The sequence below is a fragment of the Trichosurus vulpecula genome, chromosome 1 (assembly GCF_011100635.1).
Source record: "Trichosurus vulpecula isolate mTriVul1 chromosome 1, mTriVul1.pri, whole genome shotgun sequence".
In the NCBI taxonomy this organism is placed as follows: Eukaryota; Metazoa; Chordata; class Mammalia; order Diprotodontia; family Phalangeridae; genus Trichosurus; species Trichosurus vulpecula.
In genome coordinates, this window is record NC_050573.1 from 297,792,132 (window position 1) to 297,864,220 (window position 72,089).

A 72,089-nucleotide genomic window follows, 5' to 3' on the forward strand; every position below is an offset into this window, starting at 1 on the left:
GGGCAAGACTCTAAAAAAGGAGAAAGCCTGGGGGATTGGCATCTTTAGAACTAAAGGAAGTACCCATCTATGTGAGATTACAGATCTGTTACAGCACATTTTATGATGACTAGGATATATCCTAAAAAAGAAGCAGCCCAAGGGGCAGCAGTCTTACATGATTTTTTTGAGGAAGGGGCCACAATTTTAAAGTGAGCTCCTCAAGCACCTAGCTGGAACAATAGATAGAGGACTGAGCCTGGAGTCAGGAAGACTCATCTTTATGAGTTTAAATCTGGCTTTGGACACTTACTGGATTTGTGACCCTGGGCAAGTTACTTAACCCTATTTGCTTTAGCTTCTCATCTATAATATGAGCTGGAGAAGGAAATAGCAAACTACTCCAGTATCTTTGCCAAGAAAACAAAAAATGGGGTCATGAAGAGTTGGATGTAATTGAAATGACTTAACAACAGTGAATCTCAGACTTCTGCTCAAAAGGTATAATCAAATGCCTCAATATAGAATTCAACTGAGCCTAGGTCCTTGAAATATTTATCTATGGAACATAAGCCATGGTAAATCCTACCAAGCTGGGAAGGCTTAGAGGTCAGTGACTGTGCCGTAGGCTCAGAGAGCTAGAGCTAGAGCTAGAGAGGAAGTTGGAAGCTATCTAGTCCAACTTCCTCTTTTTATAGATGAAGAAATTGAGTCCATGACAGTTGAAGTGGCCTAGGTAAGACAGGTTGTAATCGCACACAATGAACTATGCTGCCTCAGATAGTGCCCATAATGATGAAATAGCATCTTTTAAGACAGAAGTACAAACTCTGGGAGTACTAGGACTATTTTTTTGACTGTGTAGTATCAGCACCCAGAACAGAGCCTTGAACATAGTAGAAGCTTAATAAATATTTTTAATTGCACCTTAGAGTCCATCTTAGACTCTCATAAGAGGGCTTCCAACCCTCCATCCAGATAGCACTACAGACCTAAAATACTATCCCCTGTGGAAGTAATAATGTTAAGGAATCCAATTTTGGGGGACAAAAACTATTTTCTCGTCCCCTACCCCTTCTCCTGCCTTCCCTTCCTCCCAAGCTAAAGCAAAACTTGTCTGCTTTGATTCTGTAACTCTCAGTAAGAATAATGTTTATGTTGCTTTCCTAACTGTGGTTCAAAGTATTCTCTTAGTTGTCCCAGTAATGCCTCCTCTTCCTCAATGTTGAAAGTAATTCAATAGCGGAAGTGAAGTAGCTAGGTGTGGAACTTGGAGTCAAGAAGACCCGAGTTCAAATTCCAAATCAAATATTTACTAGATACGTAACTATAGGAAAGTCATTTACCTCCTCTCGGCCTTGGTTTTCTCTTCTGAAGAATGGGGACTATAAAAGTACCTACATCAAAAAGATTGTTGTGAAGGTAAAATGAGATAATGTACAGTGATTTAGAAACCATAAAATGCTACATGAATGCTAACTACTACTACTACTACTACTACTACTACTACTACTACTACTACTACTACTTTCTATTTGCTTTATTTGAGAATGTGTGTATTCTTCAAAATTCCATTAGAATATTAGCCCTTTGAGCTGGGGAGGATTTGTGGATGAGGTAGCACTTGAGTTTATCTTATACAAGAGAGTCTGAGGTTGTCTAACTTGTCATTGTCACTATATCACTTTCTTAAGGTGGATTGTATGTTGATTCTTATTTTCTTTTTCAGAGCATAACATTTTCTCACCCTTTCCTAAATTATGGAGTTATTCCTTATGTGGAGCATGCAATAACATGACCCTCTGGGTAAACTAGAGGTCTAGGAGGTTGCATCTACTCATTCAGAAGATACTCAATTAATTTTTTACCTCTAGTCCATAAGCAACATTTGAAGGCTGAGACAAATCACCCTGTGAAAAAGGACTGCCATCCTGGCCTGACACTGCCCTCTATGGCAATGGAAAAGAAAGCCTCAGACTGACTCATTTAAAGGGCAGGCAGATTAGCCAAGCATATGGATAAATTTCATCATAGGCTAATCTCGTGTGTGACCTGAAATAACTGGCTCACAATTTCAGCTTTTTCTCGTGAGCCACAGAATCATAAGACAAGACAGGTTCTCAACTCTGTATCCCTGTTTATCTGAACATAGATTTGCTGAACCACTTCCATGGACTGTGAACCCTACAGGAGGAAATCACAGAGAATAGTACTAACTCATATAAGAGACTGGGAAAAAAGGACAAAAAGCCAAGATTACTTTGATTGTATGTTTTCCTGGATCTGTCAACAACACTATCCTGTGACCTGTTCTTTTAGATCAGAGTTTCTTAACCTAGGGTTAAGTGGGAATAGAACTTGAACTTGAATAAAAAAAAATCATGTCTTTGTTTCAATATAATTAGTTTTCTGTATAATCCTATGTGTTTTATTTTATGTACTTAAAAACATTATTCTGAGGAGTGCATAGGCTTTACCAGACTGCCAAAGGGGCTCATGACATAAAATAATGAAGAACCCCTGCCTTGCAGTATATGACAATTGTCTCTTTTATTTCTTTTCCTACGTGTCTGAGTACTCCTCAGTCTCTTTTACTGGAGCTTCCCATGCTTGCAGTCTACTAAATATGGCCATGCCCAAGTGTATATGCTGGAGCCTTTCCTATTTTTTCCATTTTCTCTCTAGACTCTCTCTCCATCTCTGCCTGTCTCTCTGTCTCTGTCTCTGTCTCTCTCTCTCTCTGGTCTCATATCCTGACATGATTTAAATTACTATCACTAGAGGGCAACTAGGTGCCATAGTGGATAGAATACTGGCCTTGGAGTCAGGAGGACCTCTGGTCAAATCCAGCCTCAGATACTTATCAGCTGTGTGACCCTGGGGAAGTCGCTTTACCCCAATTGCATCCCATTAAAAAATGACTTACTCAGAACCAAGATGGTGCTGTGAAAGGAGGGAACTATTGGAACACTCTCATAAATTCTGTAAGATAGGTCTAAAAAAGTGAATCTGAGCAGATTTGAGAGAGTTAGAAGGCACTAGTAGGCTGAGAGGGGCAGGAGCACCGGGCATGTGGAACAGCACCAGACCACAGCAACTGGGAATAGCAGAAGAACCCAGCCAGCGCACCGGTCTGGGAGAATGCTGGGTGTGCAAAACATGGGAGCAGGAGCAGGAGCAGGCCCAGGGCTGAAGTACTGGCTATGGCAGCAATTGAGGCACAGGCCTCTCAGCCCAGGATGGGAGTCTGTCAGAGCTGCAGGAGACACCAGTGCAGAGCTTGCAGCCATGGGAGAAGCTACCCTGGAGGCCTCCAGCTCACAGCCTAAAGGTTTGAAACTTGCTTTCTTGAACTTCTGGGAGCCATGATTGCCAGGTAAAACAGCTCTCATCCCTCCCTTGAATAAGCCCAGAGAATACCACCTCAGGAGCAACCCTGAAAAAGAGGAGCCAGAAGTAGGACTTCAGTAGCCTTTTAGTGAGAGAAGTTGGGGAGAGGGTCCTTCTTGTGGTGGTGGGAGTAGACAAAGTCAGGAGGAGAGGTGTGCCAACAGGCTCCACCTCAGCAGAACAGCAGGAGTTCCTGAGCCCCAGGGGGGTGGAGCCAGCAAACATCACCACCAGGAGCTCAGATGCCTTTGCACAGCCAGGGGAAGTGGCAGACACCAGCACAGACAACAGCTGAGACCACCCATGCTGTAGAGCCATCCTGGGTAAGAGGATACTTCCAGCAGCCAGATCACCCCCTCCCACACCTCATGAAACCAGATACCATAGCACACAAAGCCAGTGAGCATGCCCACAGTTCTCAATGCAAGAAATGTGGGACAGAGCAACCCTGAGCCCCAGAAGCAGAGATCCACTTTAGAAGCCAGGAGGAAAAAAAACACCACGAAGAAGCATACTAAAAAGCCAAAGACCATTGATTCATATTATGGAGACAGGAAAGATCAAATTATCAATTCAGAAGAGGAGAGCATGGAGACTATACCAACATATGAAACCTCAAAAGGGAATGTGAACTGGTCTCTGGCTCAAAAAGCATTACTGGAAGAACTCAAGGAGGACTTTAAAAACCAAATTAGAAAGGTAAAAGAAGAAATGAAAAAAAATGGGAAAAAATTCACTGATGAAAACAAATCTTCAAAAAGTAAAATTGGCAAAATGGTTAAGGAGATTCAGAATATAAATGGAGAAAATATCTCATTGAAAAGTAAAATCAACCAAATGGAAAAGGAGATAGAGAAGCTAAAGGAAGAAAACAATATATTAAAAATTAGAATTGGGCAAGTAGAAGCTAATGACTCTATGAGACATCAAGGATCAGTCAAATGAAATCTAAAGAATGAAAAAATAGAAGAAAACATGAAATATCTGATTGGAAAAAACAACTGACCTGGAAAATAGATCTGGGAGAGACAATCTAGGAATTATTGGTCTACTGGAAAGCCACGATGAAAAAAAGAGCCTGGACAGTATCCTCCAATAAATCATCAAAAATAACTGCCCTGAGGTACTAGAACCAAAGGGTAAATAGTCATTGAAAGAATCTACTCATCACCCCTGAAAGAGATCCCAAATTGAAAACTCTAAAAAATATTATACTGAATTCCAGAATTATCAGATCAAAGAGAAAATACTGCAAGCAGCCAGAAAGAAACAATTCAAATATCATGGAACTACAGTCAGGATCATGCAGGATCTTTCGGCTTCTACATTAAATGACAAGAGAAATTGGAACGTGCTATTCTGAAAGGCAAAGGAGCTTGGACTACAAGGAAGGATCAACTACCCAGCAAAATTGAAAGTAATTTTTCAGGCAAGGAGGTAGGCATTAAATGAAATAAGGGAATTTCAGACCTTCCTGATGAAAAGACTAGAGCTCAATGGAAAATTTGACCTTGAAATACAAAACTCAAGAGAGACATAAAAAGATAAACAGGAGGAAAACAAGCCCTTATTAATCAATAAGGCAAATTATTTACATCCTTATATAGGATTATATTGTTTTATATATGTTATATAAATATATACATATATATACATATATACATATTATATATATCAGTCTTGAGAATAGTACAGATATTATGACAAATGAAAGGGATATAGACTGTGGTTGTCAGTATAAAATAACTGATATAATGATAAAAACATAATTAAGAGATTAAAGGGAGGGTTCTGGGAGAAGAGGTAAGGAGGTAGTAGAAAAGGATAAATTACATCACATGAAGAGGCACAAAATCATATAGTAAAGAGAATGAAGGGAGGGAAAAGAGCAGTATTTGAGCTTTACTCTCATCAGATTTGGTTGAAGGAGGGAATAACATACACTGATAAGTATAGAAATCAAACTTGTCCTACAGGCAGTAGGTGGGGAAAGAGGAAAGAAAAGCTAGAGGGGTGGTCAGAATGGAGGGAAAAAGTTACAAGGGGAAAAAAGAAAGATAAAGGTGGATAATCAAGAGGGAGGGTAAACTGAAGGCGGTGGTCAACAGGAAAACTATTTTGAGGAGTGGAAGGGAGAAGGGAGAAATAAAAACATAAATGGGGGGAAATAGGATGGAGAAAAAGACACAGATAGTAATCATAACTTTGAATGTGAATGGGATGAACTCTCCTATAAAATAGAAGCAGATAGCAGAATGGATTAAAAACCATAATCCTACAATATGCTGTTTACAAGAAACATTTTTGAAAAAGGGGGATACACAAAGGGTAAAGGTAAAAGGCTAGAGTAGAATATATTGTTCTTCAGCTAAAGTAAAAAAAAAGCATGAGTAGTTATCCTAATCTTAGACAAAGCAAAAGCAAAGATAGATCTAATTAAAAGAGATAAGGAAGGATACTATATCCTGCTAAAAGGCACCATAGACAATGAATCAATATCATTATCTAACATGTATGCACCAAGTGGTATAGCATCCAAATTCTTAGAGGAGAAGTTAAGGGAGTTACAGGAAGAAACAGAGAGCAAAACTATACTAGTGTGGGACCTCAACCTCCCCCTAATCTAACCTTAAAATAAACAAGAAAGAAGTTAAGGAGGTAAATAGAATTTTAGAAAAGGCAGATATGATAGACCTCTGGAGAAAACTGAATGGGGTTAAAAAGGAATATACTTTTTTCTCAGTGGGACATGGCACATACTCAAAAACCGAGCATGTACTAGGGCATTAAAAACCTCACAGTCCAGTACAGAAAAGGCAGCAGTGGTCCATGTGTCCTTTTTCAGATTATGATGCAATAAAAATTATTTGTAATAAAGGACCATGGAAAAATAAACTAAAAATTAATTGGAAACTAAATAATCTAATCCTAAAGAATGAATGGCCCAAAGAACAAATCATATAAACAATTAATAACTTCATTCAAGAGAATGACAACAATGAGACAACATAAAAAAAACTTATGGGATGCAGCAAAAGCTGTTCTTAGAGGAAGTTTTTTTTTATCTTTAAATGCTTACATGAAAAATAGATAAAAAGGAGATCAATGAACTGGGCATTGATAGAATTCACATGTAAAACCATCTGGCCCTGGAGATTTTTTCCTAGGGAGTTCATTGTTGGCTTTCTCTGTTTCTTTTTCTGGGGTGGTGTTATTATTTAGACATTTTACTTCCTCTTCTGTTAACCTGGGCAATTTATATTTTTATAAATATTCATGAAAAAGCTAGAAAAAGAACAAATTGAAAATTTCCAATTAAATACCAAATTAGAAGTACTGAAAATCAAAGGAGAGATTAATAAAATTGAAATGAAGAAAACTATTAAATTAATAAAGAAAACTAAGAGCTGGTTTTATGAAAAAACCAATAAAATTGATAAACCTTTGGTCAATTTGATTAAAAAGAAAGAAAGAAGAAAACCAATTTACCAGTATCAAAGATGAAAAGAGTGAATTCACCTCCAATGAAGAGGAAATTAAATCAATAATTAGGAATTATTTTGTCCAATTGTATGCCCACATACTTGACAACCTTAGGGAAATGGATGAATATTTCACTATCTGTTCAGGCCTTCATCACTTCTCAAGTGCACTTTTGCAATAGTTCCTAAGTGGTTTCCAGAAATTGTCCTTTCTAATCAATTCTCTACAGAGCTGCCAAAGCAATACTCCTAAAACATAGATCTCATATGCCCACCCCTTTTCCCCAAATCAAAAACCTTCAATGATTTTCTATTGCCCATAGGAAAAAACCCCCATCTCACATTTAAAGTCCTTCACAATCTGGTTCTCACCTACGAATCTAAGCTTAATTTCATATACTTTCCTTTCATGTATTTCCCATTCTAATCAAACTGGCTTGCAATCTACTCCTTCTATGTAACATTTTTTTTTCTCTTTTCATTTACACAGCTATGCTTGGAATGTATACTATTCTCACCTCTGCCTCATAGAGCCTATAGCTTCCTTGAAAGAATATCTCAAAGCCACCTACTAAACAAAGCCCTTCCTGGTCACTCCATTATTGATACTCTATCCATCTTGAAATAGAGGAGAGGAAATCCAGGAAAAGTTTGACATGGACTCTAAATATTCAAAACTCTATTTCAAAGATTCAGAGGAAATATGGTAAGGAGAAAGACAGACAGAGAGAGACAAACAGATAAATAAAGACAGAGAGAGACAGATAGACAAAGAGAGAGACAGAGACAGGCAGAGACAATAACTGAGATAGAGAGACAGAGAGAGGGAGAAGGAAAAAGAAGAAACCAAAATCTTCAGTCTAAAGGGCAGTGAGCTTGACTTTGATTACTGAAAGAAATTCCAGAATAGGATATTAAATTGCTTGTAGGTGAACATCTAAAAATGAGAGGGGGGGGAAGAGGGAGAGCATTTAGTAAGCACTTAATTGGTGTCTAACATGATTATAAAACACCAGCATTACTTCATTAAGAAATGGTCATATCAAGATAAATTCATTTTATGAAACTTTTTGATGAAGGAAGTGCTATGAATTGTATTTTGCATAGTTTTTAGCTAAGCATTTGATAAAGTACCACACACAATTGCTGAGAATAGAGAAATGTGGATGATGGAGCTGGTTGGATGACTGGTCTCAGAGCAGTTGTTAGTGGTTCAATGTCCATATGGCAGGAGGTCTCCAGTGGAATGTCCCAAGATCTGTGTCTGATTTTTCATTATTTGGCATTTTTTACCCATGACTTGGAGAAAGGTACATGTGAGATGCTTGTCAAATTTTCAGATTAAACCAAGCTGAGGAGATATAACATAATGAAAACAGAGTCAGAATCCAGAGTCCAAGATCCAGAAAGATATTGTCAGGTTAGAAAATTTGGCTGACTTTAATAAGATGAAATTCAGTGAGGATAAATTTAGAGTCTTCTATATAGGTTCAAAGAATCAACTTTACAAGTACAGGATGGAAAAGCATGGTTGGAGTAGTTCGCCTGAAAAAAATAGGGGGAATAAGTAGATAGCATACTTAATGTGAGTCAGTAGTTTGATGTGGCAACCAGAAAAGCTAATGAAATATTGGGATGCATTAAGAGAAACAGTGCTTTGATGAAACAGTACATGATAATTTCTCTGTACGCTGTACTTATTAGACCTCATCTGGAATAATGTGATCACTATTCCTTGCCTTGTCTTGCTTTCCCTACCCTTTCCTACCTTTTTCTTCCTTTCTATCATAGTTCTTTAGTTCAAGAATAATACTAAAAAATTGGAAGGCAACCAAGATGGTAATTGAAATTGCATATGTACTATGAATATTAATTGAAGGAACTGGGGATATTTAACCTGTTCTTCAGTTGCCTAACCGGGTCATGTCTCAGTACAGAGGTCTGCCATGTTCACATTAATGACTGGCTTTTGTTTTTCTGTAGCACAGATAGGAGGGGCCATAGTTGAGTTCTCTTATAAGCCCATGGGTAAGATTATTTAATCCTAACAGAGCATGATGAAAAGTGAGGGATGGGGTGCTTACTGAATGTGTTAGGGATTAGGGATTAATCATTTTTTTGCTATTAGCTCAACAGGTTCTCAGCTCATTAGGCCTCTTAGACCATGGAGATAGTGGAAATTGCTCTATCTCTTGTACATAATTCTCACTTTAGCAAAGTTTAAGATGCTGTGAGGATTGGATAAATTGTCTATTTCTCCATCTTGTTAATCACATGTCCTAGAAGTCCTATACTTATCTTGAGGGGCATCTAGGTGGCACAGTAGAAAGAGTGCTAGCCTTGGAGTCAGAAGGACCCAAGTTCAAATCCAGCCTCAGACACTTATTAGTTGTGTGACCCTAAGTAAGTCACTTAACCTTGATTGCCTTGCCCCCTTCCAAAAAATAAAGGGAAACCTACTGGGTCCCTCTAAAGGCATTTTGGACCTGAGACCTAGTCTTAAGTCAAACACGATTATATGACCAGATTATGCTGATAAGGAGGCTAAGATTGAACGATGTTCTCTTTAATTCTTTGATATTAGTTTAATGATCCATTAGCACTTTTCCTTACACTTTTCTTTTTTTTGGGAGGGGAAGGATTTCCTTAGGAAAGTGTACCAAAACACAACTGGTAGGCTGAAAATATTCTCTTGCCCAACACTTGGCAAAACAAAGATCTGACACTCTGCTTCCTGGCTTGTTAAAGACTGTTCTAAAATAAATAACTTTTAAAAAAGAAAAGGAAATTTCCCAACCAGTTAAACACTCAAGATAAGATGAATGAATGAATAAATTCTCGATATAAGGCCACTAATGGAAATCAATTTAAAAAAAAACTATGAAACTACTTAATCTCTGTCCTTCTAAAAACGATAGTGACGATAATAATTGTCCATATGATTTGCAGCATGCTTTCCTCACAATAGTCTCTTGAAGAACGGGCAAACAACTACTCTCCTCAAAGGAAATCAAGTAAGTAGACTCAGGATGTTGTCACATACTGACAACAGATCTTGGAGCATTTTCGGTATTCTATGCCAAGTTCCTCTTGGTGAATCATGGAGCTACATTTTGCAAACTATGATTTTATATTAGAAATTAAGCAGAGAGTTTTTGGGGGTGGAGCCAAGATGACAGAGTAGAAGAAGCAGCCAGGCTCTCCCAAATTCTCCTCCAAAAAACTTTAAAATAATACCTCAAATCATACTCTGGAGTGCCAGAGGCAACAGAAGGTCAGGGAGAGACATTTTCCAGTCCAAGACAACTTAGGTCAGAAGGAGACATCTGTGACCCTAATGTTGGGTCTGGCATCAAGTTCACTTGGTGAAAACACCAGCTATAGGCTTTGGAAGTGGCAATAACATCACCAGCAACTTCAGGAGATCTCAAGGTAAGGGTATTAGGCAAGTAGCAAGAAAGACCACAGGGAACCCCTGTGGTAGCCCTGGGTACAGGACAAGATGCTTCTTGGCAATTTTATTGCCTATACCCACTTCTAGCCCATAGCATCAGAGCAGAGAGGATTAATTACTATTCCAAAGCAATAGGAATACTGAGGAACAATATTGTTTTCAGTCACAAGGGAGCAATGACCACACTTCTCTCCAGATCATACCAACTTGGAAGCACTGAAAACTTCCAAACTCCTAGATTTATCTCTGAAAATAGCAGTGCCTAAAAGCCTGAAGCTTGGGTCACCTGCCCGCCCCTCCACCCAACACCCAACCCAGGAATTTTTAATGTAAAGTTCAAAATCAACATATAAATGGGAAAATGAGAAAATGAAAAAAAATATATCCAGCTACTAAAAGCTAGTATAGTGACAGGGAAGATCAAGACACAAAATCAGAAGATAATAATGTTAAAACATCTACAAGGAATCCTTGAAAATAAAAATGAGAATTCAACACAAGCCTAACATGAATTCCTGGAAGAGCAAAATAAATGGATTTTCAAAATCAAATAGAAGTGATGGAGGAAAAATTGGGAAAAGAAATGAGAGTAATACAAGAAAATTATGAAAAGGAAACTAACAGATTGGTAAAAGAGGCACAAAAATGCTGACAAAAAACATTTTTAAAAAATTGACCAAATGGAAAAAGAAGTACAATATTTCACTGATGAAAATAACTCCTTAAAAGCAGAATTTGCTAAATAAAAAATGAAGTACAAAAGATTATTGAATAAAATAATTCTTTAAAATTAAAATTGGGCAACTAAAATCTAACTACTCCCCGAGACATCAAAAAACAGTAAAATGAAGTCAAAAGAATGAAAAACGTGGAATAAAATGTGAAATATCTCATCAGAAAAACAACTCACCTTGAAAATAGACCAAGGTGAAATAATTTAGGAATTATTGGATTGCCTAAAAGGTATAATCAAAGAAAGAGCCTTAGCATGATATTTCAAAAAAATATGAAGAAATACTGCCATGAAATCCTAGAACCTAAAATAGAAATGAAAAGATTCCACAGATCACCTCCTGAAAGAGAACTTAAAAACGCTTTGGAAATAGTTCCAAAATGGTCTACAGAATGGGTTGAATCAGTTCACAACTCTAACAACAGTGCATTAAAGTCTCATTTTCTCCACAACCCCTCCAACATTTGTCATTTATTTTTTCCGTCCTATTTGCCAATCTAGTAGGTATGAGGTAGTACCTCAGAATTGTTTTAATTTGCATTTCTTCAATCAATAATGAGTTAGAGTGTTTTTTCAAATGACTATAGATAGCTTTGATTACTTCTTCTGAAAACTGTTCGTATCTTTGATCATTTATCAATTGGGGAATGGTGCTTACTTTTTTTTTTATAAATTTGACTCAGTTCTCTATATGTTTGAGAAATGAGGCCTTTAACAGAGACACGTTTCAATTTTTTTTTCAAGGTTACTATTGCTAACTGTATTTCCCTCCATCTTGTCCCCCCATTCATTCTATTCTCTCTCTCCTTTCACTCTGTCCCTTTTCAAAAGCATTTTGCTTTTGACTCCCCATCCCCCAATCATCTGCCTTCCTTTCTATCACCCCCTCGTCTCTTATGTCCTTCTCCAATCTACTTTACTGTAGGGTAAGTAAGATAGATTTCTATACCCAACTGAATGCATATGTTACTCCCTCTTTGAGCCAATTCTGATGAGAGTAAACTTCAATCACTTCCCCTCATCTCCCCCCTCTACCTGTCCACTGTGAATGCTTTTTCTTGCCTCTTTTATGTGAGATAATTTTCCCCATTCTACCTCTCCCTTTCTCTTTCTCCCAGTACATTCCTCTCTCTCATTCCTTAATTTTATTTTTTAGATATCATCCCTGCATATTCAACTCCTACCTGTGTCCTCTCTGCATATATACTCCTTCTCACTACTGTAATAGTGAGAAAGGTCTTATGAGTTACAAATATCATCCTCCCATGTAGGAATATAAGCAGTTTAGACTTTTAAGTCCCCTATGATTTTCTTTTCCTGTTTATCTTTTTATGCTTCTCTTGAGTCTTGTATTTGTAAGCCAAATTTTCTGTTCAGCTCTGGTCTTTTTATGAAGAATTTTTGAAAATCCTCTATCTCATTGACTACCCATTTTCCCCCTAAAGGATTATACTCAGTTTTTCTGGGCAGGTGATTCTTGGTTGTAATCCTAGCTCCTTTGTCCTCTGGAATATCATATTCTAAGCCCTCTGACCCTTTAATGTAGAAGCTGCTAAATCTTGTGTTATCCTGACTATGACTCCATGATACTAGGATTGTTTCTTTCTGGCTGCTTGCAATATTTTCTCCTTGACCTGGGAACTCTGGAATTTGGCTATAATATTACTGGCAGTTTTCATTTTGGGATCTGTTTCAGGAAGTGATCAGTGTATTCTTTCAATTTCTATTTTACCCTCTGTTTCTAGAATATCAAGGCAGTTTTCTTTGATGATTTTCTTGAAAGATGATGCCTAAGCTCTTTTTTTGATCATGGCTTTCAGGTAGTCCAATAATTTTTAAATTCTCTCTCCTGGATCTATTTTCCAGGTCAGTAGTTTTTCCAATAAGATATTTCACATTGTCTTCTATTTTTTCATTTTTTTGGTTTTATTTTATTGTTTCTTGACTTTTCATAAAGTCATTCCATTTGCTACATTCTAATTTTTAAGGAATTATTTTCTTCAGTGAGCTTTTGCCATTTGGTCATTTATGCTTTTTGAGGCATTCTTTTTCCTCATTGCCTTTTTGGATCTCTTTTTACCATATGGCCTAATCTGTTTTTTAAGGTATTATTTTTTTCCATATTTTTTGTCTCCTGTAGCTAGCTGTTGATTCATTTTTCATGATTTTTCTTGCATCTCTCTCATTTCTTTTGCCCTTTTTTCCTCTACTTCTCTTACTTGATTTTCAAAATCCTTTTTGACCTATTCCATGGCCTGAGACCAATCCATATTTCTCTTGGATGCTTTGGATGTAGGATCTTTGACTTTGTTGTCTTCTTCTGGTTGTATGTTTTGATCTTCCTTGTCACTAGAGTAACTTTCAATAGTGAGAGTTTTTTTTTCCATTGTACCCTCATTTTCCCATCCTATTACTTGAATTTTAACTACTTGTTAAAATAGTGCTCTGCTTCTAGGGTGGAGGGCACACTATCCCAAGATATAGGGGTTTTGTGCAGCTGTTTTCAGAGACACTTCTAGACACTTATAAGTTTTCAGTAGTCTAAGGTGGTATGATCTAAGGAGAGGTGTTTACTCCTCTCTTGGCCTGTTCTCTGATCTGTGAACTGTGAGGAGGGTCCCCCCTCCACTGTGGCTGCAAGCTCTGCTATGTTAGTGCTGCTCCTCACCCTGGGACTGCCACCCAGGACTTCAACCAGGATCCAGGTAGGGGCAAAACAACAGAGTCCTGTCTCAGTGCTTACAAAAAGACCCCTGTAATCTCCTTGTGACCAGCTGTTTGACCCCCTTATCATCTTTGGGCAGAGACCTCCAGAAGTAGCCACTGCAGCTGCTGATTCAGTGCCTCCCAAGGACTGCTCCTGATTTCTCCACTTTGGCCTGTGCTCTTCTCTCACCTTGGTGAGACAGACCTTTCCTGCCAGCCTTCCAAGTTGTCTTTGGCATTTGTGTGTTGAGTGGTCTGATAACTGCCACTGCTGACAGTGATTCAGTTGCCTTGAGGCGTGGTCTGGGTTTGTAAGTCAGGCCTGTGCTGGCCTGTGCTAGACTGTGTTCCTTTCTCACTCTGGTGCAATGGACTTTTCCTGCCGACCTTCCAAGTTGTCTTGGGCTGGAAATTGTTTCACTCCATCTTTTTGTGGGTTCTGCTGCTCTTGAATTTGTTTAGAGTCATTTTTAAAAAAGGTTGGGGGAGAGCTCAGGTGAGTCCCTGCTTTTACTCATCCACTGACTCTGCCTCCCATGACTCTCTCTTTTTCTCCGCTATTTTTATCCCTTGCATATAACCCAGTATTTTATACAAAGTAAGTATTCAAAGAATGCTTTTTATTCATTCATTCATTTATCTATCCAACCATTCACAACTGATTACTCTCTTTATATTGGAGGACCTGAAATTTGAACACCTAGATTTGAGTTCTAGCCCCATCCCCCATTTGCCAGCTGTGTGACAGTGAGCATCTCTCTAACTTTTCCTTTCCTTACCTTGAAAAATATGGGTTATGATACTTGCATTAATTATATCATATGGTTGTTGTGAAAAATTAAGTGAGATAATGTATTTAATGTACTCTGTATAGAGGTGACAAAGACCCTTCTCAAGGTAAGATTAATGAGGCCTGGAGAAAAAAATACTTTTCTTTTTTTCTTCCTTTTAGCTAACGAAAATCCTCATATTCTGTGTTTTCACATATTGTCTCTGTTTTTACCTATCACCCTTTTGTGTCTTGAGACTTTTGTAAAGAGTTTTCTTCCCTGTGGAAGCATCTTTGTGTCCCTTCTTCTTATCCCTTGGAACTGCCAATTCAATTTAAATAAGCTCAGTGTATTTGTTTAGCAAGAACTATGGGTAAGACACCATGCTAGGTAGAGGGGATACAAAACAACAGTACAAAAATGTGTTCCAACCTCAAGAAACTTACATTCTATTGAGGGAAACCAAATGTAAGCAGAAAAATGACTAAAAGATAATTTGAGAAGGGTAACATAACTAACAACCAGGAGGATCAGGAAAAAAGCTTCAAGAAAGTTGACATTTGAACTGAATCTTACAAGAAGCTAAGGAGATACTTAAACATGGAGGGAAGGAGAGATTCTCTTTTGGGCAAGGTGGACAGTCTGCATAAAAGGCACCAAGACTGGAAATGAAATTTTGAGTTGGAGGAAAGCCAATAGACCAGTTTGGCTAGAACAGTATGTTCTTGAAGAGGACTTAAACAAAATGACAAAACTCATCATTTTTTCCTCTAACCTTTCCACTCTGGAACTTTTCCTTTATTTTGAGGGCATCATCATTCTTCTAGTCCTGCAAGTGCATAATCTTAAATTTATCATTAATTCTTCCATCTCTCTCATTCCCTATAACTAAGCAATAGCACAAATTTCTCAATCTGACCTCCAAAACATCTCTCATGCTCAACCCTCTCTCTTTAGTCTCACAGATGAACTTTAGCTCAGGCTCTCATTGACCCTCTCCTGGATTACTGTAATAGCACCTTATTTCCCCCCTTTCAGTACCCTCCTTGTCCCATTCTCCCTCCAAACAGCCAAAATAATCTTTCTAAAACATAGTTTTAATTATGTCACTCTCCTGCTCAAAAACTCTGCCTGGTTCTCCATTACCAATAGCATATAATACAAGCTCCTTTGCCATTTAAGGCTTCCCGCAGTCTGGCTCTTATATCTATTTTCAGTCTTATTTCATAATACTCCCCCTTAATGACTTGTGCCCTCCAGTCAAACTAGATTACTGGCCAATCTTAAAATCTGATGCATCATCTACAGCCTCTGTCCATTCATTAAATGAATTTACCATGCTTGGACCATACTCATCTCTGCCTTTGAGAATCCTTATACTCTTTTAAGGCTGCTCATAATCTTTTACCATCCTTCTTTATATGATTTGAATATGAATTTATATTCTAAACCTCTGTTGCCTATGGCTGTACATATCTCTGTTTGACAAGGAAGTCAAGTGTTTATTAAGGCAAGTTTTAAAATTCTTTTTGTATCCTTATGGTGACTGTTTTACATTAATTAAACTTTAATGTAAATTTGTCATCATTGATATAACCATTTCATAGATATCTATTGAATGAAATTCATTCATTCCTTTCTAAGACCTGACACAACTTCCACAAAATGCAGGTTTCCTATGAGTAAAAGTATAAGGGGACTGAAGTTCTTTACATTATAGAAATTGTCAGAAAGTACAAACAGTACTGTAATTCCACAACTAGAACAAAAAGTCTGCCAGACTTGAAATAAAAATGAAACCATTCTTTGCTTTCAAATGGAGCTATGTGTTGGTAAGCAAAATGGACTTTTAGCATTCAGTTCAACCAAGTACCCTTGAAGACTTTGACTTTTGTTTCCTTTGATTAATTCAGTTGTATTTCATTCAGTCTTACTAGGTGCTAAGCCCCAGGCCTAACCCCTGTTAGGTGCTAAGCCTATGTGGGTGTGAAGCTCCCAGGGTACTAAGGGGAGGTGCTAACTCAAGAGCCAATCATAGGAGCCTAAGTTCTGGTCATTCAGATGACATTTGATGACGTCTGAAATGGTATAAGAAGAGAAGACAGAGCTATTTGCTCAGGGCTCTCACTCTTGGTGGCATGGTGATGTGGAGACTCCGGGCAGCTGTAGCTAAGAGCCCTCCAGCTCGTAAACCCGGATGCTGGGACTTTGTTAAACTTTGGTAACTATGTATTGTGATTTGAATCAGACAAGGTCTGTCTGTTGATGTTTGTACTTTGTTTGTATTTTGCTCTGAAGTTCAGGGTGCTGGCTTTTTGCCCTGAACTAAGTGAGTGATATTTGTATGCTGGATTAAAATAAGCTTGTTAACCCCTTAACATTGCTTTTCTTAGTAAAGCAGATCAAAAGAACCTGGGCTTTTGCAGCACACTGGTAGTGTACTTGTTGTTGGGCTTGTGTTGGTCTGTCACCCCCACAATGGCTGCTAGCCAGATTGTTGAAACAAGCTACTGCAAAGTTTATATTAAAACTTCATTCAGAAGAGTCACGCTTGCTTCCTCCTTAGTCAAAGCCCAGTATAGAAGCCACTGCCTTATGAACTAAGTTTTTCCTCATCTATTGATCTCTATATTGAATTTCTAAGATGGCCCCCACAGGCACTTTGATCACACTTTAATGTATCTTCTCTTTTCAGCAAGACAGGCATTTTTTTAGAGACCAATAGTTTGCCTATGGAATCAGTTTTATTATTAAAATGTTGCTGTTTCTTTATGAATAAATGTTTCTTTATTATTGAATAATTCTATGAATGTTGAAAAGCCAAATGATAGTGGGGTTAAAGCACATAAGAAATAAATGAACTGCATGGGATAAGTGATGAAATTTGGGGAATTTGACACCAGGATGATTCAGCTAACTCCCAAATGAGTTCATGTATTAGAAATATTGTGAAATATTCTAGCGTACAGTCTGAGATATAGGCAGTTTTGCTCCAGGAAGAAAGCAGGGTCTTTTATGGCCATCTTCATAGAAGGGGGCTTGAAAAGGACATAAATATTTCAGAGGGACAGCAAAAGCCATATGGGCAGGCTAGCAAGGCATCTCCCAGTTCTTGAAATCCCTTAAAACTGCCTGTAACCATCTGCATTCCCTATACTAGGAATATGGTAAAGTAATAGGTCCCACTTAGAATAAACAATGTTGAAAACTATCTAGCACACTAAATTAATCATACAATAACTATCCTGAGTCAGAATTAATTGGTTGATTTCTACTTTGTAAAACCTTTTGCTTATATCTCAACTGAACACAAGATGACTGATAACAAGACAAGTCAATACTAAAAGGAAAGGGAAAGGGGGCAAATTCAATGGCAAAGAATAATCCTCTCTTCTTTTGTTTCTTTCACATATTAAACCTTAGAGGAAAGACCACAACATCTGACTTGGTGTGACTAATTTCTGAATCAATTTCTTATTTGGTGTTAAGCATACCCGGCACTAATGGGCCCAAACAAGGCTTGCAAGCCAAATGTTGCAAGATACTTCCTGGGTAAGAGGCCATGTATCTGTACACCACATGTGGAGAAAAAGGAATACTAATGAACAGAGCTTAGATCTTGACATCAAGAGAACCAAGAGGCAGGATGAAATTTATCCTATAATAATATAATAATGTCTTAATATAAATTTTAATATAATAATATGTACCCTATAGTAATATAATAATGATAATGATAGTCATAACACTGACAATAATAAAAATCAAAAGAAAGATACTGAAGACCAATTAGTTAAAAAGCCTTCCAACACAAATACCCAGGATTGCTTCCCCATTTTCTGGAAAAAATGAGGATTGTCTTTTCCTTGTAAAAATTAATTTTCCTTTTTTAGTTACATGACATTGAACCCAACGTATTTTAAGCTACATATTAGAGTGTATTTGTCTGTCTATAGTCATATGTAATTGATGAAGACAAAGAGAATGCATCTTTGTACTTTAAAGGAATCAGGGTGGCGTTTGTGGGTTAATGGTATGCCTAATATAATTTGTTAGCTTTAAGAGCTGTAATTTAATATAAACCCAGGCAATAAGTCCCAGAATTCTTCTAATAACAAAGGTCATCTAGTCAGTATCTCTTTCATTGTCTTGAAAAAAATGATCATTTCTAAATTGACTCTTACAAAGGTTAATAATTTAATGAAAACTAGTAGAAAGAGTAGGAATGCTTATGGCTAATTTAGGTAAATCACATTCATGAATTTCAGATTACACAGAGATCACAGAGATATTGCTCAAAGAAGATTAAAATTATAAGCCTAATACAACAAGGTAGTGAAATCTATAACTTCAATGTAGGCAGTTTTCCTGAGTATGCTATTGTTTTTTGTCTATTCATATTAACCACACTTGGGAAATGATTCCAGTGACTGTTTGTTCACACATAGAAATTCATTCCCTTAAAAATGGAGTGATATTATAGTACTCCTAATTTTCACTACAAAATATCAAGAGTTCAGGCCCTAAATTTTCCTTAATTCCATATTCACTGTGAATGATTTCTGAAGAAAGAATAACGATGAATGTTATTCACTGGTTTTGCTTTCTGGCAGTAAAGGAACTCCAACTACATGATTCCAGGTTGAAATTGTACACCTCATACCAATGAGAGACAGATTAAGGAAAATAGATGAACAAGCAGGAAGAGTTAGCAACAAGGGTTTTAAGCACACAAAAGATTCATAATAAGACTGATGGATCTGCAAAACCAGCTCTGCAGCTTCTTTCTCTTCCCACCTCCTAATATACTCACTCAGCAGGCGGTTTCCTTTCAGTCAGATAGAAGCCCAGATGATTAACATTTTGATGTAGGTTTGAGTTACCAAGGGATTTTCACTTGATGCTACAACAAAGCAAGATGAATATATTGATTTGTCTTGTTTACTGAAGCTAGGAGAACATTTTGCTGAACCTGCATCCAGCTTTATTCTGGGGGAAAGAATTTAGTCAGGCCTATGATTTAGGTCAGTCAAAAATAAACAAAGAGAAAAGAATACACACACACACATATGTATGTACAGATGTATGTATGTATATATGTGTATGTGTGTATGTATGTATATGTATATATGTATATACATACAAGTATGTGTGTGATTTAGGTCAGTCAAAATAAACATAGAAAAGAATATGTGTGTGTGCATGTGTACATATGTGCATGTGTGTATGTGTATGCGTGTGTGTGTTGCTTGTCCTGGTGTGGCAGTCTAGTGGATTGAATGACAGAGCCACTTGAGATACTGCAGGACAAATATTCTCAACTCTGGAGCACCAAGTCAAAAATTATTATAATGATATATAGCATTTCTAACATTTCTAGGGAAGAGGTGAGTAGAGGTGGATAATAAACAGATAGCTCTATCTTCATCTATAACAATCCGTAAATATTAACAATAGTGTCAAGGATGATTTTTCCCTTAATATTTGGAGGAACTAGAGAAAGGTCAATTTTTTTTGCCTTGACAAAAATGCACGCTGGTCAGTAACACCATCTCACTTATTTGTTAGGGAGCACACACATATTATCAATTGTATTATGCCTAATATAGCCAAATAAAACTGAGAAAAATGCATGGGTGGGTAGTGATTGATAAGGACAAAGAAATAATTTCCAACTTGCCTGTGATCCAAGTACATTATTTTCTGTGATTCTTTAGTGTGGAATTACTTCCATTATCCTGCCTCCTGTTCTTTTTTCTGCACTTCAGAATCAGACATGTGGAAAAGAGAGAAAGTAAGATGTAATTTACATCCTTTTTCTTTTCTTTTTTCAAAACCAGAGATGCAGACCCACCACTTTTCACTCTGCAGGAGATCATCAATGTTGCAAGCTCCATTTAAATAATATTGCTCACACCGAACATGACCTTCGCTACAATGGCTTTCTCTGAGTAGTCTACGTCCCTAATAAATTCAAAGTTCATGCCTCCGCTACTTACTACCTATGTAAGCTTGGACAAGTCACTCATCTCTATGGATCTCAGGTCTCTACCTCCCCTTTAAAATCAGGGATGCATTAGATGATAGCTAGGTTCCCTGTCAACTTGAACATTTGAAGATTCTATGACCATAGTTGCTCTCAAAGGCCAAGTGGTGAAATTTCAGGTCATGTAGCATGGTACCATTAGATTTTCCAATGATAACAACAACAACAATAAGAATAGCTAACATATATATGGTGTCTGCTATATGCCAGGCACTGTGTTGAGTAAGCACTTTACAATTATTATCTCATTTAATCCTCACAACAACTCTGAGATATAGGGGTTATTACCCCATTTTACAGGTGAAAAAACTGAGGCAGACAGAGGTTAAGTGACTTGCCCAAGGTCACACAGCTATTAAGTGTCTGAGGTCAAATTTTAACTTGGGTCTTCCTGACTCCAAGTCCAACACTTTATCCATTGAGATACCACCTAGCTGCAAGGGGACAGTAAGAGGCCAGAACAGGTGAGAATGTTAATTGAAATGCTTGAAGGGATTTTCTAGCAAGGGTAACCCTAGCAAAGAATTCTAGGAGGGAGTTAAAATATAAGGCAAAAGACTGCATAAATATACGACCCAGAGGAACAAGGTCCTTTCAACAGACTATGAAAAACCCTAAAGTATATAGGAAAGGACACATTGGAGGTAAGGCAGAAGCAGTCTGGGTCAGCCAAGGAACATTCAAGAAGATCACTTAGGAAAACCGGGATGAATGCAGAGAAAGACACATTACCCTGGGGCTCATAGCCAGGAGTAACTAAATGAGGGCTATGGATGAGGTCCAAAAGAGGAAGTGAAGAAAGCTGGTGCACTAAAGCCATAGAATCTTAGAAATGAAGGTGCCCTCAGAGGTCATGTATTGTATTCTGATAGCTGAATAGGAATCTCTTCTGTTACCTCCTAATAAGTGATTCTACAGGCTCCAATGAAAAACTTCTATTGAAGTGAAACACCATTTCCTGAAGTAAATACTTTCAACTTGGGACACCTCTAATCTGGGTGAAAACGCAGTATAAACCAAAATTAAAGGATCATCAGCTTAGAGTTGGAAAAGACCTTAAATTCTTCTAGTCCAATTACCTCATTTTTCAACTGAGGTAACTGAGGCCCTGAAAGGTGATTTGATTCCCTAAGATCCTAGAGGTTATAAATTCCAGAGGCAGGGTTTGAACCCGGGTCCTCTGATTACAGAGATAGCATTCTTTCCTTTATAATCTGTCCCCACTGCTTTCATTTGTGGCCCTTGAGTTCCAGTAAAACAAGTTTAATCTCTCTTTCTTTCTTCTGCATGATAACTCTTCAAATATCTGAAGATATGTCTCATGCCTTTGTCTCCCATTCTCCAACCTATCTTTTCCTCAAATATTCCTACTCTCTACTGGTCTTCATTTGGATGTTTATTACTCTCCTAATCATTTTGGTTGACTATCCGCCTGGAATACACTCGTTCCACACCTTCACCTTTTAGAAATTTCCACTATATTCAAAATTCAGCTCAAAGCGCCACCTTCAGTAAGAAGTCCTTTCTGAACCCACCAACCCACCCAGTTACTTATGGCTTCTTCTCAAAAGTTACCTTGCAATTATATTTTGCTTGTATTTATCTCCCCCATGTAGAATGTAAGGTCCTTGAGTGTAGTAACTTTTCATTTTTATCCTAAGTGTATTGAAAAAAAAAGTGGGCAAATGACAGAAAAATGAATCACTAATTCATATTCTGAAAATTATTCCCTGAAATCCAAAACAACATTAAAATAGCAACCCCCACGTAGTTTGCATCCCAAGTGGTTCCAGGGGTATGCTGAAGCCAGCTTATATTGGTTTAAGAGAGCCAATAGTTTAATTTTCAGTGTGAGTATTTCCACTTTGGAAATCAGCAAATCGAGGTTTGAGTTATTGTTCTGTCGATTGTCTAGATTTAAGAAATGATAGAGAAAATGTTGACAATGCAATAATGCAGATTAAACTCGAAAGTCTGTCATTTGTAGGTATGTATATATTTATGTATGCATGCATTTATGTATTCAAAGAGCTAGCTGTTAAACATTCACCAGTATACTCCTGCATCCCCTAACACAGTGCCTGGTAAATAGTAGGTGCTTAATAAGTGCTCATTAATGAAGTGAATCAGAATCAAGGCAACTCTTATTGTATCTCTTATATAAACTCTTATATAAAATATACATGGAAAAAACAACCAGCATTACCAAATTTCAAACTCAATATGATGTAATTATAATGTCCAATCAATGCCAGGTAACAGAGATGAGAGAGAGCATACTTCCTGCCTTCTTTGTAAAGGTGGGCAAATATGGGCATGGAACTCTCTCAGTCTTGGATGATGTGTTAGTTGGTTTTGTTTTTCTTCTTTTTTTAAGTCTTTGTTGTAGGGAATTACTTATCTGGAAGACAGAGGACATACATTAGGCAGTGAGGTATTGCAGTGGATAGAGTGAAAGACTTAAAGTCAGGAAGGCCTTAGTTCATAATGCCAGCTAGTGACCATCAGCAAGTCATTTAATTTCTATCTTCCTCAGTTTCCTAATCTGGAAAAGAGGGTGATAATAGTATATACCTAATAGGATTGCTGTATCAAATAAAATAACATGTAAAGTTGTTCGCAAACCTTAAAGTACTATATAAATCCTTATTATTACTTTTATTATTAGTAGAAAGGTAATGAAAGATGTAAGAACTCAATTTCAATCTCACAATTCCAGAGGATCCACAAATAAGTATACTGTCCACATTCTGACAGAGGTCTTGGAGTCAGGATACAAAAGATATTAAAACAAATCAAAATCAAACAATTGCTGAAATCATGACTGATTTATATTTTGGTTTTGTCTACAGGAAGTTTGGAGATTCATTGTATCCATTATTTCCCATCGAATAAATCAATACAAGCTTTCTTCATTTGGAGTCACTGTTTTATTGTTTTAGATTTGAGAGAATAATTTTCAGAATATAGATTAATGGTTCATTTTCTGTCATTTGCTCACTATTTTTTTTCGATTAAATTGTAACTGCATATATTAACCATTGACTAGCTGCCAGGCCTTTGGGATACAAAGGCTCAAAATGGTCTCTGCCTTAAAGAAGCTTATCTGTTTAGTTAGACTATGTCCAAACACTTCTTCTTTTAAATTAAATCATTTTTAATTAACAAAAATAAAAAAACATTGTAACGAGTGTGGGTAGTCAAGTAAGACTAATTGCTTCATTGGCCATGTAAAAAAATTCTAAATATTCATTGTAAGTCTAAGACACATCTGTCAGAATCGTGTTCATGGGTGCCCTGGAATTGGGATATTTAAACTGAGTCTTTATGTCTTTCAAAGTTTTGTCTTTTTGGTAATTTTTGTATTTAATTTGTTGAATTTACATAGGCTGAATTTTTATGTTTTTCAAAGATTTTTAAAAAATATTATATGAATTGTTCTTCTGGTTCATCAATTCACATACGCCTTCCCAAGGTTTTCAGAAATTGTTCCTTCATCTTTTTTATAGCACAATAACATTCCACCGGATTCAAATACATAATTTGTTCAGCCATTTACCTGTTAGGTGGGCACCCTATTAAATTACAGTTCTTTAAAAAGAGCTGCTATAAATATTTTTGAACATATAAGTCTCTTTTCTGTTTCTTTTTGTTCTCTTTGGAATATAGATTTAGTAGTCTTATCACTGTGTAACAATCTATGTGATGCTGAATTTTATTTAAATCATCCTGAGATTGTGGTTTAATGAAAAAAGAATATGAAAAAAGAAGTCTAACTCCTCTGTATTAAAAGTGGCATTCCTTGGGGCGGAGCCAAGATTGCTGCATGAATACAGCATCTTACCGGAGCTCTCTCACAAGGTCTGTCAGATTCCTATAAAAAAGTGAATTTGAGCACATTTGAGAGAGTTAGAAACCGTGAGTAGTCTGTGTGGGGCAAATTTCCGAGCCGGGAGAGTCTGAAAGGCTGAAGGCATGAATCTGTAGACTCGGGGAGTGCTTGGAGTGCAGAGCTACTCCAGGCCAAAGCGGAAGTGGCCGGCCGGGAAATCCATGTGGGAGACGGGCTGGGAGAAAGCTGGGCGCCCGAAACTGGCAGAGATCCCCAGGCCTCCAAACACAGGACGGCAGTCTGTGAAGGTGACGAGAGGCAGCGAAAAGTCACCGGCATACCGATTCCTGAGGCTTGCAGCCTGAAGGAAAGAAATGCGGCTTCTTGAACTCCTGGGAGACATAATGGCCAGGTAAATAGCTCTAATCCCTCCCCCCCTCACCCAGAGAATTCCTCGGGGAAAAAAAAAAGAATGCTGGAATAGAGGAGAAAGAAGTGGGGCTTCAGTGGTCAAATAGTAGAAGTTCCTTAGTCCCAGAGGGGCAGAGCCGGCAGGGGTCAACACCAGGAGCCCAGATGCAATCTTGCTCCTCCAGGGGAAGTGCCAGACATCAGCTCAAACAACAAACAGCTGAGACCATTGCTGAAGAGCAACAGTGCTGGAGAGTACCCATAGGGAGTGAGATGTCAGGGAGCCAGACCCCTCCCCCACACCTCAGGAAACTGAAGGCTATAATTCTAGACTCACAATCCCCAGAATAAGAAAGCTGGGACAGAGAGCCCTGAGGCCAAAAGGCAGAAATTTGTTGTAAAGCCAGGAAAAGGCAAACCAACATGAAGAAGAACACAAAAAAACCAAGGACTATAGATTCTTTTTATGGAGACAGGCAGGATCAAAATACCAATATGGAAGAGAGCAGCAATGACATTATAGACACAACTGATACTTCAAAAGATAATGTGAACTGGTCTCTAACCCAAAAAGCATTGCTGGAAGAGCTAAAGGAGGATTTTAAAGACCAAATTAGGGAGCTAAAAGAAGATGAAATCAAGTCCCTAAAGAATAAGATTGGTGAAATGGCCACGGAGATACAGAATCTAAAGAGAGAAAATGACACCCTGAGAGGCAAAATTAACCACTTGGAAAAGGAGACTCAAAAGCAAAATGAAAACACTAACTCATTAAAAATTAGGGTTGAGCAAGTGGAAGCTAATGAGTCTATGAGGCACCAAGAAGTAGTAAAACAAAATGTAAAGAATGAAAAAATAGAAAAAAAATGTGAAATATCTGATTGGGAAAACAACTGACCTGGAAAATAGATCCAGGAGAGACAATTTAAGAGTTATTGGTCTACCAGAAATCCACAATGAAAAAAGAGCCTTGACAGTATCTTCCAAGAAATTATCAAAGACAACTGCCCAGAGGTCCTAGAACCAGAGGGCAAAATAGTCATTGAAAGAATTCACTGATCACCCCCTGAAAGAGATCCCAAACTGAAAACACCAAGAAATATTATAGCCAAATTTCAGAACTATAAACTCAAAGAGAAAATACTGCAAGCAGTCAAAAAGGAGCAATTCAAATATCATGGAACTACAGTCAGGATCACGCAGGAACTCTCAGCTTCCACATTAAAAGACAGGAGAAATTGGAATATGATATTCCGAAGGACAAAGGAGCTGGGACTACAACCAAGGATCAACTTCCCAGCAAAACTAAGCATAATTTTTCAGGCAAGGAGATGGACATTCAACAAAATAAGGGAATTCCAGACCTTCCTGATGAAAAGGCCAAAACTCGATGGAAAATTTGCTCTCCAAATACAAAACTCATGAGAGACATAAAAAGGTAACCAGAGGGAAAAACCCCACAAACCTTATTAACCAATAAGGGCAGGTTGTTTACATCTTTATGTGGGATTATATCATCTTATGTATGTTTTATATACATATACATATATATATAAGTCAGTCTTGAGAATGGTACAGCTATTATGACAATTGAAAGGGATATACATAGGTTGTGAATGCCTGTATAAATTAACTTATGTAAAGATATAAAATATAAGTAAGAGATATAAAGGGAGGGCTATGAGAGAAGTGGTAAGGAGGTAGTAGAAAAGGGTAAATTACACCAGATGAAGAGGCACAAAAACATATTATAGTAGAGGGAAAGAAGAGAGGGAGAAAAGCAGTATTTGAGCTTTACTGTCATCTTATCTGGTTGAAGGAGGGAATAACATACCCTGATAAGTTTAGAAATCTAACTTGTCCTATGGGAAGTAGCAGGGGAAGGGGGGAAAAAGGAAGGGGGGTGGTCAGAAGGGAGGGGAGAAGTAGCAAGTGGGAAATGGTAAGATAAGGGAGGGGAATAAAGAGGTAGGGTAAACTGAGGAAGGTGGCGGTCAAAAGCAAAACTTTGTTGAGGAGGAGAAGGGGAAAGGGAGAAATAAAAGATTAAACAGGGTGAAATATGATGGAGAAAAAGACACAGATAGAAATAATAACTGTGAATGTGAATGGGATGAACACTCCCATAAAACAGAAGCAGATAGCAGAATGGATTAAAAACCATAATCCTACAATATGCTGTTTACAAGAAACACATTTGAAGCAGGGGGATACACACAGGGTAAAGGTAAAAGACTGGAGTAAAATATATTATGCCTCAGCTAAAGTAAAAAAAGCAGGTGTAGCAATCCAAATCTCAGACAAAGCAAAAGTAAAGATAGATTTAATTAAAAGAGATAAGGAACGACATTATATCCTGCTAAAAGGCACCATAAACAATGAAGTAATATCACTGTTTAACATATATGTGCCAAGTGGTAAGGCATATAAATTCTTAGAGAAGAGGTAAAGGGAATTACAGGAAGAAATAGACAGCAAAACTATAATATTGGGACACTTCAATCTACCCCTTTCTGAACTTGATAAATCTAACCTCAAAATAAATAAGAAAAAAGTTAAGGAGGTAAACAGAATTTTAGAAAAGGCAGATATGATAGATCTCTGAAGAAAACTGAATGGGGATAAAAAGGAATATACTTTCTTCTCAGCGGTACATGGCACATACTCAAAAATTGACCATGTACTAGGGCATAAAAACCTCACAATCCAGTGCAGAAAGGCAGAAGTAGTCAAAGCACACTTTTCAGATCACGATGCGATAAGAATTATTTGTAACAAAGAACCATGGAAAAATAAGCTAAAAATTAATTGGAAACTAAATAATCTAATTCTAAAGAACGAGTAGGCCAAAGAACAAATCAGAGAAACAATTAATAACTTCATTCAAGAGAATGACAATAATGAAACGACATACCAAAACTTATGGGATGCAGCAAAAGCAGTTCTTAGGGGAAGGTTTATATATCCCTAAATGCTTACATGAATAAAATAGGGAAAAAGGAGATCAATGATCTGGGCATACAACTGAAAAAGCTAGAAAAAGAGCAAATTGAAAATCCCCAATAAATACCAAATTAGAAATACTGAAAATCAAAGGAGAGATTAATAAAATTGAAACCAAGAAAACTATTGAATTAAAAAATAAAACAAAGAGCTGGTTTTATGAAAAAACCAATAAAATTGATAAACCTTTGGTCAATTTGATTAAAAAAAGAAAGAAGAAAATCAAATTACCAGTATCAAAAATGAAAAGGGTGAGTCCACCTCTAATGAAGAGGAAATCAAAACAATAATTAGGAATTATTTTGCCCAATTGTATGCCCATAAATTTGACAAACTTAGAGATATGGATGAATATCTACAAAAACATAAACTGCCCAGGTTAACAGAAAAGGAAGTAAAATTTCTAAATAACCCCATCTCAGAAAAAGAAATTGAGCATGCCATCAATGAACTCCCTAGGAAAAAATCTCCAGGGCCAGATGGTTTTACATGTGAATTCTATCAAACATTTAAAGAACAACTAATTCCAATACTTTGTAGACTATTTGGGAAAATAGGTGAAGAAGGAGTCCTACCAAATTCTTTTTGTGGCACAAATGTGGTACTAATACCCAAACCAGGCAGAGTCAAAACAGAGAAAGAAAATTATAGACCAATTTCTCTAATGAATATTGATGCAAAAATTTTAAATAAAGCAAAAAGATTGCAGCAAATTATCAGGAGAATAATCCACTATGACCAGGTAGGATTTATTCCAGGAATGCAAGGCTGGTTCAATATTAGGAAAACTGTTAACATTATTGACCGTATCAACAACAAAACTAGCAGAAACCATATGATCATCTCAATAGACGCAGAAAAAGCCTTTGACAAAGTACAACACCCATTCCTATTAAAAACACTAGAAAACATAGGAATAAGTGGAACCTTCCTCAAAATTATAAATAGCATCTACCTAAAACCATCGACAAGCATTATTTGTAATGGGGATAAGCTAGATGCATTCCCAATAAGATCAGGGGTGAAACAAGGATGTCCATTATCACCCCTACTATTCAATTTGGTACTAGAAACATTAGCTGTAGCAATAAGAGAAGAAAAAGAAATTGAAGGAATTGGAATAGGAAAAGAAGAAACTAAATTATCACTTTTTGCAGATGATATGATGATTTATGTAGAGAATCCTAGAGAATCAAGTAAAAAACTACTTGAAATAATAAACAACTGTAGCAAAGTTGCAGGATATAAAATAAACCCACATAAATCCTCAGCATTCCTATACATTACTGACAAAGCCCAACAGCAAGAGATAGAAAGAGAAATTCCATTCAAAGTTACTGTAGACACTATAAAATATTTGGGAGTCTATTTGCCAAGACAAACCCAGGGCCTATATGAACATAGCTATGAAACACTTTTCGCGCAAATAAAGTCAAATCTAAATAAATGGAAAAATATCAGTTGCTCATGGTTAGGCTGAGCTAATACAATAAAAATGACAATTTTACCTAAACTAATCTATCTATTCAGTGCCATACCAATTGAACTACCAAAAAAATTATTTTACTGAGCTGGACAAAATAATAACAAAATTCATCTGGAAAAACAAGAGGTCTAGAATATCTAGGGTATTAACAAAAAGAAATGCTAGAGAAGGTGGCCTAGCCATACCAGATATTAAACTGTACTACAGAGCAGCAGTCAACAAATCTACCTGGTACTGGCTAAGAAACAGAGGTGTGGATCAGTGGAATAGGATAGGAATACAAGATGGAGAAGTCAACAACTATAGCAATCTACTCTTTGATAAACCCAAAGAGGCCAGCTTCTGGGCTAATAATTCACTATTTCACAAAAACTGTTGCGAAAATTGGAAAATGGTAGGGCAGAAACTGGGCATAGACCTTACACCATATACCAAAATAAAGTCAAAATGGGTTCATGATTTAGGAGTAAAAGTTGATACTCTAAGTAAGTAAGGCTGACACTATAAGTAATTTGGGAGAGCAAGGAATAGTTTATTTATCAGATTTATGGAAAAGAAAAGAATTCATGACCCAACAAGAGATAGAGAGCATTACAAAATGCAAAATGGATAATTTTGATTATGTTAAATTGAAATGTTTTTGTACAAAAAAAACCCAATGCAACAAAAATTAGGAGGGAAGCAGAAAATTGGGAGAAAATCTTTACAACTAGTATCTCTGATAAAGGCCTCATTTCTAAAATATACAGGGAACTGAGCAAATATATAGGAATACAAGCCATTCCCCAATTGAGAAATGGTCAAAGGGTATGAACAGGCAGTTTTCAGAGGAAGAAATTAAAGCTATCTATAGGCATATGAAAAAATGCTCTAAATCACTACTGATTAGAGAAATGCAAATCAAAACAACTCTTAGATACGACATCTCTCCTGTCAGATTGGCTGAAATAACAAAACAGGAAAATGATAAATGCTGGAGAGGATGTGGGAAAATTGGAACATTGTTACATTGCTGGTGGAGTTGTGAGATGATCCAGCCATTTTGGAGAGTAATTTGGAACTACCCCCAAAGGGCCATAGGAATGTTCAAACCCTTTGACCCAGCAATACCACTTCTCGGGTTGTATCCCAAAGAAATCACACAAGCGGGAAAAGGACCCATATGTACAAAAATATTTATAGCAGGTCTTTTTGTGGTAGCCAAGAATTGGAAATCAAAGGGATGCCCATCAATTGGGGAATGGCTGAACGAGCTGTGGTATATGAAGGTAATGGAATACTATTGTGCCATAAGAAATGGGGATGATACGGACTTCATAACAACCTGGAAAAACCTACACAACATAATGCTGAGTGAGTGGAGCAGAGCCAGGAGAACATTGTACACAACCACAGATATATGGATTCCATGAGGACCAACCCTGACAGACGTTGCTCTTCTCAGCAATTCAAAGTGCAAGGACAACTCCAAAGGACTCATGATGGAGAATGCTATCTACATCCAGAGAAAGAACTGTGAAGTTTGAATGCAGATTGAGGCACACTTCATGCTTGCCTTTTTTTCTTCTCTTGTGTTTTTGTTTTTGAGGTTTTTTTTTTAGTTCTGTTTCTTCTTTCTTGTGATTCATCCCATTGGTCATAATTCTTCTCCACAACTTGACTAGTGTATAAACTATTTCAATGCGAAAAAAAAGTGGCATTCCTGGGTCCAGATCAGAGGAGAAGAGAGTGGACACAAAATCCTTCTTCCTGTGGGCATAAAGAACCTCAAGTTTGGACTTCTCCGATTAATTTTATGAGACAAATATTATATACATTTGAAGTACTGGAAAAGTTGACATAGAAATTTAAAATCATCAACAAATTTTCTTGATGAATATAAGCATAAAATACAAAATGAAATATTAGCTGTTAGAATGTCAAAGTACATTTTTGAAAATCATCCCAAACAAGCAAAATTTTATACCAGATATACAAGACTGGTTCAGTAAGAGAAAAAGTATCAACATAATACAACTCATATTCAAAAATTAATTAAATGATTACATTAACATGCAGGGAAAGTCTTTAATAAAATCATTCATTCATGATAAAAATTCTGAAAAGAATACAAATAGAGGATTTTTTATACAATAAATAATATGTACCTTTAAGACAAAAGCCCAAATTATTAGCATCTGAGAAACAGAAGCAATTCTATTAAAAAAAGAGATACAAAATTTTACTTCTGTTTCTATTGGACTTCCAAGATATAGGGGAAAAGCACTGTGACTTCAATGATGTAAATGCGGTATGAGGAAATTTCCTCTACCAATGAAGGTCAGCACTTCATAACTTAAAATTTGCAGGATTTGCCTATGATGCTGAGGGACCAAGGAACTTGCTCTAGAGTCACACTACTAGTACTGGACACAATACTGGGAAATACTAGTAATTTTAAGATGACTAGAAAAAGATAGATGGATTAACACTGGAAATGAAGAGGTCAAGCATTTGTATAAGAAATCATCATTTGGAATATCAAAACATCAATGTGACAGTGTACCTTGAAAAAGCAATTGTCTCAATCAAAGAATTAATTGAGACAATTCAATTCCATTTGCAAAAATAAAAGGTGAAATGTTAAACCACAGAATTATACATGCTATGATATACTAGTAATAAAGATCAAGAAATTATCATAAAAAGAATGCTCATACATAATAAGATCAAACAACATAAGAGATTTTATAATTAACTGGCCCCCCTACACACATATCCTGTTAAAAGATAGCTATAAAACTATAATGATTAAAAAATAAAACACCCAATGTTCATGAATGGGCCACATTAATATGGTAAAAATGCAAAAATCATGAAAATAATTTATGTGGTAATATAATAGTAATAAAATAGTAATGGTGTTTTGCAAAGAGAATTGGATAAAATAAAATGGACATTTACATGAAAAAATTAACCAGCAAGAAGATTAAAATGCAAAAAGTTGGTAAAGATCATCTTGTTTCCTGTCTTTTACAACATAATATAAATGTTATCATCAAAGCTATCTGTCTTGAGTCAATGTAAATATTTATATACATGCATACATAAACAATTATGTATACATATTTAGAGAGTATAGGGTTCAAATTGAGAAAAAATCCTAAAATACAGTAATAAATGAAAAGTCATAAAATCTTAAACTCTGTGAAAGGTAGGAGTCCAAACATGGTGATCTGTTCACAATCATAGCTTACGCCCCGAGTCATAACTTACAATGCCAAGACCTATGAAAACCATATTAAGAATATTGTGACCCATACGTGACCAGTACATTTACATTTGAGTATAACATTGGCTTAACTCTCAAGCTCATTACTAAGCAGAAAACCAAAAAATTCACCAATCAGTAGTGATGCTCTCTCTATCTCCTCCTGCTTTTGTCTGTTTTCTATAACTATCATGGGGATTTGGGGGTGCTTGAATGGAGATCCACATAACTGTCTGGCTGCTGCTCCAGACCAAAGCTGGCCCCTGTTTGTAAGTATTCATAGTAATTGATTAAACTACTACCTATAGTCAATCTAGAGATGCTTGGCTTCTTCCTTTAGTATCAAAAGAACACCCCAGGGATATGGGGGAGGTATGGGATTCTCTAGCCAGGGGAATTCCATACCTTACAATTGGTGTAGTCAGGGAGGATACCAAAGAAGTATCAAGAGAGCAGGGGATAGGCCAGAGGGGAATCCCTGGATGGCTACCATGTGGGGAGAGTGGTCTATGTCAGACCATAGCATAAATAGAGGGACACCTTGAACATGCCAAAAGGCTTAAAGGCCCTTCTGATGGAACGCTGTTCCATCAAGTTGGGAAAAGGAGGAAGAAAGTAGTGGCAGTAGGTTAGCCCCTCCTCACAACATTAAAAAAGTCACTACTAAGTTCCTAGACTCAGAGGCTGAGAAGAGAAAGAAATTAATTTAGAAGAAATATTCTGGTTAACCAGGTTGAAGGAAGTTAAGCATAGAGACAGGAAAGAGACAAGGTGTGTAATTGTGAGAGAGTCTATTTTTTCTCCTCTCCCTCCATCTCTGGCTGAGGGCAGGCAGTCTGATGAATGAACAGTGGAGAGAGAGAGAGAGAGAGAGAGAGAGAGAGAGAGAGAGAGAGAGAGAGAGAGAGAGAGAGAGAGGGAGAGGGAGAGGGAGGGAGAGAGAACATGAAGTTTATTTGAGTAAAAGTTCAAAACTATTCTTTCTCTCCCTCTACATTCCAGAACTTTGGCCAGATTCCGGGGTGTAAAAGGACAGACAAAAAAAAAGGAAGGCAGGGATATTTTCCCCTCAGATCTAAGAGAATAAGGTTACTTCACTGATTATAAAGAAATGGGTTTAGGGGCTATGTCAGTGAAAGTTTCAAAGTTTGCACTTTGGAATAGAACTAACACTTAACCCTTTCCTGGCTAACAAAAAGCGGAAAGGTTTGTGTGAATCAGTACACAACCGAAAGGTAATTGTTTGATTGGAATATATGATTAGAATTTCAGGAATCTTACAAACTAAAATTAAGTACTGGTCAATTTTAAAATAACTTTTTAAATTGGGGTGTGTGGTAAAATAGGAAACATTTTAAGAAATCATAGAAAGCTATGGGAAAATTGATAATCTATGGGTTCCTTCCGAGATTGTGGAACTCAGATTTGAACTAAATTAAAACATGTTCTCAAGTGTTATAATTGGGCAAATTGGTTATAATATTTTGTAACTGCCATTTAGAAAACTGGGTATTTCCACCTTTCCCTGTAGCTAAGAGGAGGTTACAGCTAAACCAATTTGGCTAAGTTATTTAGGATTATTGTTTTAATGTTAAAATCTGCAATTGGTAATTGATTACTGTGGGTGGAAAGGAGGGGATGAGGTGAAAGCTTTATCCAGATTGGTTCTGTCCATTCAAAGCATTCCTCCTTGGGATATGAGAGTGTGTACTATGTTAGTCTATTCCACCTTATGGTGGAGGAGGGGTGGTGGTATCAAAAAGTGCAAAGTCCACAGCAGCTCTAAGGGTAGTTGGAGTGGATACCATCAACTCCCTTCCCGTAGGAAGATGGTAAGATCACCTCCAATGCAGGACTATAGGGGATAACTGAAGGTCCCATGAGCTAGATACCATGTATTTGGGTCCTAAAATAATTTTTAAAATAAAAATAAAATATTTAAATATTTTAAATAAAATAAATAACAATAAAATTGTTTACAAAAACTAAATTAAGGGGGCAGAGCCAAGATGGCCACTGGAAAGCAGGGACTTGCTTAAGCTCTCCCCCAGGTCTCTTCAAACACCTGTAAAAATGGCTCTGAACAAATTCTAGAGCTGTAGAACCCACAAAATAGCAGAGGGAAGCAGGGGATCCAGTCCAGGAAAGCCTGAATGGTCACTGGGAAGGGTCAATCACATGGAGCTGTGAGCAGAGTGGAGTACAGCCCAGCATGGGCCGTGCCAGGACCAACTAGATTGGAGCCTGAAAGAACAGGCCCTAAGGCCCTGAATCATTGAGGTATGGCAGTTACCAGACTTCTCAACCCACAAATGCCAAAGACAACAGAGAAGGTTAGGGGAAAAACTGCTAAACCAGAGTGGAAGGAGTGCATGGTTGGCCCTAGCCCCAGGGGCGTGGAAGTGGTAAAGCTCTGGGGCTGCTTCCAGAGATCCAGCTTGTAATAGTAATTAAGGTGGGACTTTTTGCTGTTGACCTTTAATGATTCTGGCCTTTGTTTGAATGGGGCAGATGAAGTGGGATGTTTTTGTATTTCTCAGCACTGAGACAACTGGGAGCCTTTGATTTGTATCTGATGTGATGTTGGGGGTAGGGAACTTCTCCACACCCAGCCTGGGTGAGGTCAGGGCCCTCGGGCCCTGAACAGGATATATAAGCTCAAAGTTTAGCGTTCTTTCTTGGATTCTGAGCCACAGCAGGAGTGGCATGTGACTCCGGGCCAGCCGTTCTAATGAGCTCCCCAGCTGTACACCCAGGTGTTGAAAACTATAAATTGGATTTGGTCTGTAATTCGGGGTGCTGGCTTTTTCCCCTGAACTAGGTGGATGTTATTTGTATGCTGGATTAAAGTAAGATTGTTAACCCCTTAACATTGCTTTCCTTAAGTAAAGTAGATCAAAAGGACCTGTGTTGGCAGCTTTCTGGGTGCTGGTTGTTGGTGGATCTTATACCCCCACAGAAGCTGCTTGCGGGATTGTTGATACACAGCTGCAGTTATTTCTGTCCCCAGGCCCACCCTGTGGGAGGAATTAAGTGGCAGATCTGAGCGGAGTGCAGAGCCTGCTTGGATCTGGTTGTTGTCCTGGATGGCGGTTCTTGGGGGAGGAGGAGCACTGGTGTGGCAGAATTTGCTGTGTATAAGTAGCTCTGATAACAGCAGCACAGCCCCTAAAGCTTGGGACAAAGTACTCTCTACTCTACAAGCAGTCATACGCTGACAAAAAGCTCAAGGGTCGAGTAGTTGGCTGGGAACAAGTACAGGCAGTGAAAATGGACTCAGATTCAGACTCAGACTTTGGAATCTTTTTTGGTGACGAAGAAGAGCAAAACATACAGCCAGAAGAAGTCAACAAAGTCAAAGAGCCTACATCAAAGGCCTCCAAGAAAAATAGCAATTGGTCTCAGGCCATGGGAGAGCTCAAAAAGGATTTGGAAAAGCAAGTAAGAGAATTAGAGGAAAAACTGGGAAGAGAAATGAGAGTGATGCAAGGAAGTTATGAAAAACAAGTCAAAGACTTTCTAAAGGAGACCCAAAAAATACTGAAGAGAATAACACCTTAAAAAATAGACTAACTCAAATGGCAAAAGAGCTCCAAAAAGCCAATGAGGAGAGGATGGACTTGAAAGGCAGAATTAGTCAAATGGAAAAGGAGGTTCAAAAGACCACTGAGGAAAATACTACCTTAAAAATTAGGTTGGAGCAAGTAGAAGCTAGTGACTTTATGAGAAATCAAGATATTATAAAACAGAACCAAAGGAATGAAAAAAAATAGAAGACAATGTGAAATAGCTCACTGGAAAAACCACTGACCTGGAGAATAGATCCAGGAGAGATAATTTAAAAATTATTGGACTACCTGAAAGCCATGATCAAAAAAACTAAATTAAGACTGAAAATAGGGGCCTTGTCACTCAGAGAGCAAGTGGTTTACATCAGACTAGAGGAAGAATATATCATGGGGTAGACAGATAGGGGCACCAGGATTAGCCTCTTTTCTGGGGCCCATGTCAAATCCCCTTATTTTGTTAACTTTCTCAGTCCTTGGAAACCATCTGTGCGGGCAAGGTCATCAGCCCTGGGAAAAGAGCTTGTTTGGGTTATGGAGTAGTTGGCTTGCTGAAAATTTGCAAATTTACGCATAATATAGAAATGATTAGTGGATGAGTATCTGGCCTAGTCATCTGCCTGCTATTGTGTGTGTGTGTGTGTACACATACACACATATACACGCATATATACACATATGTATATGTATGTATATATAATATATATGCATGTATGTATGTGTATGTATATATGTAGAAAATAAGGCCCTTAAATATTTCTAAATGACGGAGGAATAATTAGGTATTGGTACAACTGAGTGAAGGACCTAGATGTTATTCTATTAATTAAGGAAACTAAATCAGAAACATCTTAAATTTGATTTGCGGAAGAGAATTTTAGTGCAATCAATTTTCTTAGAGGGAGGTAACATGGGATATTTTGTATTACATTAATGAAAAAGTCAGTTTCATTAAAGTTTTTTACTAATGTAGAAATAACACCCATTTATACTGTGTATCTTATGGTACAAATATGCTTTATTATGAACAACTTATTGATATGTAGTGTTTTGGAATTAATTATTTAAGTATCCTCCTGAATCTTTTATTATAATTGGAATAAAATCAACCTCTTATAAGTAAATTCATTTTTATAACTATCAAACCCATGGGTGGAAAACTTCTACCTGCAAGAAGAGTGTTGTTCTTATATTTTCATGTATAGAATTGAATCCTCATAGCATCTGATCCTCTTGAAGAAATTGGGATCAAAGAGGAAACTTTTGAGAAAGTAACAAGTTCAGATAATTCTGTATGTCAAATATAAATGACTCTAGAGGGGCACGTAAAAAAATCTAAATTTCCACAGCTTCAAGCAAACTCTGGGCTCCTACTTTGATGTTCCCCCTTACATTTCTATTGTTAAGATTCAGAACTCCAAGATTTGAGCTGGTCTTCATGATAGGAACTAGTTATCGGTCTTTGATACTGTTACTTGTGAGGGCTTATGGAAAATTATGTTAAAATTTGGCTGCCCAGAGAAGTTCATCAGCATTGTACATCAATTTTGTGATGGCATGCTTGGCATCTAGATAATGGATTATGCTCTCATGCCTTCCCAGTCACTAATGGAGTGAAACAAGGCTGTGTGCTTGCTTCCATCATGTTTTCAGCCATGCTGTCAAATGCTTTCAATGAAGATGAGTACAGCATCAAGGTCAGCTACCTCACTGAAGGTAAATTTTTCAACTTGAAAAGACTGTAAGGCAAGAGGAAAGTGGAGGGAGTATTGTGTGATTTTCTGCTTGCAGATGATTGTGCTCTCAATGCAGCCTTTGAAGCTGAGATGCCATAAAGTATGGATCACTTCTCTGCTGCTTGTGCTAATTTTGTCCTAACAATTAACACCAAGAAAACACAGGTGCTCCATCAGCCACCACCAAACCATCCATATGTGGAACCATCAGTTACAGCAAATGGAGAAGTTTTGAATGCTGTGGATAAGTTCACTTACTTTGTAGCATACTTTCCAGGGATGTACACATTTATAATGAGGTTGACTCACATTGCCAGAGGTAGCTCAGTGTTTGGGAGGCTCTGAAGGAAAGTGTGGGAGAGAAGAGGTATTAGACTGACTACAAACTGAAGGTCTACAGAGCTTTGCTGTATGCCTATGAAAGCTGGACAGTGTTCCAGTGCCATGCCATGAAACTTAATCACTTCCATTTGAATTGTCTTAGGAATATTCTGAAGATTGCCTGGCAGGATAAAGTACTAGACACTGAGGTCCTTACTAGAACTAAACTGTCAAGCATTCAAACTCTTCTTCAGAGAGTACAACTCTGATGGGCTGGCCACATTGTTTGAATGCAACTGTATGCTTGCCAAAAAGACCATTGTATGGAGAACTCACACAGGGCAACTGTTCAAATGGTGTTCAGAAGAAGTGATACGAGGATACTCTAAAGGTCTCTCTCAAGAACTTTGGAAATGATTGTATGATATGGGAGACCCTGGCACAGGACCGTTCAGCATGGTGTTCCCACATCAGAGAAGGTACTGTGCTCTATGAGCAAAGCAGAATTGAATTAGCTCAGAAGAAATGCATGATGCATAAATTTAGAATATCCACCCCCAACGTTAACATGGACTATTGTGCCAGACCTGTGGTAGAGCATTCCAAGCTTATATTGGTCTGATCAGCCACAATCAGACACATTGAAACTTGACTCTAGCATAGTGATGTCATTTTGGTCCTCTTCAGGAATGAAGGACAACAACCAACCAACCAAGTCTTTGAAGAAGCAAAATTTGAGAGGCTGTACTAACTTGTTTGAGATCTGTTTTGCAAAAAGTTTTAACAGGAATATCTAAGGAGTCTCTACCAACAACCTAGAACCATAAAAAACAATTCTACTGAAGAGTTGCCCCTAAGGACAACACATTTTCCAGATGACCTCTAGAAAAGATGTTCCAGAAACCAGATAACTACATGGAACATCTGGATTCCAAGATGAAATTTGTTAGTTAAATGGACAGTGGGGTTGGCTTGATGGTCATCATTGCACAAGTCTCTCCTTGACAAAAGGGGGAAATTGAGAAAAATCAAATTGTTCTGATCCTATTTTGTAATTGATTCTGTCATCCCCACCCCCAATTTGTTGTAAAACTGCCCAAGTCATACTTGTGTGTCTCTTGACCAAGTTCAGAAATTCAGCTAACCCATTAATCCCCAAATGCCATTGGTTCTTTCTTCATCTCCCCAGGGGTGGGATGGAAGAAAATTGTGACAATTGTGGTAATTTTCTTACTGGTCCTTTTGTTTTCCTATCTGTGCTTGAATTGCTTATGTGGTTTCTGCTTACAAATGAGATCATCCTGTCTGTACCCACAAAGGCCCTAAACATCCTACTATAAAGCTGCCCCAGGAACATTGCAGAAGATATTGAGAAACAATGTATGGGCAACTTTTCAGGGGTGGATTGTAGGATTCAAATTGGAAAAAGCCCTAAAATACAGTAATAAATGAAAAGCCACAAAAAATTCTGTGAAAAGAGGAAGCCCCACTATGGTGACTTGTTCATAATAATAACTTAGACAGTGAATCATAACTGAAGAGAGTATTACCTATGAAAACCACAATAAGAATACTGTGACCCATATGTGACCAGTACATGATCCAGATAGAAACTTATGTTTGGGCATAACATTTGCTCAACTTCCAAGCTCATTACTAAGCAGAAAACAGAAATATCCACCAATCAGTAGTGATGCCCTCTCCTGCTCCCCCTGCCTTTGTCTGTTTTCTATAATTATCGTGGGGATTTGGGGGTTCTTGAATAGGGATCCACAGAATTGTCTGGCTGCTGCCCCAGACCAAAGATTGCCCCTGTTTGTAAGTATTCATAATGATTGATTAAACTACCACATATAATCAATCCAGAGAAGCTTCCCTCTTCCTCTGGTATCAAAAGAACACCCCACAGTTATAGGGGAGGTACAGGGTTCCCTAGTCAGGGGAATTCCAGACCTTATACAGAGAGAGAAATAAATAAATAGAACAGAATAGATGTAGCCATGTGCATACACAAAATAAATATTTCACTAAAATTTTAAAAAATACCACAGAAAAGGCTACTTAACAAATAGATGTGGGGAAAACTTGTTTGTTAAATGGAGAAAAATTTATTTAGACCGCCATCTCACACCATATACTGCAGTGAATAATAGGTAAATGTTAAACATCTTTTAAAAGTACAAAAATATAAAAGAGAATTATGGATGTTCTGGATTTCATTAAAATAAAAAAAGTGCATCAAAATATAACAAAATATACAGAATGGGAAAATATTGTGGCATGCATGACAGATACTTATTCTAAAATAATTATGAAAAGTGAAAATAAGTAATTATCAGTACCTAATTGATAAAAGGTCAAAGAACATAGTGTACAAAAGAAGCATAAGTTATTAGTAGTCATTTTAAAATTATTCAATCTCAGTAACAAATCAAAGAGATAAAAAAATTCAGAGATAAAATAACGCACTTAGTAAATTATCAAAAATAAGTAAAAGCAATAATATTTTAATGTGTACATTTCTTTAATGCAGATAAAATTGTAAAATAGTAGAATCTCTTTGCTAAGTAATAGGGCATTGAAATTTAGAAAAAAATTAATAAATGCTCTAACTCTATGATTTCATTGTTAAGAATATATCTTGAAAATGCTATCGAAAAGGAAAAACTGTCTTCAGAAAAAGCTTTTATAGAATTATTTATAATTGCATAAAAATGGACATGATTTATTTCCAGCAGAAGGGGAATGTTTAAATAAGATATATTAATGCAATCTTACATTTGTACAATTTAACAGTAAGTACAATTATAATATGTATGTATGAAGAATATATTTCCTTTCTTTTTTCCTTCCTCCACATAGCTCCCAAATTAATATTTTATGGGGAAGGTTATTCATATTTTCATAAACCTTCAGTACCAATTAGATAAAATACAAATTGGGGATACACACACACACACACACGTGTGTATGCGTGTGTGTGTGTGTGTGTGTGTGTGTGTGTGTGTGTGTGTGTATTTATGATAAGGGCCTCGACCTGGACCTGGACCTGGTGATTCAAGTGTCACGAGAGAAAGGGAACACATATGACGGATGTGACAAATGTAGAAATGATATGACTTGACCACTAATTGGCAGGATGACACTTAGATTAGGAGGATGGATAAATGGGAGGATGGAATTCCTTTAATATTAATAGGTAAGGAATTGAGAAAAAAATTTTAGATAGTTTCTTGAATTAAAGGCCTCATTTCAAATAAATAGAGAGCTGAATCAAATTTATAAGAATGTCATTCCTCAATTTTTGGAAGAAATCAAAGCTATGTATAGTCATATAAAATGCTCTAAATCATCATTGATTAGAGAAATGCAAATTAAAATAATTTTGAGATATGATCTCATACATGTCATATTGGGTAAAAATCAAAGAGAAAATGCCAAATGTTGGAGCAGGTGAGGAAAAATTGAGAAACTAATACATTGTTGCTGGAATTGTGAACTGATCCAACCATTTTGGAGAGTAATTTGGAATTTTGCCCAAAGAGTTATAAAACCTAATATACCTTTTGATGTAGCAATACCACTAGTAGATCTGTTTCCTAAGGTGATCAGGAAAAAAGGAGAACAGCCTATATGTTCTCAAATGCTTATAGCAGCTCTGTGGTAGCAAAGAACTAGAAATTGAGGTGATGTCCATCAATTGGGAAATGACTGAATAAGCTATAGTACATAATGGTGATGGAACACTACTGTGCTGTAAGAAGTGACATACAGGTTGACCTTAGAAAAACATAGAAAAGCTTATGTAAGGTAATGCAGAATGAAATGAGCAGAAACAAGAGAACACTGTATGCAGAAACAGCAATATTGTTCGAAGATTAACTGTGAATGACTAAGCTATTCTGAGTCATTTGAATATTTGAAACAAGTATGAAGGACTTATGAAGGAAAATGCTATCCATATCCAGGAAATAAAGAATATATGGAATTTTATATTGTATGGTTCCATATATATTTATCTATATCAAATGTTAGCTTTCTCTAATGCAGAGTTGGGAAGGAGGAAGGGAGATAATTTGGAACTCAAAATGCAAAAAAAAAATAAAATAAATATTTTTAAAAACAGTAATGGGGAAGTTAGGTAGATGGGCCAATTTTGAAGGAAAGATAATGAATTTAGTTTTGGACATGTTGAATTTAAGATATCTATAAGACATTTGTTTTCATATGTCCAATAGGCCCTTGAAGACATAAGACTAGAGGTTAGGAGGGAGGTGAGGCTGGACAAGTAGATCTGAGAGTCATTTGCATAGAAATGATAAGTGAACCCATGGGAGCTGATGAGATCATCAAGTGAAAAAGTATAGGAAAGAGAAGAGGCCCCAAGACAGAGCCTTGGAGTGTACCCACAGATAATGGACATTATGTAAAAGGATGAAGCAAAGGAGATTGAGAAGCAGTCAGACAAGTAGAAGGAAAACCAGGAGAGCAGCTCTATGAAAACCTAAAAAGATGAGCACAAAGCATTTTTTTTCATTCTTGCACGTACACAGCACCTGTTTGCTTGTGATTCAATGAGGGAGGTCTGAAAGGGCATTGTTAAAATCATGTGACATGAACTTGTAGTGGACACAGTCAACATGTAGTTTTCTCAAGCCTTCAGTGTGCAGTGTGAATGTACGAGTAAATGTAATGGCAATGTGATAGAACTCTGGCCATGGAATCACAAATGTGGAATGACCGTTACCCACTCACAAACATAATTATATATATCATAAAAGCCTAGTAAGATGCAGTGTGTGCTGCGAGATGCTTTAGTTTGGTCTTCCAATGTCAGCTTTACAAAGAGGTTCCAGTGTGTTTATGCATGTATCTATTGCAGAAGAAATTCAAGGACAGAGAGGGAATAAAGGAAGAAAAAAAGCAAAGAGGAGGGCAACAAACAGGTCCTGTGTGTGTGCAAGAATGAAAAAATATGCTCAATAACATGAAATTTGATGACCACAAATGGGAGACATAATGAATGAATTTGGAGAACTATTTTAAGAACATAGTCATATCATTTTGTTGGTGGCTGATGGGTAAGGCACAAACTATTTCCATACACATACCACACACACACACACATATACATATACACACATGCATATATGTACATATATGTATATATTATATATCACAGATGAATATACGTATGTACACACATGCCTTTCTTGAAACATTTGAACCACAGTGAATTCACTCGCCATGAAAGATTAATATACAGGAGGCATATATTTCAGTCAATTTTAGATTTGCAAGCTGTTCTAGATGCTTTGGAGACAATCCTAATTCCTCTTTTCATCAGCTTTCTCATTGTTTTCAGCTTCCCTAAGCTTGAGGAGAACATCAAACTCTTACTTCAAGTTAGTGACTTCTAGAATGAATTGCTCCAAAACAAGTTTCAATATGAAGTATTTCATTTCGTTTGCCTCCCCTTTCCATCTAATGATGAGATCATGGGCTGGAGGTTGTATTTATGATCTTTAATCTAACAGTAACATGATTTCACAACACAGAGGAATTACTTTTTAAGGGGAGGAGAATTTTGGCATGTGCTTTTTCTCTCTTAGCTAAGTGAAGTTTCTAAGAGTTGCCAGACTTTATCATCACTTCCAATTAATACCAGCCTTTCACTAATGAATTTGCTTTTTCACAGATCTAAGAGGAGGTAAGAAAGGATTTACATTTCAGTGTCTGTATTTCAAATATTAATGGACTTCTGTAGTTGTGCCTTGTAAATACATGATTTCTTTTGCTGCTGCTGTTGTTCACTCATTTCAGGAGTGTCCAACTCTTTGTGACTACATTTGGGGTTTTCTCGGTAAAGACACTGGAGTGATTGGCCATTTCCTTCTCCAGTTCATTTTACAGATGAGGAATAAAGGCAAACAGGGTAAGTGACTTGCCCAAGGTCACACAGCTAGTAAGTATCTGAGGCCAGATTTGAATTCAGAAAGATGAGTCTTCCTGACTATAGGTTCAGCCCTCTATTCACTATGCCACCTAACTACCCCAACATGAAAAGTTATTTATCCAAAAACGTCTTATCAGTCTTGCCTTGCTGATGCTTGAAGCTATACATAGAACAACAGCCTTACTATTCAACAAATGATGAGCTACAATGTTGGGAGTGACTATCTGCAATCCTATATTAATGTATTTCCCTCCATTTCGTTATATTACTGATAAAGCAGGATATATACATAATATAAAGAGGTACAATAGAAAAAAATCTATACAATAGAAATACAAGAGAAAGCTATCTATTTTTGTATATGCGTATGCATTCATGTACATATACACATATGTGTATATATGTGTTAGTATAATAAGCATTAGCCAAAAGAATTTCCCTTACTTCCCTCTTTCAATATTATTCAATAGTACTAAACTCTGTCTAGGCATTTTTAGACAAAATGTTGTCAGAACTTTCTACTCGAGATTGATTTAATAATGGTGCAGAAAACTCAGAGGAAATCCTGCATGTATGCAATTGGGTTCTAATTCTAACTCTTGGCCTCTTTATCATTTTTTAATCTGGACAAGAAAGAGCAGGGAAGAAAACGGCAAATTTACAGAAATGAAAGGGAATGTCAGAATTGTCTCTGAAAGCTTCTGATACTTCGATGTCCATGGGACTGAAGAAAATAATGGGATTTTAACTTTTAATGAGCAAATGCTTACCAACTCATATTAAGAACTGGGTAGCTGGCTGAAGATCACCCCTTTTATGCTAGAAAATCAAAGTTTAAGGAAGGAGGGAGAAAACTGTCAACATTTCATAATTTGGAAAAAAATGAAATTGACTCAATAAATGGTTTCATTTTTTAAATAAAGAATGATTCCCTTAACCCTTATAGAAATAGGTACTCTACTGAGATTTATGGAAGAATACAGAAATAGCTTACCAGACCTCGAGTGAAATATGAGAGCTAGGATCTCAGCTACTGTGATTCTTTTGGTGTCTTCCTGTAATATGTAATATGTGTTCTTTGCCAACTCATGATGGCCACACAAAAATCAGTACCTGTGGGTCAAAATTATGGAATGGTAGCAGCACAAGCAGAGCATCTGAGTTATTTTTTTTATACAGAGAAAAAATTCCTGTTAAATATTGATAATGCATATCTGCTTCCACACTTTTCAGGGTCCTAAGATAATGTTCAGATAGGGGGTAGCTAAATATAGATTTATAGTGAATGATTCTTCACTTTACCCAATGGCTTGGGATAATGCATTTTAGAAAATAAACAAAGATTCCATCATCCATGCCTGGCCTGGTTATATGTTTTAACTCTTTACCCTTTTAAGATAATCCCTAAACTTTGTAAGTGTGATTATGAAAAATAACTTAAAATTAAATAGAAAAATGACTAAAACGATAGTAACATTTTGGTCAATCTTCTAGAGTTGGGTCTGGCATTCCTGTATGGCAATATATCATAGAATAACCCAATGTCCATAAAATAAAACTTATAAATAATACAATGGGCAATGGAAAGACAAATAAGTATAAGCAGGCTGCAGCATAATAACTCTAATGACTCATGAGAGAAATCACATAAAAACTTTATTGAGGATGTATATAGTCTAGAAAAGTAGAGGATAATCACATTCAGAGAAGAAGCAACATTGAACAGTTCAAGGGACACACTGGAAATCTCCAAATGTTACAGAACAGGAATGTTCCAGTGTGTTGGAGAGTATTTCCTCTATAAAACATTTGTGGAAAGAAATGGACAAAAAATTATAAAGAAAGATAGTCGATTAACATTTAAAAGTGCCTAATATATGCCAGGCACTGTGCCAGGTGGTGAAGATATAACAAAAGGCAAAAAACATTCCCTGTTCTCAAGGAACTCACAGTCTGACAAGAAAGACAACACATAAGCAATTGTACAAGCAAGCTATATATATGATAAATTGGAGATAATCAACAGAAAGAAGAGCTAGAATTAAGGGAAGTAAAAAAACATAAAAAAAGCTTTCTTAAAGAAGGTAGTATTTTATCTGAGACTTGAAGGAAGTAAGGGAAGTCAGGAGGTAGAGATGAGGAGAGTATTTCAGGCATGGAGAATGAACAGTGAAAATGTCCTGGCTCAGAAGATGGAGTGTCTTGTATAAGGAATACCAAGGAAGAGAGTGGTCTTAGATCAAAGGGCACAAAACTTGAGTGTATAAAGTATAAGAATCCTGGAAAGATGGAGAGAGGCAGGTTATGAAGGGCTTTGAATGACAAATAGAGGCATTTGGAGGTGACAGGAAACTTTTATATAGTAAAGGTGGTGGTGACAAGGTCAGATCTGTGCTTTTGGAGCATTACTTTGGCAGCCAAATAGAGGATAGGTTGGAGTGGGGAGAGCCTTAGGAAACCAACCAGCAAGGTCATTGCAATAGTTGAAATGTGAGGTGGTGGCAGTGTCACTGTTTATGTGTGTGTGAAATATGTTATAAAGGTAAAATGTACAGGCCTTGGCAAAAGAATGGGTATGGGGAAGGTGGGTGAGAGAGAATGAGAAGTTCTGGATAACAACTAGGTCCTGACCCTGGAGACTGGGAGGATGGTGGTACCCGTGGCAATAATCAGGAAGTTAGGGGAGGGTTTGTGGGATTTCTGATCTGCATATGAGGAAGACACGTCCACCCACATTTGAGAGATCTTCTACTTGGGAAACACAAATGCAATTTTCTATCTACAATCCATCACCTTTCTATGACGGGTGTAGGATGAAACATAAACAATGATGAATTACATAGATGTTGTGAGAAGGATGTCACCTTCCTCCATGGTGTTTCATCAATGCATTTGTAATCTTATACAGGTTGTTTCATTTTGTTTTGTTTTGGGGGTGGGGTTGCTACTATATATCTCTTGAGAATGAGATTCATAATTTACCTTATAATAAAACTTTTGACTTCTTTAGACCTATGCATTGTGACAACGTATTTACATCAATTAAACTTTTGCAAGAAGTAGTGATAATATCAACATCTTTGCCTTGTTTCTTTTGTCACCCTAAAATTCTGTGCTTCTATTTCTTGTCTTCATTATTTATATGTATATCTGGACTCCTACATTATATTTTGAACTCCTTAAGGGAAGAAAACACATCTCATTGTCTTCCACCCTCTAACCTCATTGATTCACCTAGCAAGCGCTTTGCATCCTGTAGGCTTTATTGAATGCTGAAGAAAAAAAAAGTGAATGAAAGAATTGAGATGATACCATCAGCATTTGTCCAACAGGATTCTGTTGTGGTTCAAAGGAAACTACAATCCCACCTTTACCTTTCAATGTATTCAACCACATTGAAAAGACATTATATAACCCCTCAAATCATCCCTGAAATCTAGGAAGTAGAGCTTCCCCCCCCCTCATATTCAGTAAGTTTTTTTTTAAAGAAGGTACCTAAGTTCAAATGGGGAGGAGAAGACAGAGAGGAAATATTTCTCCCTCAAACCAATAAATCCTGTGATTTCTGAGCTAGTTCCCACATTGTGAAAAAGGGGGAGAGACTGCTTATTTGTTTTTTTTCCTGAATGGTTGTCCTGAATTTCCCTATGTGATTTCATTGTTGCTAAAAGACCATTAGTCCCAACACATAAACTTTTTTTAAATGTACAATGAGATTTATTTATGAGTTCATGAAAAAGAAAAATAAGAATGAAGATACCAGAAATGTGGTTTATAAAGTCCTTAAGTACAGGGAGACACACAGAGACTGCTTCTTGAATGAATTCCTTTTTATTAAAGACAGATTTCTATTCATTTAAAAACTATCATTTAAATCAACTTCTTGCACTTGAAAGAGTATTTTCTGACTTGAACCCAAATAGTTGCCCAATTTATCTCAATATGTAATAAATCACCATTTAGTTTTCTTAGAAATATTCAGAAGTTGCTGCAAGATTGAGTACAGTAATCAGAATTGAATCTTTCTCCTGATATCCCTTATACACTATTTGCTGACTCAGAATGAATCATGAAATAGACTACACAGATGAAAATAGGGACTTCTGTAGCCAGGATATGCTTGGTTAGGAGGTAGACTCGGCCTATGACCTGATTAATTCATAAATTGGCATATACATATTTATATCAATAGACTCAATACTTTGCTTTGGGTAATGAACTTTGACTAGGCAGAAAGAAGAGAGCAGTTTTTTTTTCTACGCTATTATATTTCTTGCCCACCCCTACTCTTATGTACCCTGCCTCCAACCTTGAATTCTATACTTTGCTCAAGATTGAACAAGGTTGAAAAAGAGAATGAGCTAGCTATGTCAAGGAGCTAGCTCTCAACTTCATGAATGTGTTCGTAGAGGAACAACTCCTGTGGAAAAAGGGGTCTCCTATCCCAAGCAACACAAATATCAATTGTCAGAGACTGACAGGAAAACCCAAGAGCTCTGAGAACAGCTGTACTATTAGACCAGCAGGTCTGGTTGTGGTCTAAGCACTGCTGCCATCCAGGGGAGGAACGTACATGGAGAAGGGGCCTGCCTGTATGTCAACTGCTGACTAAAAGTTGGTAAGATAAGCCCAAGCAACCCAGGAATAGCATACGATGAGCTTTGATTCTAATCCCCTATACCCTCATTGCCATTGTCCAGGAAAACATTGCTTGTGGAGATTAGAAGACTTTGACATTGCTTCTGCAGGTGCAGTAGGCTGAGCCTCCTCAGCAGAGAGAACTAATGAAGACTCATAAATGACCGTTTTTGCAACCAAAGTCCTTGGGACCTTCAGTGGGTTGACCATCAGAAACTGTTATGGTTTAATTAATGGAAATAATGCTAAAACGGATATATTAGCATCTACCTTTCTGCAGCACCTATTTCCATCCAAGTTGCAACTGGGACCTCATAAATATTTTGTCTCCCCCTAATGGAATGTGACTTCCTTGAAAGCAGGGATTATTTTATTTTTCTATTTGTAATCTGAATGATTAGCACAGAATTTTGCACAAAACAGACACTTAATTCACTCACTAGAGTTATCCAAAATGAAATAAACTGCCTTTGGAAGCTGATTTCACCATCAGCAGACATTTTCAATCTGTTTTAATGACCACTTATTTGGGATATCGTAGAAGAGATTCCTTTTGAGGCACGGATGTATTGTGGCCCCTGAGCTTTTTTCTAATTTCGATCTTCTGTGATCCTACAATGACCTATACTTGATGTCCAGACTCACATTTCTCTGACTTCTACCCTGCTCCTGGATCTGAGTGGTAATGGTAACACCTGGCATTGATAGAATACTTTAAAGATTACAAGGTGCTTTCCTCACAATGCCCCTACCTCGCAGTGAGTAGTTTAAGTATAATCATTCTCATTTTTTTAGATAAGAAAACTGTGATCCAGAGGAATTTAATGACTTTTCCAAGGTCATACAGTCAATATATTTCAGACTGAGGATTCAAAACAACAGTTCATTCATCTAATACGAGGTCCCTTTACACCACTATACACTGTACAAATACGTTGGACCTTGTGTCCACATCAGGGTCACAATTTTCCCTTACCTGATAAAGCAAAAATCATTGGTTCTTGTGAGAGGTTTTGCCAATACATTCTCATCTTGTACCCTGTAGAGAATCAGATTAGCTGTGCTATCTGGGATGTTGTATGTTATAGTCAGCATCCCCAAACCACAATGGAATGATGTATGCTCCCTCAGGTCAAAGATCAAGGCTTTTATTGCTACACCTTTCTTTTCCATCTTGAGAAGATAATCCCTTCCTCACATTTCCCCAGACACAGCCCTCTAGCCTTATCTGTAATATCAAATCTGTTACTGTGTTTTACTGTAGCAGGCTGGGCTGTGAGTTGAATAAGGATTGGAATGGTTGACCATTGAGGCCTTTTCCATGTCTAAAATGCAGTGATTCTGTGATTTGGTGATACTATGTAGAAGGTACTACTCTAAGGACTGTGAATAGAATAATGAAAAGGCACACACAAAAAAACTCCATCCTACCCCCTTATCTCTGCAATTTTGTATAACTCGGAGGCCTGCATTCTTTCCCTGCTGCTCTCATCAGCTAGGGATACTCAGCTCCCACTGCTGAATATTACTTTGCAGGATTTACCAAGTACCATTCTGATATTCTAATATTTTTTGAATAAGCCATAAATTCTACCATTGGGACAAAAAAAAGAACAGCAAACACAGACACAATTATACTGATTGGTTTATTATACTGAATGGTAGCCAATTTCTGGGCAAAAAACATCTTATACAATAGATAGCACAGCATATTGAAGAATAAGAGGTCTGAATTTTAGTTCCAACCTTGCAAACTAATTGGTATGTGACCTTGGATGAACCAAATAAAGGCAGTTGCCTCAATTTTATCATCTTTTAAAGAGTATAAAAATTTCTTTTAAAGTCTTCCAAAGCCCTTTATAACCTTGTCTTCTTAAACTTTATTCCCCTTCCCATAATCTATCATCCAATGGAATTGGCCTTTATGCTGTCCTTGCAACAGGACACTCCATCTCCTGATGTGGTTCATTTGCAGAGGCTGCCCCTCCCCACACCTCAAATGTTCTCCTTCCTCTTTTGGGCCCATTTGTTCCCTGGCTTCATTCAAGTGTCAGCCAAAATTCTACCTTCTGCATGAAACTTTTGCTGATTCCCTTTAATATTAATTCCTTCTCTTTGGAAATATCTCCTATTTATCCCATATATGTCTTGTTTATATTTAGTTGTTTGCATGTTGACTCCTCCATTGCATTGTGAGGTCCTTGAGGGGAAAGACTGGTTTTGCTTTTCCTTGTATCCATAGTACTTGGCATTTAGCAAGTGCTTGTTGACTAGACATGTTAAACAAAGAGATGAGACTAGATGAGACCTGATATACCTTCAAGCTCTAGGTTCCTTAAGCTTATGCTCTAGCAGAGTAGTAGTCAATAAGACAACATACATTTACCAAACAACTACTATGTTCCAGACCTTGTTCCGGTGAAGTATAGTATCATTAAATAAAGTTTGGACATCTCTGTCCTATAATTTTATAGGCTATTGAATCCTCATATCTCCTGGTACACATAATATTTTATAGATGAAGGAGATCAAAGAGAATTATCTAACCAAAGACTATATGTTGTAATGGAATGAACAATGAATTGGAATCATACATAGGACCTGAGTGTGAAATCTTGCCTCTGTTATTTAATAGTAGTGTTACTTCAGGCAAATCACTCAATCTTGCTGGGCCTCAGATTATTTAACTACAAAGTGAAGAGTTCAACTGGAGTACTTGAATGTTGATTACAGTTCTATGATGCCTATAATCTCTCTTCTTAAAGCATTTCCAATCCAGCAGTAATTAACCATGGGTTGCTTATTCATTCTAACCCACAAGTAAGTAAAGACCTGGCATTTTAATGTTTAATACATTCATGAAACAGTGCTAACAAGCTTCCATAGTACTTTATTTTTAACCTCTCCTGCACTTTCAACCTCTATTTGTATTATAATTATTTGTGTATTTGTTAATTCCTGCATTAATTTGGAAGCTCAACAGAGACAGGAGGAACTGTGCCCTATTATTCTTCATATTCTTGATATCCTCCTAGTAGCAAAATAGGGCCACCATATAATAAGTGCTCTGTGAATACACATGCAATTGAATTTATTGCTTCTATGAAATAAGAAGTTATGAAAACCTGTCAAATGAAGGAGACAGATGTAATTGTTTGCCTTTCATTTTATTTATTTACACCACACCTGCTTCCAAAAATGATTTGCAATAACTTACTGTTTAGCAAAATGTGACATAGAAAGATAAAACCAAAAGCAAAACTGAAAGATAAGCCAATTAAAATGATCAGAGAAATGGATGTCCTGGGTACCTGGATATGAGTTATGCAACTGGCTCCCAAATTTACTTTCTTAAGAAACATAACATAAAGGAGAGGATTCTGGGAAAATGATGGAGTAGGTCAGAAAATTCCAAGCTCTCAAGATTTTCCCCCACAAAAGAGTTAAAATAGCACCTTAGGGAGAACAAAGTATGGGTGGAGACAAAGAAAAGTAGTGGCACAACTGGGGTCTTCCTCAGACAGTTTGAGTAGAGCTGAAGAAAAACCCCAGGACCAGGTTTGGTCCCAGCTAGTAGTAAACATCTCCAGGCTAGGTTCCGTTTAACCACAAGCTGGGAAGTCACTTAAAAAAACTATCGGCAAGCCCTGGGGTTAGTTGGTTTGAGAGGCTGCCTAGGCCCCAGTCACTGGAAATTTTCACCCTGGGATGGTGAGGGGAATCATGCATTTGAGCAGGAAGATCATGGGAACCTCTGCTGATGAGGAATGCCAGACCCAGCTGTGCTGCAAAGAGCAGTGGGGGCGAGAAGGAACCAGCACATGCTGGGTGAGTGCGGAAGCAGTGGGGGCAGAAAGCCCCTGCCTGTGGGCACTTACAGAAGTTCAGAGGTTTGACTTTCATTCCAGGCTAGAGGAGAGAACTGAGGATCTGGGGAAAGAGGCACCAGTTCCCATACCCCAGGGCTAGAGGTGATTACAAAAATCAAGTTACTACCCCAAAAAATTGCACAGGCAAAGAAGAAATAATCCAACCATAGAAACCTATTATGGGAATAGAGATGACTGGGTTCACCTTCAGAGGAGAATATTGAAGTAAAGAAACCCCCAAAGAGCAGTCAAATGGTCACCTGCCCAAAAAGAATTTATAGAAGAGCTTAAAAAAGACTTTAAAAATAAAATGACAGAGATAGAGGAAACACTAAAAAAAAATCCAAGAAAAATAAGAAGGTTCTGAAATGAAAGTCAACTAATTAGAAAAGGAGATCCAGAATCTCAAGGAGGAAAATGACACCTTGAAAATTATAATTGTGCAAAGTGAAGCCAGTGAAATTATAAGAGATCAAGAAATAATTAAGCAAAACATGAATAATGAAAAAATAGAAGAGGTGAAACATCTTATAAGAAAAAGAACAGATTTAGAGAATAGATCAAGAAGAGAAAATATAAAAATAATCTGAGTAACTGAAAGTCATGATCAAAAAAAGAATCTTGACACAATAACACAAGAAATAATTAAAGAAAATTGTCCTGAAGCATTAGAACAAGGGGGGAAAGTAGAAATAGAAAAAATCCATCGCACACCACTTAAAAGAGATCCTAGGAGGAAAACTCATAGGAATGTCATAGTCAAATTCCGGAAACCCCAGCTCAAGGATAAAATATTAAAAGCATCAAGATTAAAACAATTTAAATATGATGGTGCCACATTTAGAATTACACAAGACCTAGCAGCAGAGACATTAAAGTACCACAGGTCTTGAAACACAATATATCAAAGAGCAAAAGACCTGGGGCTCAGGCCAAAAATATCATACCCTCCAAGTTTCAGTATTATTTTGAATGAAAAAGATGGACATTTGACAAACCCTCAGACTTGCAAGACTTTGTTAAAAAAATCCTCAATTTAATAGAAGATTTGACATACAAGAACCAAGAGAAACATAAGGTACATACCAAAGAGATTCATAAGAACAGACTGCTTACCTTTTATATAACATAAAATGTAAAATGTGTGTCTAACATTCTTATTAATAACTGTCAAGTTCATAAGAAAGAGGGGGATAAACCTGACTGATATGAATTCAAAAAGTAAAGCCATTTAAAAACATCTAAAAAGAGTAAATATTTTATACAAAAGAGGTGCAAGAAGAAGAAAGGATACAGAGGATTTAGATGGGGGAGGAGGGCTGGTAGTTCTGGTAACCTGCTTTCATTGGGAATGGGTTTAAGAGGGAACAGTGCATATATATTTAGAAGAATAAAATGTTTGGGGTATAGTGAGGGATAAGAGGACAAGGGAGGGATTTTTAGAGGGGATAATGATGGAATAGTTAAAGGGTGTTTAGATCAATGGGAATGGGAGCATAAGGGAGGGATCCTTAGAGTGGGGAAGGCCAGTAATAGGAGGGCAGGGTGGTTGGTGGAGGAGGGGGGTAGGCAAGTAATAGAAGGGTGATGTAGCGAGTAGAAGTAAAGTAGAGGAGGTAGGAGGGATAGGAAACAAGAGATATGTACAAACATAAAAACAAAGATCAGGAGTAGAGTTTCTGGTAAAGTATAGGTCTATATATGCATGTATATATGTATAACTGTATGTATGCATCTGTATGTGTATGTATATATTGAGAAACATATCTAAACTATACTGTAGACTTCTGTGGGGTAGAAGGGAGGGGAAAAAGAACAAAGTTAAAAAGTGCACAGCAGAGAACAAAAGAAAACACAAGGAAGCAAAGGTAAGATGGATAATTCACAACACAAGGTGTATTATTTATCACACAGGCTTTCTTGAAAGGAAAATTTATTGTTACATATTTTCAATCCTCTTCTATGTTCTGCTATGCACATTACATGCTTTTTTTCTTTCTTACTTTGTGTTTAAGTTTCAACATTTAAGCTTACAATGTGTTTTTGTTTCTTTTCTCTATTCTGTATTTGTGTTTTGGTAAAATTTTTAAAACAGGAAAAAATAAATTGTACAATTGAAAGTAAAAACAGAAACATAACATAAAACAAAGATAGGATTTGAAATTTCTAATCCTCATCTGATAAAATAAAGAATATAGAAGATATTCTCTTAGCAAGTCATGTTGCCTATATGTTTTATTAAAAGGACCCATTCTTGAACCTGCGTCCATTTCCCTAAACCATTTCCTATGTTAACATCCTTGCCAGCTAAAATGAGACAGCTTGCTAAATAGATCCAACTATTAGACCCAGGAATGCCAACTTTCACTATACCTTATTACATAATCAGAGAATGTAATCTAAATTCACTCTCTTTTCCCATTGATTTTGATGAAGTTCCAAATTACATGTTGAGATCTTTATGTTGGGGTAAGCAGAACTCCTAAGTTATCATTGGGCTGACTCCCAAATAGATGTTTGCTATGACTGAGGATGGGGCACCATTGAAGTCTTAAAGCGTATTTGAATTGCACCATTTCTCTCAGAGAATGGAAAATAATGCATTAGCAGAAAAGCCTTATTGTAGAAAACTGAGTAGTTATTAATTCAATAACGAAGAACTTTTGGTCCCCCCAAAAGTACCAGGCTCTAAGCTCATCCTCTTGGGATACAAAGAGATGAATATGTTATAGTGCTGCCTCTCAGTGGAACTTAAGATATAGTAGAGAAACTCATTTTCCTTCTGTAAGGGCAAGCAAAGTGGAACTTCTTACTTTTTTTTCTTTTGGAGTGCTTCTTAGCACTGAAGCCCTCACGCCCTGAAAAAGGGTATATATACTCTGAGTTTAGCATTTTGCTTTGGGGGCTCACTCACTGGAAGAGTGTCATGTGATTTGACCAGACAAGACTCTGGGTTGCCATTAAAGAAGCCACCCTGGGGTTTGAAAAACCCAGATGTTGGTGCTTCTCTCTCTGGTAACTATGTATGTAATGTCTCAGACAGACAGCTAGAAGCCTGTCTGCTGATTTGTGTTATTTTGCTCTGTTCGTATAATTTCTGCTTGTAATTTCTGTTTGTGTTTTCTCTAAAGTTTAGGGTGCTGGCTTTCCCCCCTGAACTAAGTGAATGATATATGAATGTTTAATTAAAGTGAGATTGTAAACCCCTTAAAGTGTCTTTCCTTAGAAAAGCAGATCAAAGAACTTGTGTTAGTATCCCTCCTGTGTACTGGTGTTGCTGGTCTTACAAAGCCACAGTAGCAGCAAGTAGCATTGTTACACCTTCCCATTCTTACACTTTCCTTTTAAAAAAAAAGTCCACTCACAGAATTAACATGTTAACACCTTTCTCATTAACTTCACAATGACCATTGACTAGCAGAAAGGTAAATTCTGGTCATCTAGTGAAACACCTAATAAAACATTTTCAGCATTGTGATAGACCCTTAGAATAGAGATAAAGATGAAGCAGTACCCTTGCCCTGCATTCTGCAGATGATTTCAATATAGACATATAAAAGTGAATGCAAAGTACATAGAAAGAAAATATTTTAAAAATTGGCTGAGGATGGGGAGGTAGTAATAATTAAGGAGATAATAAAAAGCTTTGAGTAGAAAGGAGAATGAGATAAGACTTGAAAGGGTCTAGGAATTCCAAGAAGTGAAGGTGAAGAGTAAAAGTATGGGAGGCAAAGGGAACAAATAGGTTTTTTTTTATAAATGTATGGAGGCAGGAGACAGAATGTCATATGGATACAATTAGGGAACTGAGGATGGAATGTGGCTAATATTGTGTATTTGAACCTTTCCTTCATGACGGAACTTATTTCATACTATGATGAAAAAGAAAACAAGATAGTCTCCAAAGTATTTCCTCTGAATAAGGTAATCATTACTTCTCTAAGGTTTGCTGAAGAAAAAGTGGCATGTTGGGTCTTAAAGGCATGATTTCTTCATTTATTATGTCCCCATATCTTACAGGTTCTGGTTCATGGTTGTCAAATAATCTCACTATTCTGATACTGTTGTGGTTTCCAGAAGGGACAGTGTGCTATAAAATCATGCTTTCAGATATGCTTATACAGGATGTAGAATAGCATGAACATGAACAGATGGGAAAAGTCACTAAGTGGTACCAAGTATGTATGGAGAAAATCTGAGCTGAAGGTGATTTAATTAAGAAAACATGGAGAGATTGATATGGAAAGTATTGGAAAAGAGAGAAGATAACAGAAACGTCTTATTAAACCTGATAAAAAATAAAATCAATATCAATAACTACTGACCTAGATGCCTACTATCCTATGTATGCAAAACCCTCATGAGAGTCATCTTGTTGTTTTTTCTTCTTCAGACCATGACATCAGGAAGGAGATGTCATGACATGCAAATGAATTGGATTTAAGTGAGGAAGGGCTGTACAAAGTCAACAGCCTCGTTATCTCCTCCAGAGTCATCTCGGTCCAGTGGCAAGATGTTTATTAGGACAACTAGAGATAGCTCCAGATGCAGTGGGAGGCCTTGGCCTTTTTGAGCTAAGGTCTTTCCCATGTCTCAGTTTGTCTGAGGCAATGCCCATTCAGTGATTAAGATGAGGTAAACATGAGGCAATGAATGGCCTCTTTTACCTAGTCAAAAAAAATCAATCTGGTAGGGGTAGACCTTTAAGGTTTCTGGTCAAAACTGAAACACTCACTGTGAACCATCAGAATCAAAACAGTGACTAAGTGGGACTTGGGCTGGGACCCATTGTTGGCCAACCAATGAGAGCCAGAGTGATTTGGGTTTAAGGCATGGTCCCTAAAAAGAAATCTAGGCTGAAAACCCCAAGATACCTTGCTAGGTTTCAGTGTTCAAAATTTATATTCCTTTGGGTAGGTAAGGGTATTGATTCCCTATGTGGACGGAAGGAGAGGAAGGAGAAAAGGGAAAAGAGGGAGGGAGGGAGGGAGAGAAGGAAGGAAGGAAGGGAAGGCGGGAGGGAGGAAGGAAGGTAGGAGGGTTAGATTGATAGAAGGGAGAGGACTGAAAGACAGAGGGAGGGAAGGAAGAAATTGCATTGCCCAATGGGAACTGGCCAGTTGGGTCTCCAGTGGGGCAGCTACTACTACTCACAGGTAGTAGTAGCTCCATTCTAAAGGAGGCCCATGTCATTAGGAAGAATAAGTCATGACTTCCAAGTGAATTAGATTTAAGTGAGGGAGAGCTATGCAAAGTCACCAGCCTTACTCTCTTCTCCCTGGGGAGCCATCTATACATGAGTCAAGGGTCTCCTTGAAAAGAAAATTAGAAGTAAACAAGTAGACTTTCACAAGAGATATTCAAAAATAGACCATATGGCACAATTATCATCATATCACTGTCACCATCATCATCATCATCATCATCACAGAAAATATAATAATGGCAAACATTCATACAAGACTTTGAAATCTGCAAAGACCTTTGAATCATTTTCCTCACTTGGTCCTCACAACAAGGAAGAAAAAGGCAGGTTATTATGGACCAAAATTCTATGGGAGAAATGAGCCCAGGAAAGATGGGAACACTACAACAATAATATTCTGAGGTCACAGATAGAAAAAAAATCCTGTAAGAGAAAAAGGAGTTTACAAATTAGAGTATCAGTCAGTAAATAGGCTTTATTTCATCAAAACTGTCTAGGGTATAGAGAGACCATATCCTCCATATCCCTTGGAGCTCTCCTTATTTTACTGTAGTCCAAAATAACATTTACATTTCTGGCTACCACATCAGACTGTTTACTCATATTGAACTTGCAGTCCCCTAAAACCTCCAGATCCTTTTCAGGAAAATTATGTCTCCCCCATTATAGGCTTGTGAAGCTGATCGGTAAACCCCACTGTCAGTCGTTAAATTTATTCTTGTGATAACAATGTTGCTTGCAACTATTGTAGCTGTGTAAGGCCAATAACACCAACACAGAGAAGGGCTACTAGCACAAGTTTTTTGATATGCTTTTCTTTTTTTTTTAATTTAAATTTATTTATTTAACATATTTGGTTTTCAGCATTGATTTTCACAACCGTTTAAATTACAAATTTTCTCCCCATTTCTACCCTCCCCCCCACTCCAAGATGGCATATATTCTGGTTGCCCTGTTCCCCAGTCAGCCCTCCCCTCTATCACCCCCCCATCCCCCTTTCCTGTCCTTTCTTGTAGGGCAAGATAAATTTCTACGCCCCATTGCCTGCATATCTTATTTTCTAGTTGCATGCAAAAACTTTTTTTTTTTTGCTTTTGAACATCTGTTTTTAAAATTTTGAGTTCCAAATTCTCTCTCCTCTTCCCTTCTCACCCACCCTCCCTAAGAAGTCAAACAATTCAACATAGGCCGCATGTGTATCATTATGTATAACCCTTCCACAATACTCATGTTGTGAAAGGCTAACTACATTTTGCTCCTTCCCAACCCATCCCGCTTTATTGAATTTTCTCCCTTGACCCTGTCCCCTTTCCAAAGTGTTTGTTTTGATTACCTCCACCCCCATCTGCCCTCCCCTCCATCATCACCCCCCCTTTTATTTTTTTTATCTTCCTCCCTCTTCTTTCCTGTGGGGTAAGATACCCAACTGAGTATGTATGGTATTCCCCCTCAGGCCAAATCTGATGAGAGCAAGGTTCACTCATTCCCCCCTCACCTGCCCTGTCCCCTCCTCCCATAGAACTGCTTGCTCTTGCCACCTTTATTCGAGATAATCCACCCCATTCTATCTCTCCCTATCTCCCTCTCTCAGTATGTTGCTCTCTCATCCCTTAATTTCATTTTATTTCTTTTAGATATCTTCCCTTTATCTTCAACTCACCCTGTGTCTGCTCTCTCTCTTTTACATATATGTGTGTATATATATATATATATATATATATATATATATATAAAAACACACACATATATATATACACATACATACACATACATACATATACACATAGATATATACATACATACACATTAACTTATATATATACATAAACATATATATATACATAAACATATATATATATGTATATATGCATATTCCCTTCAACTACCCTAATACTGAGGTCTCATGAATCATAAACATCATCTTTCCATGTAGGAATGTAAACAAAACAGTTCAACTTTAGTAAGTCCCTTGCAATTTTCGTTTCTTGATTACCTTTTCATGCTTCTCTTGATTCTTGTGTTTGAAAGTCAAATTTTCTATTCAGTTCTGGTCTTTTCAATGAGAAAGCTTGAAAGTCCTCTATTTTATTGAAAATCCATATTTTGCCTTGGAACATGATACTCAGTTTTGCTGGGTAGGTGATTCTTGGTTTTAATCCTAGCTCCATTGACCTCCGGAATATCGCATTCCAAGCCCTTTGATCTCTTAATGTAGAAGCTGCCAGATCTTGGGTTATTCTGACTGGGTTTCCACAATACTCAAATTGTTTCTTTCTGGCTGCTTGCAGTATTTTCTCCTTGATCTGGGAGCTCTGGAATTTGGTGACAATATTCCTAGGAGATTTCTTTTTGGGATCTATTTGAGGAGGCGATCGATGGATTCTATCAATTTCTATTTTGCCCTGTGGCTCTAGAATATCTGGGCAGTTCTCCTTGATAATTTCTTGAAAGATGGTATCTAGGCTCTTTTTTTGATCATGGCTTTCAGGTAGTCCAATAATTTTTAAATTTTCTCTCCTGGATCTATTTTCCAGGTCAGTGGTTTTTCCAAGGAGATATTTGACATTGTCTTCCATTTTTTCATTCCTTTGGTTCTGTTTTATAATATCCTGATTTCTCACAAAGTCACTAGCTTCCACTTGCTCCAATCTAATTTTTAAAGTAGTATTTTCTTCAGTGGTCTTTTGGACCTCCTTTTCCATTTGGCTAATTCTGCCTTTCAAGGCATTCTTCTCCTCATTGACTTTTTGGAGCTCTTTTGCCATTTGAGTTAGTCTGTTTTTTAAGGTGTTGTTTTCTTCAGTGTATTTTTCAGTCTTTTTTTGGGTCTCCTTTAGCAAGTCATTGACTTGTTTTTCATGGTTTTCTCACATCCTTCTCATTTCTCTTCCCAATTTTTCCTCTACTTCTCTAACTTGCTTTTCCAAATCCTTTTTGAGTTTTTCTATGGCCTGGGGCCAGTTCATGTTTTTCTTGGAGGCTTTTGCTGTAGGCTCTATGACTTTGTTGTCTTCTTTAGGCTGTATGTTTTGGTCTTCTTTGTCACCAAAGAAAGAATCCAAAGTCTGAGACTGAATCTGGGTGCGTTTTCGCTGCCTGGCCATATTCCCAACCAACTAACTTGACCCTTGAGTTTTTCAGTGGGGTATGACTGCTTGTAGACTAACGAGTTCTATGTTCCACGTTTGGGGGGGAGGTGCCAGCTCTGTCAGACCCGCACTACTCCTTCCCCAAGAACCCCCAGCCCGGGCTGGGCTTAGATCTTCAGCAGGCTGTTGCACTCCTGCTCTGATCCGCCACTTAATTCCTCCCACCAGGTGGGCCTGGAGCCAGAAGCAGCAGCAACTGTAGCTGCCCCACCTCCGCTGCCCCCGGGGCTGGAAGCCGAACCGCGAACTCCTTCCACTCCGGCAGCTTTTCCCACTAACCTTCTCCGCAGTCTTTGGTGTTTGTGGGTCGAGGGGTCTGGTAACTGCCGCAGCTCACATATTCAGGGCGCTAGGGGCCCCATCCGCCTGACTCCAAGTTTGGTTGTTCCATGCGGCTCAGGCTGGGCTCTGTTCCACTCCGTTCCCAGCTCCCAGCTCCCAGCTCCGTGTGGAATAGACCTCACCCAGAGGCCATCCAGGCTGTCCTGGGCTGGAACCCTGCTTCCCTCTGCTGTTCTGTGGGTTCTGCCGTTCTAGAATTGTTTCAGAGCCATTTTTTATAGGTTTTTGGAGGGACTCGTTACGGAGCTCACTCTAGTCCCTGCTTACCAGCCGCCATCTTGGCTCCCTTGATATGCTTTTCTAAGGAAAGCAAGTTTAAGGGGCTTACAATCTCACTTTAATCAAACATACATATATCATTCACTTAGTTCAGGGGAAAAAGTCAGCACCCTGAACTTCAGAGCAAATATAAACAGAAATTACAAACAGACATAATATAAACAGATCAACAGACATATTTCTGGCTGAACAAATCACAATACATAGTTACCAGAGAGAGAAGCACCAACATCTGGGTTTTCAAAGCTGGGGAGCTCCTTGATGGCTACCCAGAGTCTCTACACCAACACTCTTCCAATGACTGAGCCTCAAACAAAATGCTACCCTTAGAGTATATATGCACTTCTTCAGAGTCAGAGCACTTCACACTCCTCGAGGTTTCATACTTCTGGTGATCTAATTAGCAAAAGGGTGTGGGCCTTCCTACAAACAAGGCAAGAGTCAATTAAAGGCATTAGCTTGTCTTAGTGCTGAGAAGCATTCCAAAACAAAAGACGACAAAAAGTCCTACTTTGCTTGCCCTTACAATTCTTATCAAATTTCATCTCTAATTTGACCAACATCCTAGGTTTTTAGGAGTTTTTTTTTTAATCCTGACTATCATCCGGTGTATTAGTAATCATTTTCAGTTTCATACCATCTACAAATTTGATCATCATAAGAGGGCTGCTGGAAAGCAGGGACTAGCATGAGCTCCCCGCGGAGCCTCTCCAAAAACCTATAAAAAATCGCTCTGAATCAATTCTAGAACTCCAGAACCCAGAAAATAGCAGAGGGAAGCAGGGCAGGGCTGCAGCCCAGGACAGCCTGGATGGTCTCTGGGTGAGGTCTATCCCACACGGAGCTGGGAGCAGAGGGGAGCAGAGCAGAGTCCAGCGTGGGTGGTGTGGACCAACCAGACCAGGAGCTGGGCCTGCCCTAGCACCCTGAATCAGTGAGCTGCAGCAGTTACCAGACTTCTCAACCCACAAACACCAAAGACAACACAGAAGGTTAGTGGGAAAATCTGCAGCAGTAGAAGGAGTTCATGGTTCAGCCACCGCCCCGGGGGCAGCTACAGAACTACAGCTGCAGTTACTTCCAGCCCCAGGCCCACCTGGTGGGAGGAATTAAGTGGCAGATCAGAGCAGGAGTGCAGAGCCTGATGAAGATCTAAGTCCAGTCCGGGTTGGGGGTTCTTGGGGAAGGAGGAGTGCTGGTGTGGCAGAGCTGGCACATCCCCCCAGGTGTGGAACCTAGTTCTCTTAACTCTACAAGCAGTCATACCCCGCTAAAAACTTAAGGGTCAAGTTAGTTGGCTGGGAACATGGCCAGGCAGGGAAAACGCACCCAGATTCAGTCTCACACTCCAGAATCTTTCTTTGGTGACAAAGAAGCCAAAAACACACAGCTAGAAGAAGTCAACAAACTCAAAGAGCCTCCAATAAAAGCCTCCAAGAAAAACATGAACTGGTCTCAGGCCATGGAAGAGCTCAAAAAGGATTTGGAAAAGCAAGTTAGAGAAGTAGAGGAAAAATTGGGAAGAGAAATGAGAAGGATGCGAGAAAACCATGAAAAACAAGTCAATGACTTGCTAATGGAGACCCCAAAAATACTGAAAAATATACTGAAGAAAACAACACCTTAAAAAACAGACTAACTCAAATGGCAAAAGAACTCCAAAAAGTCAATGAGGAGAAGAATGCCTTGAAAGGCAGAATTAGCCAAATGGAAAAGGGGTCCAAAAGATCACTGAAGAAAATACTACTTTAAAAATTAGACTGGAGCATGTGGAAGCTACTGACTTGATGAGAAATCAAGATATTATAAAACAGAACCAAAGGAATGAAAAAATGGAAGACAATGTCAAATATCTCCTTGGAAAAACCACTGACCTGGAAAATAGATCCAGGAGAGAGAATTTAAAAATTATTGGACTACCTGAAAGCCATGATCAAAAAAAGAGCCTAGATATCATCTTTCAAGAAATTATCAAGGAGAACTTCCCTGATATTTTAGAACCACAGGGCAAAATAGAAATTGAAAGACTCCACCGATCGCCTCCTCAAATAGATCCCAAAAAGAAATCTCCTAGGAATATTGTCACCAAATTCCAGAGCTCCCAGATCAAGGAGAAAATACTGCAAGCAGCCAAAAAGAAATAATTTGAATATTGTGGAAACATAATCAGAATAATCCAAGATCTAGCAGCTTCTACATTAAGAGATCTAAGGGCTTGGAATATGATATTCCAGAGGTCAATGGAGCTAGGATTAAAACCAAGAATCACCTACCCAGCAAAACTGAGTATCATGCTCCAAGGCAAAATATGGATTTTTAATAAAATAGAGGACTTTCAAGCTTTCTCAGTGTAAAGACCAGAGCTGAACAGAAAATTTGACTTTCAAACACAAGAATCAAGAGAAGCATGAAAAGGTAAACAAGAAAAAGAAATTGCAAGGGACTTACTAAAGTTGAACCATTTTGTTTACATTCCTACATGGAAAGATGATGTGTATGATTCATGAGACCTCAGTATTAGGGTAGCTGAAGGGAATATGCATATATACATATATATATGTATGTATATGTGAGTGTGTATGTATGTTTATATGTATGTGTATATATACATATACATATATATACATATACATATATACATATAGAGAGAGAGGGGGGGGGCACAGGGTGAGTTGAAGATGAAGGGAAGATATCTAAAAGAAATAAAATCAAATTAAGGGATGAGAGAGGAATATATATAGAGAGAGGGAGATAGGTAGAGGTGGAATGGGGTAAATTATCTCACATAAAGGTGGCAAGAAAAAGCAGTTCTGTGGGGGGAGAAGAGAGGGCAGGTGGGGGGGGGGAGTGAGTGAATCTTGCTCTCATCAAATTTGACCTGAGGAGGGAATACCATGCATACGCATTTCGGTATCTTACCCCACAGGAAAAAGGGAGGAGGAGGATAGAAAACAGGGGGGATGGTGGAGGGGAGGGCAGATGGGGTGGAGGTGATCAAAAAGAAACACTTTAGAAAGGGAACAGGACCAAGGGAGAAAATTCAATAAAGGGGGATAGGTTAGGAAGGAGCAAAATATAGTTAGTCTTTCACAACATGAGTATTGGTTGTACATGGTGATGCACAAGTGGCCTATGTTGAATTGCTTGACTTCTTGGGGGGGGGCGGGTGGGAAGGGAAGAGGGGAGAGAATTTGGAACTCAAAGTTTTAAAAACAGATGTTCAAAAACAAAAAGTAGTTTTTGCATGCAACTAGAAAATAAGATGCTATATATATATATATATATATATATATATATATATATATATATATATATATATATATATATGTAAAAGAGAGAGAGCAGACACAGGGTGAGTTGAAGATGAAGGGAAGATATCTAAAAGAAATAAAATGAAATTAAGGGATGAGAGAGTAACATACTGAGAGAGGGAGATAGGGAGAGATAGAATGGGGTGGATTATCTCGCATAAAGGTGGCAAGAGGAAGCAGTTCTATGGGAGGATGGGAGAGGGCAGGTGAGGGGGGAATGAGTGAACCTTGCTCTCATCAGATTTGGCCTGAGGGGGAATACCATACATACTCAGTTGGGTATCTTACCCCACAGGAAAGAAGAGGGAGGAAGATAAAAAAAAATAAAAGGTGGGGGGATGATGGAGGGGAGGGCAGATGGGGGTGGAGGTAATCAAAACAAACACTTTGGAAAGGGGACAGGGTCAAGGGAGAAAATTCAATAAAGTGGGATGGGTTGGGAAGGAGCAAAATGTAGTTAGCCTTTCACAACATGAGTATTGTGTAAGGGTTATACATAATAATACATGTGTGGCCTAGGTTGAATTGCTCAACTTCTTAGGGAGCGTGGGTGGGAAGGGAAGAGGGAAGAGAATTTGGAACTCAAAGTTTTAAAATCAGATGTTCAAAAACAAAAAAAGTTTTTGTATGCAACTAAAAAATAAGATACACAGGCAATGGGGCGTAGAAATTTATCTTGCCCTACAAGAAAGGAAGGGAAAAGGGGGTGGGAGGGGAGTGGGGTGATAGAGGGGAGGGCTGACTGTGGAACAGGGCAACCAGAATATATGCCATCTTGGAGTGGGGGGGGGGAGGGTAGAAATGGGGAGAAAATTTGTAATTCAAACTATTGTGAAAATCAATGCTGAAAACTAAATATGTTAAATAAATAAATTTAAGATAAAAAAAAGATGGGAATGCACCACTGCTTACTGGTGGATGAAACCATGATAATAGATGATAATAGATAATAGATAAAAGTCAAATCTATTCACCTCTCATCTTTGCTTCTATTTTCTCTGACAAAGAAAATAATCCTTTTGACTCTGAAGAACTGAACACAAAGAGCAGTTTGTTGAAATACAATACTAGAAGGGAGATGGTAAAAAAGAGTTTAGCTTCCCCTGATGAATTTGATTCAATAGGGCAGTTGAATATTTTTACTACAATTAGGCATGTTGAAGCTCTGTGACTCTAAGACAGGGACAGATGGATAGAGAAAGGCTTCATGACCAAGCAAGGAATAGCAGAATAACAGAAGATAAATTCAACAATTTCGATTACATAAAATTTAAAGGTTTTACATAAATAAATCCAATGAAGCTAAGATTGGAATAGAAACAGTTAAAAGGAAAACAATCTTTGTAATAAGTTTCATTGGAAAAGGTCTAATTTTCAAGACATATAAGGAACAGATCCCTTTCTTTATAAGACTGAAAGCTATTCCTTAATTGATAAATGGTCAAATGACATAAACAGGCTGTTTTTAAGGGAAGAAAGCCAAACTATACTAAAACTGCTTCAAGTCACTGATAATTAAAGAAAATCAAATTAAGGTAACTATGAGGTTGCATATTTCATACCCATCTAATTCACAAATTTGACCAAAAAACAAATATACACACACACACACCAAACATTGGAGGGGATGTGAGGAAACAGACACGTTGATGCATTATTGGTGAAGCATAAATTGATATAGTCTTTCAGGAAAGCAACTGGGCACAATGCCCCCAAAGTAACTCAACTATGCATCCTATTTAATGCAGAAATACCATTACTATGCCTATATTCTCCCAAGGAAATCAGAGTAAGAAGAAAAGGTCTTACATGTACAAAAATATTTATAGCAACTCATTTTTGTGGTTTCAAAGAATTGGAAAGTCGGAGTTCCCATCAGTTGGGGAATAACTGAACAAAATTATAGAATGTGGATGCAATGCAATGCAGTTGGTCTCCAGGCTGCAATCTGGATGTCCTGATCCTAGAAACTCTCTCCAGCCCCCGAATACACTTGTTGGAAGTAGCCTCTGAGGCTGCTCCCTTTGATTTAATGGCTCCTACCAGAACCTTTGTTTAAGAGAATGGTCAAGGCCTCCATGCCTTATTGTTTTCCAGTTTATATTCAAAAATTTCTCTACCTTCTGCCCCTTTTTAGCTTCCATTTTTGTATTGTCTTCCCCCATTAGAATAAACCCTTCAAGGGCAGGGATTGTCTTTATGTCTGCTTTTGTTGTATCTCTAGTACTTAACATAGTGACTGACACACAGTAAGCAATTAATAAGTGCTTCCTGTTGACTCACTCTTTTGACTTGTTCTACTATTTTGCTAGAAGAAATGAAGAAAGACAATTTTGGAAAAAAACAAAACTCAGGATGACTTGTATGCCTAGATGCAGAATAAAGTGAGCAGGACCAGGAAAACAATTTATACTAAAACACCAACATGAAATTACACAATTCTGAAAGACTTAAGAACTCTGATCAACACAATGATCATAGTTTCAGAGGACTAATGAAAAAGAAAGCTACCCTCTTCCTAACAGAAGAAGTGAATGAATATGAGGGGGGAGAAGGTGGAAGAGAAGAAAAATATGAATGTTTGGAAATTGGGGAAAACCTATGCAATTAAGAAAGCAGAGTGTTAGGACCCTCAGGATCTGGAAACCCAGGGCTAGACAAGAATGGTCAATGAAAACAGTTCATATCATGGGGGATGCATGCCCTGGGTCACAAGTCTAAGTTCTACCATAGGTATGTCTCTGTGACTGTGAAAGATAAGAGAATGAAATGTCAAAACAATAAAAAAGTAAAAAAATGACTTTTGATGTGATCGAGCATGGATCCACCCACCTAATATTGTTTGGCTACAGAGAAAATATTAATATATTTTAATAATATTGCTTTAATTCATATTGCTTTACATATTTCTTGATTCCCACAAAAAACAAAAACTGATATAGCATTCCTATTTTACAAATGAAGAAGAAATGTGGTCCAGATAGATTAAATTCCTTGCTTAAGTCACACAGTTAGAAAATTATGTGGCTCAGATTCAAATCTGGGACTTCTGGCTGTAACTCCAGTGCTCTTCCCATCATACAGCATCTTCCTTATTTTTGTCTGTTCATAAATAAATGCTGCCTTTAGTTATTATTCTGCAAATGCAGCTGGGGATTTTTCCACCTACTCAGAAAAACTCAAGTCGACAGATATCAGAAAATGAGATTCTGAGGCATATAATATAGCAAGGATGGCTTTATTGAGCATTCTTAAAAAACAAAAGCTTGATTGGTGGGGGGCAGCAGGGATGCCAGGGGAGTTGGAAAAGGTAATGCTTTCCTAGGTATTTCAAAAGGTATTTGGAAAGAAAGGAGAATTAATCAAGCTCTTCTCTTTTCCCCTTAAGGACTTCTGCCAGGGACAAAAGCAGAACCTTTGGGAACACAGCCACGTGGTGAATTTTGTGTCCAGTGAGAGACTGTTGCTAGGGAGAGATTGATCATGATCTATGCTAAAGATACAAAGGAGATTTTTTTTTAAACTGAGAGATGGATAGGAATTCATGCTTTTGCCTCTCCTTGGCACTAGCTGTTGCTGTCTGTATTTTTCTTTACCTCTAACATGTCTTTCTCTCCTCTCTCCCTTGCTTTCTCTCCCCACCTCCACATATAGGTGTGTATAAATGTATACATGTATGTACATGTATGTCTTTTTCTGTCTACTTCCCTTTCTCACCCTCCTCAATTCTCCCTTTCTCCCTTCTTAGACCTCAATCACTTTGTGACTTCTCATTCTGTCATCATTATTGTATGTGAGTTTTGTTTTCGACAAGAAACATGAAAAAATAAAGGTTTTCTCCACCAGCTCTCTAAAGTCAACATGATATATTTGTGGTAGCTGCCTGTGCGAGGACAAAGTGTCATGGGTAAGCAGGTGACAGTCATAAAGGCCATGTGGTCAGTGAGAGTGTCCATGAGCTGTCCTAGAAAGTAGTATATTTCCATTGCATGTAGACAGGTATAATGAATTCAACTCTTAGTAAAGGAAGACAGCCAGAATTCCATCAACCATCCTTAAGCAGGATTTTATGAAAAATGAGAATAAATCTCAGGGTCCTATCTCATATGCTGCCAAAAAAAATCTCTGTCTTTTTGTCTTCGTACTTAGGGAAAACAATGAAGCAAGAAGATATACTGGAAAGAACCTATTATTGTTTCAGTATTGGCCACAACATTTACTAGATGAGTGACCTTGGGCGAACCTCTAAACTAACCTCTCCTAGATACAATTTTGGTTTGCAAAAGCAAACCATGAATAAAATTAGGATCGAAGTATCTGTGCTCCTGGTCTTTGTAGAACTGTGTGAAGAAAGTATTTTATAAATCTTGAAGTACTTTATAAATATGTTATTATCATTAATTTTGAGTATAATCTATATTCTTAGAGGCAGTGAGTTGTGATGGATAGAGTTCCGGGGTATATTCTTTTGGCCAATAGAGCTGAAGGAAGAAATCCTGGGTTTGAATCTTGCTTCTGTCACTTACTAGCTGTGTGTCCTCTAACACATCTACTAAGTCACAGAGGAGCAGCCAACTGCTTCAGCTGAAATGATTCCCACACCTATGAATCATAGAACCTTGAATAACTAGGTAGATAATAAAGAAGTATGATCAGAATGTATCCTTTCTTGAATTCCAACTTGATTAAAATTCTGTCCCAACATACCATCATAAAACGGACCTGACATCCTGCTCCAGCCTCTACGCTAACTTCAAATCTCCCATCTCCACCCCTTTTCTTACATTTTGAACTGAATTTGTAGTAGACACCTCAAACTCCAAAATGAAATTCATTATCTTTACCCCAAACTCTCCCCGCCTCCCCTGCCCCCCCCCCCACCGTTAATTTCCTTATCACTGTAGAGGGCAATCTTCCCAGTCCCTCAGGCTTGTAACCTAGGTGTCTTCCTTGACTCCTCATTATCTCTCACCCCCATACATAATTTGTCAAGGCCTGTCAATTTTACCTTCTTCTCTTCAATAAGCCACCATCTCTCCTTTGACACTGTCACCACAATTTCAAATGTCCTTATCACCTCATGCCTGTATTATTGTAATAGCCTGATGGTGAGTCTGCTTGACTCAAGTCTCTCCCTACTCCAATCCATCCTTCATTCAGCCACCAGAGTGATTTTCATAAAGCACATGTCTTGACCATATCACACCCCCCCCCCACCAAAAGCACACATACATAAATTCAATAAACTCCTGATAATTCCCAGGTTCTGTGTTCAAACTTTCCATAACCTGCCTCCACCACCACCCCTCCAAGCTTCTTACACCCTACATTCCCCAAACAAAAAACTCTTCAATCCAGTGACACTGGCCTCCTTGCTGCTCCTCAAAAAAGATATTTCATCTCTTGGCTCCAGGCATTTTCTTCAGGTTATTTCCCATACCTGAAATGTTCTCCCTCTTCATTTCTTCCTATTGCCTCCCTTGGCTTTCTCTAAGTCTTAATAAAGCCCATTTTTCCACGGGAAGCATTTCCCAACCCCTTTTAATTCCAATACCTTTCTCTCTCAATTATTTCCCTAATTATTCTGTGAATAGCTTGTTTGTACATATTTGCTTGCTTCCATTAGATTGTGAGCTACTTGATGATAGGGACTGTCTCTTGTTTTCTTTGTATCCCTAGGCCTTAGCACAGCACCTGGCATGTAGTAGATCTATTATTGAGTGACTAATTGAAAGTTCTATTCGAAGGAGCTGCCAAAGAGTGTCTCTGAATTTCTCACCTGCATTCTAAATAACAAGCCAAGTCTTTATATACAGGAGAACCTCACATTCTCTCTTGCAGTGAAGAGTTGAAATCTCAATCATATTTGGGTCAGTTTCTAACTAGATGTGTCCAATTCAAACAATTTGCAGAAAAATAAAGGTAAACATTTGTCACTAATCATAAAACAAATTGAGATGAACTAACTTTTCTCTGCATTTTTTCTACCTTTGTCTTTTAAATCAAGGATTTCAACCACTTGTCACATTAAGGGAGAACCTGTGACAGACACATCTGTTTTCTGTTGGACCAAATAGGGGCAGCCCTAGGCTCATGCTCAATAACATTAAACTGACTTCCTCATTGATTTTGTGTACAGTCTCCCCCAGGGTTCCTATTACAAACTACCTAACCAGACTGGGCTTCTGCATGCTCTAGTAGTGACAGTTTGGAGCCTAGAATAAAATCTGATTCTGTTTCAGACCAAGGTGGGGCCCCTTGAGGTCACTCACAGTCCTGGAAAATGGGGCATCTCTGAGCTGTGATCTTTGTCGGCTGCTACAAGGTGCAATTTCACAGGTTACTTGGCAGACTTTTGGCCGGGTGGTGGTTTGGCAGCTAACTGAGCTGCACTAGAAATGTGTGGGATGATTATGGAATGCCCTGATTTGATGGTGATTTGCATTTTCCAGCCCTGTTCCAGGCAGGAAAAGAGAAAAGATTCTATCTCCAAGGACTTGATCACTTTTCTTTGGGGTCCCTCTTTTCTACTAAAAGGTTTTGTTTTTTTTGTTAAAACAGTATGTGATTGGGGTAGCAAAAAACAGCACAGTGAGATATACCCTTTCTCACCACCAAAAAACCCCCTTCAGATTTAGAAACTGAATCTAACAAAATCCTGATGGGGAAATCCAAGAAAAGTCCATGAGTCACTTTTCCAGCCCAATTCAGCATAAGGAGATAGATATCTGTGGACATTTACAATGAAGTTGGCCAGGAAGACACTAGGCAGAGCATCCTAGGACAGGGAGAAGGTATCCACCAGAGCAAACAGAGGTCCCAGACATATACCAGGGCACTCTGATGGGAGTGGGTGCCATATGGCAGCTTTGTCATCTACCACTCAGTTCTGGTCGCAGATTCAGGGTGAATTAAGCAGGGGATCTTGTTCAGGTTTGGCATTGCAGAGTACGGAGTAGTCACAGGCCCCAGGAATAAATTCATAATCAAGCAACCCTTTTGTGACTTATACCCCAGGAGCAAAGTTGAAACTCAATTCTAGCTTCTAGCCCAGACTGAAACCTTCAGAGGAGTACGCTGGGCCAGAATCCTAGACCGAAGGAGAGCTTGCAGTTGTCACTCTAAGCCAAGAGAGCTTCTCATTTGTCTGAGTGGCTGAGTCCAGTCTAGTGTT